This window comes from Cryptomeria japonica, chromosome 7, assembly GCF_030272615.1.
Source record: "Cryptomeria japonica chromosome 7, Sugi_1.0, whole genome shotgun sequence".
Classification (NCBI taxonomy): domain Eukaryota; kingdom Viridiplantae; phylum Streptophyta; class Pinopsida; order Cupressales; family Cupressaceae; genus Cryptomeria; species Cryptomeria japonica.
In genome coordinates this window covers 68,984,239-69,056,327 of record NC_081411.1, presented here as the reverse complement: position 1 = coordinate 69,056,327, position 72,089 = coordinate 68,984,239, and the positions used below count along the sequence as shown (strand labels likewise).

The 72,089-nt window shown below is 33.3% G+C and overlaps 2 protein-coding genes across 3 annotated transcripts; both read left to right on the top strand.

Annotated features, from left to right (window-relative positions):
- Nucleotides 1–27,161: 27,161 nt before the first annotated feature.
- On the top strand, nucleotides 27,162–30,039 carry LOC131064499 (short-chain dehydrogenase reductase 2a-like). 2 transcript variants are annotated; one of them, XM_059209445.1, is made up of 3 exons: nucleotides 27,162–27,284; nucleotides 27,539–28,344; nucleotides 29,155–30,039. In XM_059209445.1, exon 2 carries the CDS (start codon nucleotides 27,753–27,755, stop codon nucleotides 28,332–28,334), a length of 582 nt encoding a protein of 193 aa, XP_059065428.1. In that variant the 5' UTR covers nucleotides 27,162–27,284; nucleotides 27,539–27,752; the 3' UTR covers nucleotides 28,335–28,344; nucleotides 29,155–30,039. The 2 variants fall into 2 exon arrangements, with proteins under 2 accessions (XP_059065428.1, XP_059065427.1); XM_059209444.1 differs by lacking the exon at nucleotides 29,155–30,039 and having other exon boundaries at nucleotides 27,539–28,381.
- Nucleotides 30,040–40,066: 10,027 nt separating this feature from the next.
- LOC131064471 (short-chain dehydrogenase reductase 2a-like) lies at nucleotides 40,067–41,072 on the top strand. The gene is made up of 2 exons (XM_057998630.2): nucleotides 40,067–40,101; nucleotides 40,283–41,072. Exons 1-2 carry the CDS (start codon nucleotides 40,067–40,069, stop codon nucleotides 41,070–41,072), a joined length of 825 nt encoding a protein of 274 aa, XP_057854613.2.
- The last annotated feature ends 31,017 nt before the right edge of the window (nucleotides 41,073–72,089 follow it).

Sequence of the window (72,089 nt, the reverse complement as noted above, 5' to 3'; positions counted from 1 at the left end):
CAATCTCTTCCTCCGCGAAGTGATCATCTTTTCAAATCTTATCAAAAGTGGAAAACAGATATGATCCTATCTTTAAGTGAACCTAGAACACCCAAACTTGATATTCCTATTGTTCTTGAGAAGGAAGTTCTTCCTTTGAAAGATAAAACTAATGTCTTTCCTCAAGAAGATTCCCAACCCATCCCTATGGATGTGACTATGTCTATGCCTAATAAACCTTCTAAAAGTAGACCTATACCTCCTCATCATGATGGACTTGGTCTTCTTCCTAAACCAAAAATTCCTCCTTTATATGGAGCAGTTCCTCCTCCTTCCTTCTATAGAGAGAAGAGACCTTCCTCTTCTCCTATTATCCAGTCGAAGAGACCACAACCTAAACACCCAAGTGATAAGGATGAGAACATTCCTCCTCCTCAATCTTCTCCACTTCCTACTAAGACTAGACAAAATCGTTCTGCACGTGAACGCCGACGAAAGCGTCGTCTTAGAGCTCAAGCAGCTGCTTCTCAAACTTTACAATCTCCAAAAACACCTTCAACAAGCATTATTCCATTTTCTCCTCAGCCGGAAATTGAGCCAAAATCTCCTAAACATAAGATGTATGATGGTCTTGATCCTGTGCGAGTCAAAGATCCTATTTTTATAAATCTTGATGATGATATAGATGAAAATATTACTCCTCTTGCTTCTGATAGTGAATATGAACTTGTTGATATTGATAACCATTTATCTAAAGAATTTTCTAAAGCACTTATCCTAGCTCCTAGACAAGAACAACGTGGCTTGGAACATGAACATAGCCCTTGTTTGGATCTTGTGATAGCTCCATCTACTGTGTTGGATGTTCCTCCTCTAGCGTGTTCCCTGCCTTCCCAAAACATTGATCAGCAAGATCGGGGGGTAGATGACGTGCTAGACTAGTTTCATTAGCATAGAAGATTCTCTCCTCCTCTCTTTTGTTACTTCTTCTATGTGTTATTCTCATTCTTCCATTTGTTGTCCTTAGTGTTGTCTACTTGAGGACGATGCAAAGCATTGAGAACTCTTTTGGTCTCTCTCATGTTGACTCAAAAGACACATGTGTTCCCTTCTTCTAGGTGACCTTCCTTGATTGGGGAATGAAGAACAATTATGCATACATACATATGATATATACATGAATTATCATATAGCATACTGACCCCGAGGAAAGAGAAGTCACCTCATGCTTTGTGTTTTGTATCTATTATCCTTGGGTTTATCTCACACTTGGGGGCTAAATCTTTGTGATAACGTGCTCCTTTCCCTTCTCATTTCTTATGTGTATCACTACGTTAAAGAAATCACCCCCGTTGAGGCATGTGCGATCGCTTTAACGTAGGGGGGCATACACCCTGTCTATCTCTTCAAGATACTTGAAAATTTCTTGGCGAACTTAGCTTTGCCTTGAAAATTTTTGGTATTTTTCTTACATGACTCAATAGTGAGGGAACCTTACTACTGATAGTCATGGTTCTCCCTCATGATCTTCCCTTTTACTTTGTCAATTGAAGTTGTAAGATCCTTAGTCCACTGGGGGCTTGGTGTGTCTTGCCTCCTTGACGTGGTGAAAGTCTTTCAATGTTGTTTCCTTGTACTTTACCGAAAGTATGAGCGTACGCTTATACTCCCGCTAAAGTGGGGGCTAAATGTAGCGTCCTAAAATTGCAACATTTGCAATTTCGACTGCATTTGGGTCTTCACGATGGCAACGCAACACTGAACCTGAATGGAGACCCTGAAACTTGCTCACGACACCAAAAACTGCATTTTCTTGCACCCTGGCCTGATCCTCCTTTGCACCCTGCTGTCCCGGGAGGTGGGACCAAAGCACCCTTCGCCCTAGTCCCTGGCCCTATTTTGGGCCCGGTCTCCTATGGGACTCCGGGTCTTTTTGTTTGCAAATTGGAAAATTATCTTTCCTTGTCGGCCCAAGGTCAGAAAAATCAATCTATCAACCCTAATTGGCAAGTATATAAACTACATTTTCCTCTCCCATTTGGGTAGATGAAAAAAAGGACATATGTGTACAAGACGTGGAAACGATACTCAAGCATTCAAGTATTCCTTCAAGCAATTGATCATTCCAAGTCTCCATTCAAGGCTAAGTGTTGCATTCAAGACAAGGATTCAACCATTGAAGAGGAGATCACATACTACAACATACAACATACAACATACAACAACATCTATACCTTCGCACATAAGGATACAAACATCCTTACAACAAGGTATTAGTACTTGTTTTACATTACAAACATTTACATTTACAGCATTTCTCATTTCTTGGTTAATTCCAAAACTGGGGTTTGACCTAAGGGCAAACCCCTAATCCCTAACCCCCCAATCGTCTTCGCTTTTTTGCGTGTAGGTTGCAGGTACGCGGCTGAAATTGAAGATCTGGAATCCTTGTGCAGAGACGAACAGACCCCCCTTCGTTTTGCAGATTTTTCGGAGGACCGTGTGCACGTCGGGCGCCATCGTCCCGTCAACTTTTGCTCAAATTTGTAGGACAGCGCCGTATCGACATTTTACTACTAATTCTAGGTACACAGCTTCATCCTATATCCCTATCTTAGTTTATAAGCGAATCTTTCTCACTTTCTATGCATTCTTAGCTTAATCATTCTATCTACATTCTTTACAAAAGAGGGTAGCCTTGCTGTCTTAACCCTTGAAACTCATTTAGAATCCAATCTTGCATCGTGTGGGATTGGATCTTGTGGGTTTCAACCCCTCTTTTGAATGTAAAGTTTCCCCTAAGTGAAAACCGTCAACCCTAGCGACCTCCCTTCTCTCTCCTTGGAGTTGGAAGAGGGGAGAGCAACTAGGGTTCGATCATTTTCCGCTTTACAGGAGTGTGGGGTTTTTCTCCCAAAAAGGTTTTCCCCACATAAATCATTGTGTTATGATTTGAATGTTATTATATCTATTTCTATTTTTTGTAACAATTGTAAAGATCTGTAAAAGTTTTTGCATTACCCTCCTCTCAAGGTTAGTGTAGGAAGTTGTTCTGCTAATTAACTTCCTGAGAAGTGGTATCAGAGCTTGATCACCTTTGGTTTCAGTTGTGGGTTGTTGGATTTTTTGAACTAATCCAGTTTTGAGTAGGAATTTGTGCAAAATACACTTTTTGATCTTGTTGGAGAAATTTTCAAATGGCAAGTTCATTAAGGAATATAGAGTTGGAGAAATTTAATGGAACAAATTTTGAGATGTGGAAGCTAAAGATGCAAGATCTGCTAATACATCAACATATGTTGGATGTTGTTGATGCGAATGTCCAAAGGCACTCAGATCCTACTACGGTGGCTCAGTATGATGTTATGGACCAAAAATCCAAGGGTCTAATCAGACTATGCTTGGCAAACTCTATTCTGATCAATGTCCATGAAGAAAACACTACAACGAAACTATGGGATAAGCTTGGTGAAATGTATCAAGTGAAATCATTATTAAATCATATTTTCGTATAGGAAGAAATTGTATTCCTTGAAGATGGAAGAGGGTGGATGACTTGCAAACCACCTGAAAGCATTCAATATGTTGGTGGCTCAATTAGTATCTGTTGGTGTTAATATGAATGAAGAGGAGAAATGCCAGATCTTGCTTTGTTCTTTGCCTTATTCGTGGGATTATCTTATTATGGCTATCGGCAGTACTTTTGTTGGTTTGAAATCTGAAGATGTGGTCAGTGCCCTACTTTGTGAAGAGATGTGAAGGAAGGTATCCCATAGTTCGAAGGAATCCCTAACTATTTGTGGAAGACCTAAGGAGAAAGGCAAGAAGAATGAGAAGCGCAATAAGTCCAAATTGAAATGGAGATTGAAATCTCATAGAAAGTCCAAAGTTATTTGTTGGAATTGTAGTAAACCAAGTCATATTCATAAGGACTGTAAAGAAAAAAAGAATAAGAAAAAGAAGAAGATTGATTTTGATTCCGAGTCCGAGAACAAAGATGGTGATGCATTCATTGCAGCTTTGGCGACTCATGCAGGTAATGATGCTTGGTTAATTGACTTGGGTGCATCTTTTTATATGAATGCCAATAGAGATTGTTTTTCTAAATATGAACAATTTAATGAAGGTAAGGTGTACTTGGATGATGATTCACATTTAGACATCATTGGTCGAGGTAAATTTACAATCAGGTTTTCTGATGGTAGAATAAAAATGATTAATGGTTTCTTGCATATCCCTAGTTTAAAATGAAATCTGTTATCTATGAGAAAATTGATAGACGCGGGTCTGTAGGTAGTCTTTTCTGAAGCAGGATGTAAGAAAAATTAAGGGTGATATGTTAATTGTTAAAGGTGTCAGGTTCGACACTTTGTATAAGCTAGATGCATAAACTATTGATTGTAATAGCACTTTTGTAAAAAGTAAATCTATGGAAGATTTGAAGGTTTCACCTTCAGCAGATGGAAATGCCTTTTGGGTACCTAAGGGTGATCCTTTTTATGATGCAAATTTACATGCAAAGAAGACTATGTTATGGCACCAGAGGCTTGGCCACATTGGAGAAAAGGGTCTAAGGATCTTGAAAAATAAAAACCTTGTTGAAGGTTTGAATGATTGTAATCTTGACTTGATTTTTGAGAGCATTGAGTTTATGGAAAACAAAACCACGTTTAGTTTTACTCGAGTTCTCATAAAACTTGTGGTATTTTGGATCTTATTCATTCTGATGTGTTTGGTCCTGTAGGTATTCCTTCAATTGGAAAATCCACATTATGTTTCATTTATTGATGATTTTAGTAGAAGGATATGAGTGTATTTTCTAAAGAGTAAATCTCAAGTTTTCAGTCGATTTAAAGAGTTTAAAGCAATGGTTGAGTTGCAGACTAGAAAAAAAATTAAATGTTTGAGGACTAATAATGATGATGAATTTTTCTCTATGATTTTGATAGATTCTTTAAAGACTATGGCATTAACAGAAAGAAGACAACTCTGTATTCTCCATAGCAAAATGGAGTTGTAGAAAGAATGAATAATACATTGATGGAGAAGGCTACGATTATGCTAAGTGGTGTTGGTCTAGAACAAAGGTTTTGGGTTGAATTTGTTGCCACTACTTGCTACCTGATTAATAGGTCTCCTACATCATCTCTTGTTGATAAAACGCATATGGAAGCATGGTCAGGTCACAAGCCTTCATTGAGACATCTTAGATTTTTTGGTTGTGAGGCATATGCACATGTGCCAAAGGGGACGAAGATAAAGCTGGAGAACAAGGTAGTGAAATGTATCTTCATTAGGTACAATTATGGTGTGAAAGGATACAAGGTTTGGGACCTTTTTGCACAAAAGGTAATTCATAGTAGAAGTGTTATTTTTTAGAGAAATTAAGTCTCCTTCTATTATATTGTAGCTAGAATAGACTAAAATGGAATATGTGATTCAATTTTCTTCTACACCTAAAAGAGTTGAATCAAGACCCCTAGATAGGCAAGAAATTGAGGAGAGCTCATCTACCTATGAATCTTTAGAAGATGAGGAAGAACCTCCAACTCAGCTTGTTCGAAGGTCTACAAGACATAGACAACCACCTGAAAGGTATTCACCTAATGATTGGATATGTATTTCTTCATTGAATATTAATGTGGATGAATCTAAAATTTTAGAAGAGGCATTAGGTATGAATGATGCATAATCCTGGAAGATTGCTATGGAATAAGAAATGGTAGTTTTGAAAAAAAATGATACATGAGATCTTGTACCATTCCCTGAAGGACGGAAGCATGTTGGTTGCAAAAGGCTACTCTCAGGTTGAGGATGTTGATTATGGTGAGATATTCTCTCTTGTTTCCAAAATGACATCCATTAGATTTTTGCTTGCTATTACTGTTGTTTATGGTTTAGAAGTTGAGAAACTGGATGTGAAAACTGCTTTCCTTCATGGTTATTTAGGGGAGGATATTTATATGACACAACTGAAGCATTATATGGTGAAAGGTAAAAGTAATTTTGTCTGTAAATTAAAGAAATCCTTGTATGGCCTCAAACAGACTCTTAGGATGTGGTACCCAAAATTTGATACTTATGTGTTGAGTTTAGGATTTGAGCATTGTAAATTAGATCGCTATGTTTATTACAAAACTGATGGTGATCATTTCCTGTAAATTGTATTGTATGTTGATGATATGTTATTCATTGGTAATGGGAAAGGTAAGATTTAAGAACTAAAGTCTTAGCTCACTGCTAAATTTAAAATGAAAGATCTTGGTGCAGAAAAACACATTCTTGGGATGGAAATTAAAAGAGATAGAGTGAATAGAAAGCTATGGCTAGGCTAGAGTAAGTATGTGAATTCAGTGTTACAAAGGTTCAACATGCAATATTGTAGACCATTGCATGTTCCTTTTACAATTGGAATGAAATTACCTATTACAGATTGTCCTAGATCCCCATTGGAGATGGAAGACATGAGCAAAGTTCCTTACCAAAGTGCAGTTGGAAGTTGTATGTATGCTATGGTCTGTACTAGACTAGACATTTCCCAAGTAGTGGGAGTTCTATCAAGATATATGTCTAATCCTGGTAGAGTTGATTGGGATGCAGTCAAAAGAGTCTTCAGATATTTGAAGGGTACCTCAGAAAATTCTTTGTGTTATCGTGGTAATTCAGTTGGAGATGTGATTTCTCTTGATATTCATGGTTCTGTGGATTCAAACTAGGTAGTTGATATTGATAGCAGAAAATCCACCAGTGCTTATGTGTTTATATTATTTGGTGGTGCAATTAGTTGGATGAGTAACCAATAGGATGTGGTTTCTTTTTCTACTACTGAAGTGGAGTATATGACATCTACCCATGCTTGTAAAGAAGCCATTTGTCTTAAGATACTATGTTCAGACATTCGAATAAAACAAGGAGCCATGACGGTTTATTGTGACAATTAGAGTGCAATTTGCCTAGCTAAGAACCCGACATTTCATGCCCGGACCAAGCACATTGATGTTCAATATCATTTTGTTAGAGATATGGTTGAAGATGGTAGGGCGAAGCTAATTAAGGTAAAAAATTTGATGAATGTTCTAGATTCTTTAACTAAGGTTGTGAGCACAAAGAAGTTCAGATGGTGTTCGAAGTCTATGGGCCTCTTGGCCCATAGCAATTGATTTATCATGTTGACACTCCCTTTTCTCTTGCAGGGTGTTCGACAAGTGGGAGATTTGTTGGGAAAATGGTGTCTCAACCTTTCACTTGCATGAGGTTACTATTTATAGTAATTTTTCATTTAAGCATGAAATGGTGTGAAATTCTCCTCAAAGCTTCTGGTTGGCTAGATAAGCATTCTAGTAAAGTTATGTCACAAGATCACAGCTAGTTCCAAAGATATTAAATTTTTTTCATTTTCGAGGGGTCTGATGAAAGGTTTAAATTTGATTTTGAGGACTTTAGAGGCCCTGAAACATCCAAAAAATTGACATAAGTGATGTAGTGGCTTACGAGACAATAGAGTACTTCACGAGATTTTTGATGCTTCAAATGATTCATCAATTGGACACAGAGTTCACAAGTTACGGCCTCTAGAGGTTTGTACTCCTGAAATAGGAAATATAATTTTAATCAGACAAATAAATGAGCTATAAAAAGGGAGTGACATGTTATAGGGCATCTAGAAGGGAGATAAGGTCGGCTAGACCTTATTGGGTGGTTTTAGCCCATGGTTTTGTAATAACATTTGATGCTTTCTTGTATTGTATATCCTATACATGATGTGTGTGAGGTAGAGGTTGTGTGTAAGAGTCTTATGGCTATTGAGTTACCTCTAAATCTCTAATTAGTGATACTCATGAGAAGAGCTTTCTCTGCAAATATATTGTAATCTGTTTTGATTGCTGAATAATATTTTGGGCAGCTTTTGGAGTGTAGGGTTTTTCTCCAGAAAGGGTTTTCCCCATGTAAATCATTGTGTTATGGTTTGAATGTTATTATATCTATTTATATTTTTTTGTAACTATTGTAAAGATCTATAAAACTTTTTGCATTACCCTCCGCTGAAGGTTAGTGTAGGAAGTTGTTCCACTACTTAACTTCCTTACACTTATAAGTTTAGTTTGTGGGGGATTCATTTCTCTTTCTTTTTAGTGTAGGCATTGTGGGAGCTTATTGAAGGATATTTGAACTCACCACTAAGTTTAGAGCAGCTGAGACACTATTAATAACCTTTTATTTTATCCAAATTGAACACTGGAGGTGAAATTGATGATGACATAAAGAAGAGTTTTCAAGGCAAGATCTAGAGGGTTGTGAATAATTTGGGGCATTTTCAAGCCAAATGAACTACAATATTATGTTTAGAAGGATCAAAAACCATACAATTGGTTGTCAATTAATTGATTTTTAAGGTTTAAAAACCATAAAATCGACTATCAATTCCTGAATTTGAATCCTCAAAAACCATAAAATCAATTGTCAATTTATAAATTTTGGTAAAAGTCAAAATTAAGGTAAAAATATTTTAGCAAGCGAGCCATATAGCTCACCTACATAGCATATGATACGGATTTTAAAAAATAAAAAGTTTGCATTAAAAAATATATAAAAATGCTATTAAAAAATAGATTAAAAAAGAACATAGATTTTAAAGTTGAAAAAGTGTTTTTAAGTAAAGTTGGCACTTGAGTACTTATGTAGTGTATGTGCAAGTCTTGTACCATATTAAAGAATTTTTCAAAGGAGACTTTTTTCCAAAAAGCTACATGAGCTTATTCAAAGGGTCTTTACCTTTTTCATAGGGGTTCAACTCCTTTCTTTGAAGATTTAATAAATTTTAGAAAATAAAACTCAATATTAAAAAATTCTCTAACTTCACTCTCCTCTATATTTTCTATGTATTCACCTTATTTTGTGTTCCCATTCTATTGTGCACCCTCATCAACCTCAAGTTCCATGCATATTCTAGTATATTCTCAAAATTTAGCAATTCCATTAAAGTTTGTGAGATTTTTGGTGTTGTTTTTAATTGTGGTTGTAGTCTAAATTTAGTTAGTAGTTTTGAAATTTAGTGGAACTTCAAAATTGATTGGTAATTGCATCAATTTTACTATTGTTCCAAATTTAAAAACAACTTAGCCAAATTTAACGAAGATTATTTTTTGAAATTATTGACCCCTTAGGTTGGATTTTTCTCTTTGATACTCAAACTTTGAAGTGCAATAACTCAGCTATATAGAGGATTTTTTGAGTGATTTTTTTATATATATTTTGGGCAATATTTCACACTCCATGTAGTGATGTGATGGTATTTCCCTCAAGTGGTCCTATTTTTTTAGGAAATAATTTTTCTCATTAGATCTTAAGGATAATCCTCATTTTGTGAATTTTAAATGACTATAACTTTCACATACAACCTTCATTTAAGATGATTCTTTTTTTAGAACTATAAATTGGTCCTAGTTTTAAGTTTTCGTTTAGATATTTAATTATACTTTTAGTATTTGAGTCCATATTCGGATATTGCAAAAACCTTGAGAACTACTCTAACATTGTAAACGATGTACTAATTTATTAAGTGTTATAATCATTTTTTACTAAGGGTATTATTGAGTGAGTAAGAAAGGGGGATCTCTCTTGGTGTGTTTGTTTCTACTCTACTTCCTTGAGCTCTTCTTTCCCTACATACATGGATCATTCTAAGGTTCCATTTCTACACCATGTAACTATTCAACTTTCCATCAACATGCATGAAATTCCTTCCAAGTGTGACTCTGCTTTCCTTAATCCCCCTCATAATAAAATATGTCACTTCTTGTACATGTTTCTTAATTATCCCTCCATCAATCTTACCAATGTATTCCCTATATAGTTGAGCACTATTGTTTTCTTTTCATTGTCTACTAAAATATCCAATGGCTCCACTAAGCTTTGTATGCATGTTTCTAATTTTTACTACACAATAGTGTTAGTTAATTTTTCATGTACCTATTAGGAGAGAATTTTAACTCCTCTTCATTCACCTTAAAGACTACGTGTGTAATGACCTTCTTAAAATCCCAGTCTTCCATATGAGTCAATTATGAATTACTAAATCATTTTATTAATTTAACACATGAAAATAAAAATATATATATCAAATAGAGTAATAAATATATAAAGGATTAAAAATAGAGGGTCATCAAAATTTGTCGTGAAGTGCACTTGCTCCTTTCCTACTAGCAATATTTATTCCCTAATCCTTTCCTTCTATCTTCTTCTCCATCACTATTTTTTTTTGGTGGGGTAAACTCTCATTTTTCACTAAAAAATATGAGTTGTTGGACTATAAGGATGATTACAAATCTAGGGCCATATTATCTTCTATACTTGTTGATTCGCTATGTTCTTCTCTATAAAATATGGTTTGGATAATCTCCATTAGTCGCAAAAGGTTTGGAATACTTTCTATCCTACCAAGTCTAATTTATTTGTCAAAATAATGTGTTACATAGGACAACATTACAAGGTTAGGATTTCAAGGTCCGTGTAAGTGTGTTCTCTATGGATGCGATAGGGAAAATATTTATCACCTTTTTTTCTAGTGCCTCTTTTTTTGGGGGTCTTTGAAAATAGTGGTGACATTGTTGTTATCAATATTTTATTTGGGCTATCTCTTTATCATACTTTTGGGCCTGGCTGGGGCACATCCTCCTACTCCTTAATTTTCTTTTATTGTGGGCTGGTATATTAGCCCTATATTTCTCCTTTGGGAAATTTTGTTAGAGTAAAATCACTAGATTTTGTAGGGACATCAAAATCTCATTCAATGTAATTGGCAAAAAAATTTAGACTATGTTAAAGCGACAATAGTAACTATGTTTTCATTTGATCAAAAAAACATTCCTTTGATTATAATGAATTTAGATTTGGGAAATTTTAGTGATTTTTCTTCTCTTGGATCTCAAATCAAACCTTCTCATTAGGTTAATAGATTTGAAAAATTATCACCTACCTCCTAATCATGTGCTTAAAATCAACATTGATGGTTCTTTTAAAGGTAATCTAAGTGAAATTGGGATTGGTGGTCATGGACATGATGATAGTAGTTTAATTCACTTCTTGGCCTCTATTGCTAAAGGACTTGGTATTAATAATCAAAATGGAGAATATTGGCCTTCTTCTAGCATAGAGAAATCTTGTGAACTAGGTTGGAAAAAAATTATTTATGAAATGAATTCTATGATTATACTTTCTCTTTGGAACAAGAAGACTTCTAATGGTTCTTTTTGGAATTTGACATTTGTGTAATTAGATTCATTAATTTTCTTAAAACTTTGATTTCATCTCGTTTGTTTATATTGCTCGATAATGGAACATGGTTATTAATTCTAGAACTATATGGGCATTGTAGGATCCTCTCATATGCAACAGTTATGATTAAAGTTCATCACAAGGTTTATGGATATTTTAGGGTGGCAAAGTTGTGGATAGTCTCTTTGATTTTTTTATTTCTTACTGATGGTGTAAATTATGTCTCATAATTACACTTTACTTAAGTTAACTTAGGATAATGCATCTCATAGTAGTTTGGATATGATAAACTTAGGGAAGTGTGCACATAGGGATGATATATGGAGGAGAAATTCCACCATTTGTGGTCTTATCTTGTTTTTATATTCCACCTTCACTGGGCAATCCACCTCTTGTTGAATATTTCATTATCTCTTCTACCTAATCCTACCTAACCTTATCTACCCTCATTTCTCATTGAGCCACATGTCATTATTGTACACTCACATATCCAAACCTAACATCTGAGGCCAAATCTAGACCCATTTGAAGGTGGAGGGTGGTTACTTCTCTTGGAAGCAATCTGCAATTTTGGAGCATTTTTGACAAATTTCATCATTGCCATCACACTCCGAACACCCAAAAGCCCCAAGATTCTCTGTTCATATGCCCAAATCTAAGCAGTTGGCCTGCAAATATTTTATTCAAAATTTAAAAATAAAAACACATTTTTTTTCTTCTTTGTAATAAAGTTTTCTTTGTTAATATTCAAAAAAAAAAAAATCAAATTTTCACCCTTATTATTTCTTTATAGTGTTTTTTATGCGTTTTTAATTATTTTTTCTAATAAATGTTTTTAATGGTTTTTTAAAATCTTTTAGAAACAAAATTTTCATATAATAAGAATAAGTAGGAACACATTTGTTTTTGTTCACCTTCATACCTGTTTTGCAGCACTTCCAACTGCCAGTTAAGGGGGGGGATCAATTGCTCCTCTATATCTCTTGGTGACATTCCAATTGAGGGTGCATTTTATGCAGTATTCTACAGGGCATCTTTTTTGTGTTGTTATCTTCATGTTTCCATATTTGTAGTATATCATGTTGTATTCTCTTGCATGAGCAATGTTGTACTTGCACTATAATAAAGTGTGATTCCTCTTTGTACTTTATCATTGATGACATATTTGATGTAATCCTCTTGTACATGTAGATTAGGAATATTCAAGTGAGACATTTATTCTCTTGTTCAGAAAGTATTTGGATCAAATATATCTTCTATTGGTTCTCATCCTTCTATCTCCTTGTGAGACTTAGTGCATTGATCCCATTAAGACTTAGATTGTACACATGCATGGTTGTTGTGAGACTTTGATTGTACTAGTATTTCTTCCATTTGAGTATCCAAGTGATGCTTAAATCAGGTTGTCTCTGTGGCTGATATTTATTTTGTTAATGTGAGTGATTCATCGTCATCGACATTGGTACCTAGTTTTGTCACACTTTAACATTATTGGTGCAGCATTGGCTCTCTTTATTTCTAATGGGAAGGTATTTTGGTCAACATCTTAGACCATCTTTGTAGGAGATTGTACATTGAGGGAGGGTATTCATGGTCTCTCTTCTTCTCTTATGTTGGGGACTTTTTCCTCACATGAGATTTTTCTCTTCTCATGCATTAATGAGAGAATTGTGTGGTTTCATCTCTGTTTTGGGGAGCACTTTTATCGCACTGGGTTTTTTTCTCTTTCTCCATTTGTGATATATTTCATTGGTTTAATTGCATTTGCATTTGTGCATGGGTACCCAACGTGACCTAGTAGTCAAAACCCATCTTGCATTGTTATCTTGAGTCTACATTCTCCTAAGTTGTACTTAAGGGGAATATTGGTGTAAATTATGTCTCATAATTACACCTTTCTTAAGTTGACTTAGGATAATGCATCTCATAGTAGTTTGGATATGAGACACTTATGGAAGTGTGCACATAGGGATGATTTATAGAGGAGAAATTCCACCTTTTGTGGTCTTATCTTGTCATTGCATTCCACCTTTGATGGGGGATTCACCTCTTGTGGAAAAATTTATTATTTCTCATACCTACACCTACCTACCCTTACCTACCCTTGTTTCTCATTGAGGCACATGTCATGATTGTGTGCTCACATATCCAGATGGCCTTTTCTTTATAAGAATGCTCATCTACATTATATGTAACAACTTTTCATGATCGAGTTGATCAGTATTTTGCATCACTTATAGGAATACAGTTTATTCTTGTCATATTTTGTTATCTCTTATTTGTGTTATTGATTGGACTCAAGATCTTGGTAAATTCTCACACTTTCATTCTTTAAAAACTATTCCTCTATGAAAATATTTACGTAACCTTATTTTAATTATTAAATAATTATTTTTCTCTCTATTAAACATACAAACTAATATTTTTATTAGATTAAACTAGGATGGACCCAAGCCATTACATAACCATCAGATGGGTGCTTAAAGTGAGGATCTTAGAAGAAGTGAGACCACCAAGACCAACAACACCAAAAAATGATAGACCCTTTTTTGAAATGTGATTTTAACTAAAGAAACAAATTGATGAGAATGGAGTTCCTGACAAACTAAAATCACCTAATTAAAATAGAGGGGTTTATGAAAGAACCCCAAACCATCTTCCTAAGAAAACCCCTTGTGATAGGACTATAGTAGCCAAGGGAACAAATAACAACTAATGGATTTTGAAAGCCTTATTGCAACCTTTTATCTAAGGGATCTCAATGTTTCTCTAAAGAAAACCACAAAGAGAAACATGTGATAGGAGAATAACTTAGAAATTACAAGCACACAATAATTGATATAACCAAGAAATAAACTAGTACAAAACAACCTAGAGGGTTTGAAAGGCATCCCTAAACCTTTTTTCTGGTGGAAATTCCTACAAACAATACATTGTGTACCACCTGAATAGGCCTAACATAGTCTTTAGAGTAGCATACATAGTCTTGTGGGAGAGGACCTACATGCAAGGTCAAGAAGAAGCCATTGTTGTTTCCCCACACCTAAATAGGAAAGGCTAGAATAGAGAACTCAACGAAATATGAAGAGAAAACTAGAGACACAACATGCAAGAAGACCTAAATAAAAATTACCTCCATAGGGCCAAGAAGATCTCTATAAGTATCTCCACTCAAGAAAACACCCACACCCTCTACCACAACATATAAATATGGAATGCTCAACATAGACCTTGGGGAGGACAGAAAAAATGCGACTTGGAGTTTATGGACAACTCCATATCTTCTAGTAGACCAAGCAAAGAAGGATTGGTAGACATAAAATAAAATAGAGGCACCACACATCACCATCAACTAATGACTAGCATCAAGGACATCGAGGAAATCCAAGCATGCAAAAACACCCCAATAGGGGATCTGATATTCTAAACCCATGGTTGTAGTAGGTAGAGAACTCATAGAAAGGTCACAAGAAGAAGTAGTTGCAAGGCTAACAAAGAACTGACCCCAAACACTAGGAGAAGCATAGACATGAACAAGACTATAAATCTAAAAGGATAGGAAAAGGAACACACCTCTCCCCAAACATAGCCTTGAAACACACCTCATAACCCACAATACGATAGGCACAAAGTGTAAAAATAGAAAGGAACGCTAGGAAGCAACACAAACAAAAAGTTGTTAGCCTAAAACAACAATCTCAAACTCCCTAATACAAAGACCATATAAAGACCCTTGCAGAAGGGGAATCCCCACAACAAACCAAACCAAAAGAACTAGAAGCAACAAAATGTAAATAGGAGCCACCAAAATTAAATACTCTAGAAGTAGCCACCCCTAGCAAAACAAGAGAGAAAAAAGGCTTAAAAAACCCCTAACAGAAAAAGTAGGAGAACAAAAAAGGAAACCCTAAAATACCAGAGACCTAGAGAACGACTTCCCTCTCAACAAGAAAATCAAGATAAAAATGCTTAAACTTGTATATCAAGATAGGTTAAAAAGGTAGATAAGAAGAGGTGGTACATAGTTCAAAGAAGGTGAAAAAGAAAAAAAGAAACCAAAAAAGTAAAAGGCATCAAAAATATATATAAGAAGCATAAGTAAAATTAAATTATAAATTAACTACTAAATAATGAAACAAATAAATTTAAATAATGTAACAAAGGAAGGCAAAAAAAATATATAATAATGAAACTATAACTTTGTTTACCATATATTTATTTCAACTTTGTTTACTTGAGATGTTATTATAGTCTTGTCTTCTTGTTTGCAATACTATTGTAATGAGTTTTTTGTTTTTCCAGTTAACTAGTTATTAAAAAATTTAATATGAACCAATCACAAACAAGTTTTAACTTTTAATTTTTTCAATCTTTTTATTTACCAAAGCCTAGTTGTAAAATTTTTAACATTATAAATTACTAAAATTATTTTTCTGTACACTTATTGGCTAAATACAATTTAGCTGATTTTTAGGAAATCCAAAATAAATGGATTTAGTGGCAACTATAATTAAGTTTTAGTTTCATTTTAGTTTTTATATAATTTATCTTTTATAATGTTTTATAAAAACTTTAGTATTTTTGAAAAAAAATATCTTTATTTTTTTAATTTTCTTTATTTTTAGTTATTTACTCTTTTATTCATGTACTTCTATTTTTGTATTCTTTTAATTATATGATTGTTCCATTTTTAGACTTTCATTAATGAGTGTCTAATAAAACTTAATTATTTTTGTTTCTTTAATGTGTATCACTTTTTATTATCATATATATTTAAAAATTGATAAAAAAATATATGAATAATTATGAAGTATCATTTGTTTCTTATGATTCATATACATCATTGATAAAGTTTATATATAATTTTTGAAAACTTAAAAAAAAATTCCACATTATTTTAATCTCAAATTTACAAAAGAACAATTAATTAAAATTAATTAAATCCATTTAAGTTTTGAGCAAATTACATAAATCAAAGAGTGGAATTAAACATAAAAAACAGAGTAGAAAGTAGGCAAGATTATGTATAAATATTATGGTAAGGGCTGTTTTATTCACTTAAAATGAAAATAAATTTAGAAATTTAGTTTGGAGGAAAGTGAGTAGAGTTTTAAATGTTTGCTATGTTTGTCCTCAAGAAAACGTGTGACATCAATAAGGACCCGTGAGTTTTTGTTTTTTCTGCTACTAGTCTGGCAAACAGACCTGTGGGACTCTCTCTACTGCAGATGGGGATGCATGGGACATGGATGCTCCCCGCCATTTTGGTACTTTGGATACCCAGTGCCCTTTCAAAACTTCCCTGTACGAGCACCGTCAGATTTTTTCACTTGCTCCTTTCCTACCAGCAATATTTATTCCCTAATCCTTTCCATCTATCTTCTTCTCCATCACTGAGCACTATTTTTTTTTGGTGGGGCTAAACTCCCATTTTTCACTAAAAAATATGAGTTGCTGGACCATAAGGGATGATTCCAAATCTAGGGCCATCTTATCTTCTATACTTGTTGATTTGCTATGTTCTTCTCTATAAAATATGGTTTGGATAATCTCCGTTAGTGGTAAAAGGTTTGGAATACTTTCTATTGTGCCAAGTCTAATTTCTCTGTCAAAATAACGTGTTACATAGGACAACATTACAAGGTTAGGATTTCAAGGTCCATCTAAGTGTGTTCTCCATGGATGCGATAGGGAAAATATTTCTCACCTTTTTTGTTAATGCCTCTTTTTTGGGGGGGTCTTTGACAATAGTGGTGACATTGTTGTAATCAATATTATATTTGGGCCTAGTTGGGGCAGATCCTCCTACTCGTTAATATTATTTTATTGTGGGTTGGTGTATTAGCCTTATATTTCTCCTTTGGGACTTTTTGTTAGAGTAAAATCACTAGATTTTGTAGGGACCTCAAAATCTCATTCAGTATAATTGGCAAAAAGTTTTAAACTTAGTTAAAGTGACAATAGTATTATTTTTTCATTTGATCAAAAAAATTTCTATTGATCCTTTGATTATGATGAATTTAGATGTGGGCAATTTTATTGATTCTTCTTTTCTTGGATCTCAAACCAAACCTTCTCATTAGGTTAATAGATTTGAAAACTTATCACCTGCCTTCTAATCATCTGCTTAAAATGTTGAAAACTTATCCCCTGCCTTCTAATCATCTGCTTAAAATCAACATTGATGGTTCTTTTAAAGGTAATCTAAGTGAAATTGGGATTGGTGGTCATGGACATGATGATACTAGTTTAATTCACTTCTTGGCCTCTATTGCTAAAGGACTTGGTATTAATAATCAAAATGGAGAACATTGGCCTTCTTGTAGCATAGATAAATCTTGTGAACTAGGTTGGAAAAAAAATATTTATGAAATGGATTCTATGATTATACTTTCTCGTTTGAACAAGAAGACTTCTAATGATTCTTTTTGGAATTTGACATTTGTGTAATCAGATTCAATAATTTTCTCAAAACTTTGATTTTGTCTCGTTTGTTTATATTGCTCGATGATGGAACATGATTATTAATTCTAGAACTATATGGGCATTGCAGGATCCTCTCATATGCAATAGTTATGATTGGAATTATTTTTCCCCTAATAAGGCTAAGTGTATTCATCTTTTTTAAAATGATTAAAGTTCACCACAAGGTTTATGGATTTTTTATGGCGGTGAAGTTGTGGATAGTCTCATTGATATTTTTATTTCTTACTAATGGTGTAAATTATGTCTCATAATTACACCTTACTTAAGTTGACTTAGGATAATGCATCTCATAGTAGTTTGGATATGAGACACTTAGAGAAGTGTGCACATAGGGAGATATATGTAGGAGAAATTACACCTTTTCTGGTCTTATCTTGTTGTTATATTCCACCTTCAGCGGGTGATCCACCTCTTGTGGAATATTTAATTATTTATCCCACCTAATCCTAGCTACCCTTGTTTCTCATTGAGGCACATGTCCTGATCATATACTCACATATCCAAATCTGACATCTGAGGCCCAATCTAGAGTTCTTTGAAGATGGAGCGTGGTGACTTGTCTTGAAAGCAATCTACAATTTTGAAGCACTTTTTATAAATTTCATCATTGTCATCACACTCAAACACCCAAAAGCCTCAAGATTGTCTATTCATATGCCCAAATCTGAACAGTTGGCCCGCAAAAGAAAAAAATATCCCCCCTCTACTATACAAACATTTGCAGCAAGTATGATATTTTAAGAATAAAACATTAAAAAAATTATTTTTTATTTCAGCATTTGTAGTTTTATTGTTTTTAATTAAAAATCGTTAAAAAATCATTTTGTAAAGGGGAGGTGGGCATTATTAATTTTTTTTGTTTTTAAAATTGTTTGAGGGCTTTCTTATTGGCCTGTAGGTATCGCAGTGTACCTGCGACCTCGTAGGTGTACCTTCCGGTAACCACAAGGCTTGTGGCCCCGTAAGTGTGCCTGTGAGTAACTGCAAGACATGTGACCCCATAGGTGTATTTGCGAGTAACTACAGGGCCTGTGACCCCACAGGTGTACCTGCAAGGGGGCCACTAGACCACTGTGACTTGTAGGGACACCTGTGAGTACCGTAGCTGGCCCTTGCGCTGTTTTTCAAAAAATGTTTTTAAATAATTTTTTTATATTTAAAAAAAAAAATCATATGTTTTATTTTAAATAATGTTTTTTAAATTAAGTTCTTTAACAAATTTATAATATGTTTTTTAAATAATTTTTAATATTTTTATAATGTTAAAAAATCAAAATAATGTTTCCTTTATTATTATTTAATAAAAAAATTATTGAAAATTTCAAAATAAAAGCACATTTTTTTTCTTGTTTCTAATAAATTTTTCTTTGTAAATATTAAAAAAAAAAACCAAAAATTCTTTATTATTTCTTAATAACGTTTTTTATGGGTTTTTAATTATGTTTTTTAATAAAAAATTTTAATGGTTTTTTTCAAATCTTTTAAAAACAAAATTTTCATATAACAAGAATGATTGGGAACACATTTTTTTTTGTCCACCTTCATAGCTGTTTTGCAGCACTTCCAACCACTAGTTAAGGTGGGGGGGGGGTGAGTTGCTCCTTTATATCTCTTGGTAACATTCCAATCGAAGGCACATTTTCTGCAGTATTCTACAAGGCATCTTTTTGGTGGCATTATCTTCATGTTTCCATATTTTTAGTATATCATGTTGTATTCTCTTGCATGAGCAATGTTGCTCTTGCACTATAATAAAGTGCGATGGCTCTTTGTACTTTATCATTGATGACATATTTGATGTAATCCTCTTGTACTTGTAGATTAGGAATATTTAAGTGAGAACTTTGTTCTCTTGTTGAGAAAGCATTTGGATCAAATACATATTCCATAATTGGTGCTCATCCTTCTATCTCCTTGTGAGGCTTGGTGCATGGCCCCCATTAAGACTTAGCTTGTACACATGCATGGCTCTCGTGAGACTTTCATTGTACTAGTATTTCTGACTTTTGACTATCCAAGTGATGCTCAAAGTGGGTTGTCTCTATTAATAGATTTGAAAAATTATCACCTGCCTCCTAATTGTGTGCTTATAATCAACATTGATGGTTCTTTCAAAGGTAATCTAAGTGAATTAGGATTGGTGGTCATGGACATGATGATACTAGTTTAATTCACCTCTTCGTCTCTATTGCTAAAGGACTTGGTATTAATAATCAAAATGAATAATATAGGCCTTCTTCTAGCATAGAGAAATCTTGTGGAATAGGTTGGAAAAAAATTATTTATGAAATGAATTCTATGATTATACTTTCTCTTTGGAACAAGAAGACTTCTAATGGTTCTTTTTTTGGAATTTGACATTTGTGTAATTAGATTCATCAATTTTCTTAAAACTTTGATTTCATCTTGTTTGTTTATATTGCTCGATAATGGAACATGGTTATTGATTCTAGAACTATATGGGCATTGCATGATCCTCTCATATGCAATAGTTATGATTAGAATTTTTTATCCCCTAATAAGGCTACTTAGTTTATTCAACTTTTTTTAAATGCTTAAAGTTCATCACAAGGTTTATGGATTTTTTATGGTGGCGAAGTTGTGGATAGTCTCTTTGATTTTTTTCTTTCTTACTGATGGTGTAAATTATGTCTCACAATTACACTTTACTTAAGTTTACTTAGGATAATGCATCTCATAGTAGTTTGGATATGATAAACTTAGGGAAGTGTGCACATAGGGATGATATGTGTAGGAGAAAGTCCACCATTTGTGGTCTTATCTTGTTGTTATATTCCACCTTCACTGGGTGATCCACCTCTTCTTGAATATTTTATTATCTCTTCTACCTAATCCTACCGACCTTTACCTACCCTCATTTCTCATTGAGCCACATGTCATTATTGTACACTCACATATCCAAATCTGACGTACAAGGCCAAATCTAGACCCGTTTGAAGGTGGAGGGTGGTGACTTCTCTTGGAAGCAATCTGCAATTTTGGAGCATTTTTGACAAATTGTGTCATTGCCATCACACTCAGAACAGCCAAAAACCCCAAGATTGTCTTTTCATATGCCCAAATCTGAGCAGTTGGCCCGCAAATATTTTATTGAAAATTTAAAAATTAAAACACATTTTTTTTCTTCTTTGTAATAAATTTTTCTTTGTTAATATTCAAAAAAAATATATATATATATTTTCTTTATTATTTCTTAATAATGTTTTTTATGGGTTTTTAATTATGTTTTCTAATAAATGTTTTTAATGTTTTTATTTAATCTTTTATAAACAAAATTTTCATATAATAAGAATAACTGGGAACACATTTGTTTTTGTTCACCTTCATATCTGTTTTGCAGCGCTACCTACTGGCAATTAAGGGGGGGTCAATTTCTCCTTTATATCTCTTGGTGACATTCCAATTCAGGGTTTATTTTTCTGCAGTATTCTATAGGGCATCTTTTTGTGTCGTTATCTTCATGTTTCCATATTTGTAGTATATCACGTTGTATTCTCTTGCATGAGCAATGTTGTACTTCAACTATAATAAAGTGTGATGCCTCTTCATACTTTATCATTAATGAAATATTTGATGTAATCCTCTTGTACATGTAGATTAGGAATATTCAAGTGAGACCTTTATTCTCTTGTTCAGAAAGTACTTGGATCAAATATATCTTCTATTGGTGCTCATCCTTCTATCTCCTTGTGAGACTTAGTGCATGGATCTCATTAAGACTTAGATTGTACACATGCATGGTTGTTGTGAGACTTTGATTGCACCATTATTTCTATCATTTGAGTATCAAGGTGATTCTTAAAGCAGGTTGTCTCTATGGCTGATCTTTATTTTGTTAATGTGAGTGATCCATCGTCATCGACATTGGTACCTAGTTTTGTCACACTAAAACATTACTGGTGCAACATTGGCTTTGTTTATTTCTAATGGGAATGTATTTTTGTCAACATCTTAGACCATCTTTGCGGGAGATTCTACATTGAGGGAGGGGCTTCATGGTCTCTCTTCTTCTCTTATGGTGGGAACTTTTTCCTCACATGAGGTTTTTCTCTTCTCGTGCATTAATGAGATCATTGTGTGCTTTCATCTCTCTTTTGGGGTAGAGTTTTCTCGCATTTGGTTTTTCTCACTTTCTCCATTTGTGAGAGATTGCATTGGTTTGATTGCATTTGCATTTGTACATGGGTACGTAACATGACCTAGTAGTCAAGACCCATCTTGCATTGTTATCTTGAGTCTACATTCTGCTAAGTTGCACTTAAGGAGGTGTTGGTGTAAATTATGTCTCATAATTACACCTTACTTAAGTTGACTTAGGATAATGTATTTCATAGTAGTTTAGATATGAGACACTTAGGGAAGTGTGCAAATAGGGATGATTTATGTAGGATAATTTCAACCTTTTGAGGTCTTATCTTGTTGTTACATTCCACCTTCAGTGGGTGATCCACCCCTTGTGGAATAATTTATTATTTCTCCTACCTAGTCCTACCTACCCTTACCTACCCTTGTTTCTCATTGAGCCACATGTCATGATTGTGTGCTCACATATCCATATCACCTTTCATTTATAACAAAGCTCATCTACATTGTATGTAACAACTTTTCATGATCCAGTTGATTAGTATTTTGCATCATTGATAGGAATACAATTTAATCTTGTCATATTTTGTTATCTCTTATTTGCGCTATCAATTGGACTTAAGATCTCAACAAATTCTCACACTTTCATTTTTAAAAAGCTTTTTCTCTTTGAAAATATTTATGTAATCTTCTTTTAATTATTAAATAATTAGATTTCTCTCGCTATAAAACATACAAATTAATATTTTTATTAGATTAAACTAGGATAGACCCAATCCATCACATAATCGTCACATAGGTGCATAAAGAGAGGATCTCAGAAGAAGTGAGCCCACCAAGACCAACAACACCAAAAAATGATAGACCCTTTTTTGAAATGAGATTTTGACTAAAGCAACAAAATGGTGAGAATGGGGTTCCTAAAAAACTAAAATCACCTAATTAGAATAGAGGGGTTTATGAAAGAACCCCAAACCATCTTCCTAAGAAAACCCCTTCTCATAGGACCATAGTAGCCAAGGGAACAAATAACAACTAATGGATTTTAAAAGGCCTATTGCAACCTTTTATCTAAGGGATCTCCATGATTCTCTAATGAAAACAACAAAGAGAAACATGTGATAGGAGAATCACTTAGAAATTCCAAGCACACAATAAATAATATAACCAAGAAATGAACTAGTACAAAATAACCTAGAGGGTTTGAACATAGTCTTCAGAGTAGCACACATAGTTTTGTGGAAGAGGACCTACATGCAAGGTCAAGAAGAAGCCATTGTTGTTGCCCCACACCTCAATAGGAAAGGATATAATAGAGAACTCAATGAAATATGAAGAGAAAACTAGAGACACAACATGCCGAAAGACCTAAATAAAATTTACCTCTATAGGGCCAACAAGATCTCTATAAGTATCTCCACTCAAGAAAACACCCACACCCTCTACCACAACATATAAATCTAGAGTGTTCAACATAGACCTTGGGGAGGACAACAAAAATGCCACTTATAGGCTATGGACAACTCCATATCTTCTGGTACACCAAGCAAAGAAAGATTGGTAGACATAAAACAACATTGAGGCACCACACATCACCATTAACTAATGAATAGCATCAAGGACATCGAGGAAATCCAAGCATGCAAAAACACCCCAATAGGGGATATGATCTTCTAAACCCATGGTTGCAGTAGGTAGAGCACTCATAGAAAGGTCACAAGAAGAAGTATTTGCAATGCTAAAAAAGAACTGACCCCAAAAAGTAGGAGAAGCATAGACAAGAACAAGACTATAAATCTAAAAGGATAGGAAAAGGAACTCACCCCTCCCCAAACATAGCCTTGAAACACACCTCATAACCCACAATATGATAGGCACAAAGTGTAAAAATAGAAAGGAACCCTAGGAAGCAACAAGAACAAAAAACTGTTATCCTAAAACAACAATCTCAAACTCCTTGATACAAAGACCATATAAATACCCTTGCAAAAGGGGAATCCCCACAACAGACCAAACTAGAAGATCTATACGGAACAAAATTTAAATAGGAGCCACCAAAAGTAAATAGTCTAGAAGTAGCCACCCCTAGCAAAATAAGAGAGAAAAAAGTCTTTAAAAACCTTTCACGAAAAAAATAGGAGAACAAAAAAGAAAACCCTAAAATACTAGAGACCTAGAGAATGACATTCCTCTTAGCAGGAAAAGCATAGGATCTCTATCATCATCCGGATCCCCATCCTCTCTCGTGACATCACCATGAACAAATACACATTTTGAATGCTAACAAACATAAGTGAAATAATAAATTTAAATTATTTTTGTTAATTTTTTTTATTGGACTTTCAAAAGGCACTCATTATCTTGCCTAATTTTTACTCTATTTTATTCATTTGATCTTCACTCTTTAATATATATAATTTTCCCACTTAGATATTTTGGATCAATGTCAGATGAGAGAGTTAAAAGATAAAAATGGTTAAACTTGTAGATCAAGATAGGTTAAAAAGGTAGATAAGAAGAGGTGGTACATAGTTCAAAGAAGGTGAAAAAGGAAAAAAAGAAATCAAAAAAGTAAAAGGCATCAATAGCACATATCAGAAGCATAAGTAAAATTAAGCTATAAATTAACTACTAAATAATGAAACAAATAAATGTAAATAATGTAACAAAGGAAGGCAAAAAAATATATATAAAAATGAAACTATAACTTTGTTTACCAGATATATATTTTGACTTTGTTTACTTGAGTTGTTATTATAGTCTTATCTTCTTGTTTTCTTCTTAATAGTGAGTTAACTAGTTATTAAAAAAATTAATTTGAACCAATCACAAACAAATTTTAACTTTTCATTTTTTCAATCTTTTTATTTACCAAAGTCTAATTGTACAATTTTTAACATTATAAATTAGGAAAATTATTTTTCTATACACTTATTGGCTAAATACAATTTAGCTGGGATTTTTAGGAAATCCAAAATAATTAGTTTAAGTGGCAACTATATAGTTAGAAATATATATAAATTTAGGAAAAATTAAACTTTCTTTATTTTTGGTGCATTTTATATTGCTATATGTATTATAGATATTTTATAGAGGGAAATATATATAGAATTTTATAATGTTATATTATTTTAATAATATATTATTATAACATAAAGTTATGTTATAATAAAATAAATTGATTTGTTATTTTTAGTTACAGTTTTCTTTTTTGAATTAATATGTTTAAAACTAATTATACTTTTATACATAAATTTAATTATATTAAAATTACAATGAATTTAAAAAATTATTACTATTGTTAGTACTATTGTTAGTACTTATCGTTAGGCAATTGTTTTTCCAGCTAACTAGTTATTAAAAATGTTAATGTGAACCAATCACAAACAAGTTTTTATTTTTAAGAGAAAATTATGAAGAAAAAAAAACTTAAATATTTATATTTTCAGATTAATATAATAATACAAATTAAAATAACAATTTACTAACTATAATTTAATAATGATAAAATGATAATATACTAATAATATAAAATAGTATATTAATAACAATGCAATTTTAATTATTACAATAGAAAATTGTTTATTATATTATCTTTGGTGTTCCGAAGATTTAAAATGGGATTATAGGGTTAGGGTTTAAGTAGTATTAAGGTTATGGTTAATATTATGATTAGAATTAATGTGTTATGCACAAAATATAAAACAAAATAAATTAAATTAAACAATATATTAGCTACAATTAATAAATTACTATTTCAACTGGCCACTATGTGGTACTTGTTCAAGTTGTATTTGTCTCTTTCTCCCTTCTATTTTCTTTGGTCTTCTTTCCTTCTTTTTGATTTGGCTCTCTTTTTCTATTTCTATCTTTATACTTATATTTCTATATTATTTTTCCCACACACATGTAAACATATGTATACATACATGCATGCATGCATGCATGTATGTATGTGTATGTATGTAGACACACACACATTGTAAAATAAGAATACACAATTACTATAATGAAGTTTCATTTTCATTTTAGTTCTTATATAATTTGTCTTCCTTCTCTCTATAATTTTTTATAAAAACTTTTGTATTTTTGAAAAAAAATATCTTTATTTTTTTAATTTTCTTTATTTTTAGTTATTTATTCTTTTATTCATGTACTTATATTTTTGTAATCTTTTAATTATATTATTGTTCCCATTTTTATACTTTCATTAATGAGTGTCTAATAAAACTTAATTATTTTTGTTTATGTAATGTGTGTCACTTTTTATTATCATACATATTTAAAAATTGATAAAATTTATATGAATAATTATGAAGTATCATTTGTTTCTTATGATTCATATACAACATTGATAAAGTTTATATATAATTTTTGAAAACTTAAAAATTTTACATTATTTTAATCTCAAATTTACAAAAGAACAATTAATTAAAATTATTTAAATCCATATAAGTTTCATCTATTTAAGTGAGCAAATTACACAAATTAAAGAGTGGAATTAAACATAAAAAACAGAGTAGAAAGTATGCAAGATTATGTAAATATTATGGTAAGGGCTGTTTTATTCACTTAAAATGAAAATAAATTTAGAAATTTAGTTTGGAGGAAAGTGAGTGGAGTTTTAAATGTTTGATATGTTTGTACTCAAGAAAACGTGTGACATCAATAAGCACCCGTGAGTTTTTGTTTTTTCTGCTACTAGTCTGGCAAACAGACCTGTGGGACTCTCTCTACTGCAGATGGGGATGCATGGGACATGGATGCTCCCCGCCATTTTGGTACTTTGGATACCCAGTGCCCTTTCAAAACTTCCCTGTACGAGCACAGTCCGCTATTTTGGCTACTATTTTACGCACTTTCTGTGGTGTGAGGAAGTTTTCGCTGACAGCAATAACAGCTGTCAAAAACTTTAGGCAGAATAGAGTTTTGATGTGAAGACTGCTAATGACTCATATATTCCAATTCAGTGAAAAGACAGAACTTGTCGAGAGAAACGTGGAAGTGGCGTGTACCTTTAAACTCTTGTACCTCGAGAGAAACGTGGAAGTGGCGTGTACCTTTAATTTATCCGTGGATGTCTGAAAGTGGACAATTCAAGCCATCCCAATGCAAATCTTAAACAGTATGCAATGAATCTACCTAATAACAGTCGGAATGTAAAACGTGGAAATGAGAAAGCTTGAACACAAACGTAGGACATATCACACGAAAATAATTGATTGAAATTAAATAATTAAATTTTAATAAATCATGTGATAAATAAAGAGAGTAGTCGATTATTAAAAAACAAATTGAAAACAATCAATTAAATTTAAAGAAAAAAACCCAAATTCCAGAGAACTTCCCTATAAAGCCTATACTTGGGAAGATATTATTCAAGGGTATTTTCTAGCTCGAGAAATGTCTACGAGAGAGGTCACAGCTGCTCTCTGAAGAAGGTTTTACTTTCCTTAAACATTCCTCTCTCTTTTAATGTAATCTGATTTAGATTTGTTGTTTTCTGAAAGCTTTAATCTTTATTGTTTATTAAGCAAAATCTATGCTGATTTTACACTCTAAACAGCTCTTTCTGTCAGCGCATTCCATGTTTTCCTTGCATAAGCACATAAAACAGATACTGGGAACTCTCATGAGTTAATTTTTTTCAATGTCTATTTGCTTTAAAAAGTGTAATTATTCTGTGCAACTGTAGACTGCAAGGCAAGGTTGCAATAATCACAGGCGGGTCAAGAGGCATTGGAGAGGCTACCGCTCGGCTATTCACAAATCATGGAGCAAAAGTCATAATTGCAGACATTGCAGATGGTGCTGGTATAAAGTTGGCGGAATCCCTTTCTCCCTGGGCGACATATATCCACTGTGACGTAAGCAAGGAGCAAGATGTAAGCGCGACATTGGATTTGGCCATGCACAAGCACGGAAAACTGGATATAATGTTTAATAACGCGGGAGTTGTCGGCACGCAGAAAGGGAGCGTGGCAGAGATTGATATCCAGGATTTCGAGCAAGTGATGAATGTCAATGTAAAAGGAGTAATAAACGGTATTAAGCACGCAGCCCGCGTTATGATCCCCAACAGAAAGGGCAGCATTATATCTACAGCTAGTATTGCAGGAATAGCAGGAGGATTTACTCCTTATGCTTACACTGCTTCCAAGCATGCGGTTATTGGGCTGACAAAGAACGGTGCCGCAGAGTTGGGGAAATGTGGAATACGCGTGAATTGTATTTCTCCAGCAGCAATCCCCACAGATCTGGTATTGAATTATGTGGGAGTGAACCCTTCACCAGAGGCAAAGACCAAGCTGGAGACGGCGATTGAGGTTGTAGCCCCCTTAAGGGAAGCCAATCTTAGACCAGAGGATATTGCGGAGGCTGCTTTGTATCTGGCCAGTGAGGATTCCAAATATGTGAGCGGTCACAACATGGTGCTGGATGGGGGAAGATCAGTCGTATTAGAGGAAACTGCAGTGTTTGGAAAGTACTAAAGTACTAAAGGTAAAAATACTAAAGATGAAAAGGTCCCAGTTTGTCAGTTCATTGATTCATAATTTTAATGTTAATTTGTACTATTAAACTTTAAAAAAAAATCTAGATGCATTTGTATAATCTATATTTAATTAAATAATATATTATTCTTTAAATAAATAAATAATTTGAAAAAATAAGAAATGAAATTAAATATTTATATTATAACAATATTAAGTTAGGATAGTACAAATTATATGAAAGAAGTACAACCCATCTTAATAAATATTTATATAGACAAGCTCATTCTATTCTATGTACATCAAGGAGTTACATGCTATGACCCTTTAACTTAAATTTTAAAGTTTATATAATTCAACTAATTAATAAAGATGATTTTAATATTTTAATTTATTGATCTCCATATCCTGTGGTTTGCAATAAAATTTATTGAGTTATGGAATATTAAAGTTTGAAAATGATCAATTAAAGTTTGAAAATGATTTTTGATCAATATTAAAATATAAGCTTTACCAAGTTTTGGCTTTAGTAGAGGATTTGATTTTAAGTATAAAGGAAGATGTGTGTCTTATGTGAAATACAATTAACAAAATTAGAATATTAAATTTATTGAACGTTAATTAGAATATGAAGTGAAACACGATCTATTTAGAGCAGTATTTATTTTCTAATTAAATAGACAAAAATATGCAATATATGGTAAAATAAAATTATTAAAAATTAATTAAACCATAGACTATATATGTGGGCCAAGCCCACCTGAATTTAATTCTTCTCACTATTTTTTGGTTGGTTAATTTTTCGTCTCTACTTTTTCAGCGGCCCCACCATGCACAAGCATTTATTATCATTTCTTACGAACCTACAGGAGGTTTGCGCGTTGCCAATTTCAACAAATGGAGTACTTTGATCTCAGTGACAACCTCACATTCTCACCTCAATATCAAAAAAATTTGACAGCCAAAACCGTTACAGATTTTTTCTCCTCACAATTATCACCGTTACTCTGTTCCGCCTGGTACATAGAATATTCAACAACATCCTTGGCAGGGCCTACGCCTTGGCTGCTCTTTCCTTTCTTCGGCTTGGAAATCGCTGCTCTCTCAACAAGTGCCGGGTTCGAAGGAAGAGCCGGTAAATAACACCTCCCAAATTTGACCTCTGCTCAATTAGGTCAACACTCAAATGCATCTGCTACTACAGGGCAAGGGGACACTGCCAATCGCCCCTAAAATTCACATTCTCGTCCTTGCATGATAAAAAATCTCTGGATTTTTCGATTTTTCGAGGCAATTTCTCAAACAGCTCTAAGGCTTCCACATTTTGCATACATGTCAACCAGGGTAGTGGCGATGACATCATCTTACAAAATTCCTCTATCCGTTGTGCTTTAATGGATGTCTATACCCTATTCCAAAGCTCCCATTTCCACATAGGCAGGGAGGATGCTTCAACACTTTGCATACATCTACCAAGGCAGTTGCAACTACAACATCTAATAATCTTCCTCTATCCTTTATGCTTTGATGGATGTCCATACCCTATCTCAAAGCTGTCATTTTTACACAGGCAGGAAGGATGCTGACAAATGTTGTATAATATGACTTTACGCCTGCCAGTCACATTCGTTTGAAAGTTTATAAAGCCTTTTCAACACATCCATTCTGTGTATCCTACAATAATGCCATTCCATGAGATCACATTTTTATTAGGCATTATGTCAAACAATTCATATGCCTTTATGTATGCTTCCACATTTTGTAAGATATCTATAAAAGCATTCATAACTACAACATTAGATGAAAAATCACTTTTTAATATTCTTTGATGTATGTTCATTTCCCGTTTCAAAGCTCCCACATTGCCGCAAGCTAATATAATACTGGTAAAGTTTATGGAGACTAGTGTTACACTTGTGAATTGCATTTGCTTAAAACTTTCAAAGGCCTTTTCAACATACCCATTTTGACCATTCAGTGTAGATCCTGCCACCATTGTGGTCCATGAGACAACATTTTTTTGAGGTATTTTATTAAACAGTTCGGGCGCCTTGTATATCCTTCCACATTTTGCATACATATGTACCAGTACATTTGAAACTATATCGTCTAACAAAAATCTGCTCTCCATTATGTTAATTTCTATAACCCAACAACAAATTAATTGTTCAACAAATATCACAAAAAAGAAACAATCTAATTTGTAACAATTAATACATTGAGCTAATTAACAATAATGAATAGCGGAAGCAAATTCATACGAAACCAATCACACAAACACAGTTAACACCGATATACCCAGGAAACCTCAATATGGGGAAAAACCTGCATATGTTGAATCTTATATTTAGCTTCAAGAGCCAACTTTCCTTTCAAATACCATCCTAGTTGCTACAACAATTTTACATATATAACTTTCTTGATGAAAACATCAACTATGCAAGAGAATAGAAACTTTCATCACACAACACAACCTAAGAGAAACACTCCTTGCATGACGCAAACTGTAACTTTCCTTACATGAAGTGAGAGAAAAGAAACTCGCCTTACATAATTCAAACTATCCACACATAAAACCATTCTTAGAAATAACCTCACAACTCTAGGAAACATTCTATTTACAAAATAGAAAATATCCTCTTGCTGAACATACAACATGAGTTGCACTTAAGCAACTTCCATAAACACACCTTCCAAACAATAGAAAATCAACACTCCCTCTTAGAGAGGAAGGTGTTCTGCACAACACTCATCTTATCCTTCAAAAATACAAACTTACTCTTCATCAAATCCTTCATTCTGATATCTACTATTTGCCCATCCGTAAAAATATATTGTAACTTGACTGAAGGATCTTGCTCTTGATCAAAGAACCGAGATGGAAGTTTCTGAATCCATACATAATCACATGTAGCCATATTGGTTGCCATATTCTTGGCCTCTACAGAACTCAGTGTAGCTGACATCTGTTTCCTATTGTACCAAGAGACAACTCCTGATCCCAAACTGAAACAACGCCCTGAAGTGCTCTTCTTGTTAGTTGTACTGTCTGCCCAATTGGCATCGGTGAACCCCTCAAGCTTCACTCCATCCTACTAGATCAACTATGCCTCAGAGATACCTTGAAGGAATTGAAAACTGAATACTAAAGAAATCCGTGATACAAAAACTTGACTTCATATTCAGAGTTTACAGCTCTAATACCACGTTAATTTCTATAACCGAACAATAGATTAATTGTTCAACAAATATCACATAATTTTTTTTTTGATTTGTAACAATTAATACACTGAGTTAATTAAGAATACTAAATAGTGAAAGCAATTCACAAGAAACCAATCACACAAACACAGTTAACACCGATATACCAAGGAAACCCCAATATGGGAAAAAAACCTACAAATGTTGAGTCTTCTATTCAGCTTCAAGAGTAAAATTTCCTTTCAAATACCATCCTAGTTGCTATAGAAATTTTACATATATAGCCTTCTTGATGAAAACATCAACTATGCAAGAGAATAGAAACTTTCCTCACATGGCACAATCTAAGAAAAACATTCCTTACATGATGCAAACTGGAACTTTCCTTACATGAAGTGAGAGAAAAGAAACTCGCCTTACATAACTCAAATTATCCACACATCAAACTGTTCTTGGTAATAACCTCACAACTCTAGGAAACATTCTATTTACAAAATAGAAAATATCTTCTTGTTGAACATCCAACATGAGCTGCACTTAAGCAACTTCCACAAACACACCTTCAAAACTACAAAAAACTCAATACATTATGTGTTGATGGATGTCCAAACCCTATTATAAAGCTCTTAGTTTGACACAGGCTTGGAGTGCATTGAGAAAGGTGAAATTACAAGAGAGGACATCTCCCTCAGTCACTAGGTTAAACACATGGAATGCATCAACTAAACTTATGCACTTGTCAAACATGTGTATTAGTGTATTACATAAAATTTTGTTGGTGGTAAACTTATGTTTTGATGTGAGAATGAGTTTGCTTACCCTTTTCAAGGGCTTTCTTGGAAATATAGGTATGCAATAGTAGAAGAGTTTACTCAGTTGTTGTGTGTAATAAAATGGATGTGTAGCACGTCCTTTAGTCACCTTTCTCTACATAATGCTCTGAGATTGAGATTGAGATTGAGATTGAAATAAGCAGTCATCTTTCTCTACATAATGCTCTAAGATTGAGATTGATATTGAAATAAGCAGTGGATAGAAATAATATTGACATTGCATCATTATAATTGAAGTGTTAGAAATGTGTGTTTTTATTCAATTTAGATCTGACATAGTAGCAATATAACACTCCCGCTATGTTTGCACTCATAAATGGTTTTATGCCATTTACATATTTCTTTTTACCAAGGATCATGATGTTGATAAGAAACAAACACTATGGGAACGAGCAAGGTAAATTTTCTTTGGCATCTTAAATTTGGGTATTTGTTTTTTATTTTACCTATAGAGAAAAAAGGATTGGTGTTCTAGATCCATGCATGTGCTTTAAAAACAAACATCTGGACAACTTCAAATTTCTCTGCGTTTGGGAATTTTCAACCTATTAAAAAAATTGTTTCACCTGGAATTCCCAAAAAATTATGTAGCAAACCAATGCTAGAATACAAGATGTTGGAAACAGAAGTAGCAGAACTTTACCACAACAATTTTAATGTTCTGATCCCTCAAAATCCCTTTTCAAGTAATCAATGACATAACTCAAGATTTTGTATGAATTTTTCATTCCACATCTCTAATGATCAAGTTGGAAGGACAAGAAAATCATCCATGAAATTCACTAAAATGTGAGACTGGAAATGGTGTAGATCACTTATCTAGCTTAGCTTCTCTTCATTTCTTTAGATCTATTGCTTATGATAAAATTGGGTTTTTTGGGCATGAAAGAATCAAACATGTGTCAATGATAGTTTGGATCATTTACTTTTCTACAACTAAAACATTGCTTGCAAGTCCATTCCAAATGGTTCCTTTGGATAACTAGGTGGGAAAGGACCTTTCCTAATAGTCACCATGATAGGTGGGAATTATACTGAACATAATATTTTTAATTTAAAAAAATTGTATTATAAGATTAATATTAACATTATATTAATGTCATATGATTATTATTATTATAAATGTAAAAATAATTTTAATTATATAGTAATTTAATTATAATCTTAACTGAATTCTAACTATAATCTTAATCTCAACTCTAATACTAATTCTAATTGTTAATATAATCTTAATCTTAACTACAACATCATTTCTAATTCAACTTCATCGAATTGAAATGAATGAGTGATCTAAAACTCAATGAAATCCTATTTTCACATGATACAAATGTCAAAGATTGTCAATAATAATTCCAAAACCCCAAAAAAATTACAAACACTAACACAGAGGATGCTAGGGAAAAGACTCATTGTCATGTACTCCAAACGTGGGCAAAAAAGCTCTAAAAACACTCATGAAAAAATAAAGCATGATTTAGGCAAGTGGGCCAATCAAATTTATTTTAAAGGTTAAATAAATAAATAAAAGTAAAAAAACAACTCACTTTACAACTTTGTTGTAAAATTAATTTTTTTATGCTTAATGTATTACAGGCGAGTCTCCAAACAGATTTCATAGTTTCAAATTAATTTGCATTCTTAGATTTGCATATTTTAAAATCACTTCATTTACATTATAAATAATTTACACTAATAAATACAAGTTTTAAGCTTTGATTTTGTACCCTCCAACATTTTATTTAAAATATATTTAACTATTAATGTAACCATTGCACCTTCTTTTGATATAAATGCTAGTATATAAATAAATCGACCTGATGAAAAGCTTTGAACAAAGAAAAAGCCCTGACATTCATAGGCTTTCCCACATTTCGAATGTCTAGGGTTCAAAACCTCGGTGGATTACCAATTCGAATGAAGTTTTAAAAGTTGATCCATTCCCAGTTGGATATCAACCCTGCCTAAACTTGTGATGGCTAGTACTGCCTAAAGTTACGATGGAAGGAGAAAGTGAGAAAGTTAGAAAGATGCTAGGATGACCATTACTATTATGCGTCTTAGTGATGGTGTGACTGTTTGTATTGGCTGCACTGCCGCTATAAGAAAAGTTGTAACAAAGGGCAAATCGTCTTCAACGTCGTCATCATTAGGCTGTAAAGAAGCCATGATCACTTGACCAAGGTGCTGAGCGGTAGCTTCGAAAATTTTCTACAAACTTCTAGTATTCTTTTTCAACTTGAAAATTTCTAATGTCAGAAATACAGCATGAGACAACATTCGAGTGTGGTTCTCTCAATTAAATAGTTTATCGGCTAAACATCGAAGACTAGCTAAATTTTCAAAGAGGCAATAAGATCCAATTTATATGAAATCAAATTGGTCTACTATAAAACTTTATAAAGCCAAAAAAAATTAGGTGCTAGCTTCTAACGATTTTTCGTTTTAATGGAGTTTTTTTTTTTTTGTAGAGATAGAGGTAAAGAAATAATATGTCACCAATGATATAATTGTTGGCAGAGATTTGTTTATAAAATTTCTACGTACAATGATATGTAATATGTTGATTATCCTTAAGGTTATAGATAACAATGTCTCCTGTCTTGAAGGTAAAAATTTATATAAGAAATTATGGTTAACATTAAGTATATCTATTTAGTTATATAGGAATTTATTAATTCTATCATTTAGTAATTAATCATGATATTTCAAAGTTTTGAATCTATTTGAATAGTTAATTGATCGAATATATATTTTAAAATTTTAAAACATACACATAGAAATGTGAGCCAAAAGAAAATTAAAAGTTTTCATTATTTTCTTGAAATCATTCCTTTTATATGTATATAATGTTGTATAAAATGTACCAAATGTAATTTTTTTCAATTTTTTGTGAGAAACTAAAAAGTGTCAGCAAAAAAATTATAAATGAGTTTTCTTTTTTGAAAAATAAATATACTATAAAAATGTATTGAAGGACAACACCTTAATGTAGTTAAATTGTTTTTAAAAAGTACATGATTAGAAAGGTGACAAAATATTGATCTAGTCTTTACCCTTTTTCAAAAGTAATATCTAGAAATGTGATCTCTATTTCAGAACACACTTGACATTTACTTTTTTTCATGTTTTATGCAAAACACTTCTTTAGACACCTTACATATAGCTCTAAGTTCAATGTTAAGGGTGGTATTCCAATGTAACTTCAAATAAAACACATGTGCATTATAATGTGCACATATTGTAAATTATAAAAAATCCAACACACAATCATTTTTTCTTTTTTTTTCTTTCAAGATTCTTATAATATGAACATGCTATAACATACTCATATTATAATGCACTAGTATTATGGGTTAGAATTTTCAATCCATAATGTTAGTGCAATATATTATGTTGTATGACCTTGTGCACTTACCTATAAACCACAATGAAAGATTCAAACTATTATCAAGCTTAGAGTAGGAACTATTAACCACAATTATTCATGACAACGAAAAATAGGAATAAACATCATTGAGTCCCCTATACTCATTTTAATGTATGACTTGGCATTTTCAAATATTCAGTTTTAGCTAAATCTTTTAGAATTGTAGGAATCAATCTTGCAGCAAAATAATGTGCATGGGAAATGAATTTGAATTAAGCATGATTCTATCCCAGAGGCTAAACCAAAACAATAATTGTGTTAAAGACATGACAATGAATGAAACCCAAAATGATGAATAAATAAAACCTAAATTAAGCAAACGGAAATGTAATAAAAATCTAATATATAATGAAACAAAATCAAAACATACATAAAAGGTATGGAAAATATAAAAAATTGATAAAAAAGTGTTAGCCAATGAAAAATATTTATAATCTAATAGAAATCCAAAAAATACATGCTTAAAAATAAACGAGTTGAAGAAGAAAAGGAATTCCAAAATGTTAAAATATTAGAAATATATATATTTTATAAAAGTTATAAAATTTATTAAAATCCATTTTTTGAAGTTTCAAATCATTTGAAATACAATCAAAGCATTGTCTTCTACGATTTCAGATTCTTTTATGTTCAACAAAATTTCTCTATTGAATTCATTCATAATTATTTCACTAGCATACCAAAACTTTTTAACTCTTACCTTCTTAAAATCTTTAATTATTTTGAACACAAATACTTAGAATACATTGATATCACAATAAAATATAAGCCCTCCTCACATTCAATGCCGAATGGAGACGTCTTAGTTGATACGAAAGATAAAAGAAAACGCAGGAAACATACCAAATGAAAGTTAATATGTCCCATCTCTGTCAATCCACCATCGATTGTCGATGATATCTCTGTAGACTCCATATGCTATAAAATACTATAAATTTGCACAAATTTTAAAACCATTCAGGATGTCTATTTATACTGGAGTTATCATTCATTATAAATAAATACGATGAAGTGCAGCTTAACAAAACTACTAAATTATGGAGTAAGAAATGGACAGCTATTGTAAGTTGTGTCTCATTTTGAATCTTACATATCGAAAGAATTTGTAAAAATTCTAAAGCTATTCAGATGTCTATTTAGATTTGGAGTTATCATTAATTACAAATAGATACGATGAACTGCAGCTTCATAAAACTACAAAATTATGGAGTTAAGAAATGGACTCGGCTATTTTAACTTCTGTCTCATTTTGAGTTGAGCATATCCAAAACAATAAATAGATTTAACGTGAGCCTTTCAAACTTATATCCGCCGTCCCAACTTTTGTGTTTATATCAAGTTCCTGGTGCATCTCGTTTTCTCCACCACCCTTTGCGTCTGTCCTTTCTATCAACAAATGGCTGTAAAAGTCTTGTAGTTGAGATACGGCAGAATCTTCTATCTCCAGTTCGTCGAAGTGAATGTAGTTAAGTGCTACAGAATATAAATATCATCATACGTAGGCAAATTTGGCTCCATCGGCATGCTCAAGGCGATAAGCTTGTTGGTATGAATGAGGTTGTGGGTCAGAAGAGCTTTAATCAGAAGGACCTGTGCAATAAAAAGCGTTACCTAATCCCAAGTTCAAAAGGTTTCTTTATCCATTTTACAGTCTGGCAGATTTAATCCTGGGGAGAGATGTCTTGTGGCGCAGCTGCTAATCTGGTGAGAAGGTAGTTGCTTCATCCTTTACTTTTTCCTGATGATCCAGATCGTTAATCTTTTCATGCTTCATTGCCAGTCAATTTGGTTGTTCATAAGTTTTGATTATATTAGTAAAAGCTCAACAATTCTGAGTTATAGAATAATCCTGACCATTCACTTTAATTGTCATTCAATTTGCAAGTGACTAGGTACCCAGTTCAGAAATAAAGTTTTTCTTAACTAACAACTTTTTCACCTGTTAAAGTAACAATTTTCCCAACTTATAAATTATTTAAATGTTTAGGTTTCTAAGTATATAAGAGATAATGGATATATTGGTCAATTGCTTTACTTCAAACCAGCAGGTCACGGGCCTTAACATTAAATTTTACTGCCCAAGAAACTTAATGGGTATCTTTTAAGAATAGCTTCAAAAAGATAACACCACATATGTTTACTGAAAATGGGAATTGTTTAAGAAGAGCATCTGTTTATATGTAATACGTATACTTTTAACATAGTTTTTAATGTAAAAGTTACAGACAAAGTTATATTTTACTTGTAACAATTTAATAGTACTGTTTATGTTCAATAATGGATGGATTAGAGTGAATTAATTTCTTATGAAAAGTTTTATGTTTGTTTTACAATAATATATAATTATATAATTTTTGAATCAAATTCATTGATTCATATTTTATGAGTAGTATTTAGGTGAGACTTATGAATGTGAAGAATTGAATTTTCTTAAGAGGTTATTTTTCCTATTACTATTTGTAGTCACACAAATCTGTCCAGCTTAATTATATAAATATTCACTATTTATTTGATTAAAAATCCACTAGCCATCAGTTAATTAAATTAATATTTAATTAATTCATCTCCAAACATTCTTCTATTAATTAAATAAATTATTCAATTTATTTTAATTAATTCATTAAACCAAATCCACAATCAATTAAATAAATAGAATCTATTTATTTAATTAAAATCCCTTTTTTCCTCTTTTAAATAAATTAAATAAAACATTTATTTAAATCATTATCCCCCCACTTGCATTTTCCTACAAATGCAACTTGCACACATTTATTGAAATAAATGAATTTTTATTTTAATAAAATCCTATTTTCCCTCACCCACCAAATCCACTTGCAAAATCTAATCCCCTTCTAGATTCTTCTAACCCCTTCCTAATTAGCTTAATCCATCCCCTAATTATTGTCACATTCCTAAACAAAATGGAATCACTTTTCAAAGACTTCAAAAGTCTTTGAAAAGCATTTAATGCTTTGTGTGTTCAACAAATTAACCCCCAAAGTCTTCCAAGACCACTAATGGCTCTTACATGACCATTTATGACTCTTACATAACCATTTATGGGTATTTCAAACTTGTCTCCCCAAACATTTATTGTTTTGACCACATTTATCTGTTTCACATTTGCACAAGAGTTTATCCATTGGATAAAAGTTTTATTCTTTGAATAAAGAGTTTAATCATTCAACCAGCCTTGACTTTAACTCCCAAGGTCATATCAAGCATTCAATGCTTATTCCCTCTCCTCTCAACCTATCTCACATTGACACTTGTCATCCTAAGATTGGGTTGAAAGCCCTCGCATGGATTTGAAATCATTCAATCCTGACCCTTGCTGAGATTGCTCAATCTCAACCATCCATTGCTCCATTTTTCCTATAAATAGAGCCCATTTCTTCATAATCCAGATCCTAAAAACTTGTATGCATTTAACCTATAGGCATTTTAGAGAGCATTTAGCATAGCAAACTCATGTATTGTCATTTTGGTTAAAATAAATCAATTTTAGCATCAATAGCTTAATATTAGCTTTTCATTTTACATTTAGAGCAAAATACTACAATCTCAATCCTCCATAAGCATCCATAGTGCAAAAAGCTGCTGAGAGCTACACTGTTTTGGAACTTGGAGAGGAGAGGAACAAGGGAGAAAGAGCTAAGAGCATGCTAAGAGGCATTTGGAGATGCCTCATTATCTTTGTTTCATTTGTTAGACATATTAGCATGTTTTTAGTATCTCTCTTGATATGCCTGTTTAGATTAGTTTTTGATTGACTAACACTAACGATTTTCTTGTGTCTTGTGTGTTATTTATCATTGACTAACCTTGTCCATTTTGCAGCGCATCACTATTCATTATTTTTCTCAGCAACAAACTCACTTAGCTTGTTAATACATTTACAAAAGCTTCATCAAAAGTTTTGCTTTATTAATCATTCATTATAGAGTCCTTTTAGCTCATCCATTGATCAGTAGACCATTTTATCTTGTGAAAAATAGAGTTGTGCGAACTGTCATTCATAAAACATAAATTAATGAATTTGATAAAAATTAAGTTATTGTTTATTTATGTGAATATCATAATTTGACACACAACATAAAATATCTCCCATTTATCAATAAACAAACCAAAACAACTCTATAATGTTATGATTCATAACATAGAACATGGATGAAACTTTAACAATTAGAATAACAAAGTTATGTGAACATGATTTTCGTGAAAACTCAATTGCTAATTCCCTTCAACATAAAGTAGTTAAAAAAGAATAGATGACCTCCAAGAAGTCCCACTACATGAACACCATGTAAGCACTAAAGTATAACTCAATAAATTTGATATCATAATTAAACACACTGAAAAGTACTTTTACTATTAAGAATTTTAAGAATTATTGTTCAGTGCATAATCTCTGGTTTGAGAGTGTATTGTGTAGAGTGATTCAATCACCAAGACAATTAAGAGCTATGTATATATATATATTGCAGACTGGAAGACAAGATCGCAATAATCACAGGAGGAGCATCAGGTATCGGCGCAGCCAGTGCTCGCCTGTTTGCAAATCATGGAGCCAAAGTCATCATCGCTGACTTTGCAGACGAAAAAGGTCACAAACTTGCGGAATCCCTTTCGCCACATACGACCTTCATCCAATGTAATGTAAGCAATGAGCAAGACGTGAGCGCAGTAGTTGATTTGGCTATGGAAAAACACGGACGGCTCGACATTATGTTCAACAACGCAGGAGTCACTGACAGACAGACAGGTACCGTTGCAGATTACGGGATGGACCAATTTGACAAAGCCATGAATGTAAACGCAAGAGGTGCAATGCACGGCATTAAGCACGCAGCCCGCGTTATGATCCCAAACAGAAAAGGCAGCATTATTAATACATCGAGTGTTTCTGGTATGGTGGGAGGCATGGGGCCTTATGGATACACAGTTTCTAAGCATGCAATTATAGGTGTGACTAAGAACGGTGCAGCTGAGTTGGGGAAATATGGCATCAGAGTCAACTGTATTTCTCCTGCTGCGCTCGCCACTGAATTGGTAATGAATTATTTGGGAAAGGATTCTTCAGAAGAAGAAATTGCCAAAGTTGATGCTGTAGCTCACAGCATAGCCAACTTGAAGGGAACAGTTCTGAAAGCAGAGGATATTGCATATGCGGCATTGTATTTGGCCAGTGAGGAGTCTAAGTATGTAAGTGGTCATAATCTTGTTGTGGACGGGGGAATCGCAGTTGTAAACCACAATTGGGGACTATACAAGTGACCATGATGGTACACGCAGTTCTCTAACCTTCTCCATTGTTAGGAATAATTGCTTTTCAAATCATCCTCATCATCCACCTTCTGCTACTATTTTATATGATTTATGTTCATATTGCTTTAGATTCTAAGGTTGTAATTTTATATTCATTCAATTTTTATTTTTTTAAATATGTAATATTATAATATAAATGATAATATAATTATTTGTTTATAAAAACAGATATATTTGTATATTTTAATGATTGAGTATTGTTGAATTGTTAATATCATCAGTAGAATATTGTGAAAAATATTATATATGTTATATAGTGTGTATTTGTTGAATAGTCTTTTTATGATCATGTTGTAAGTTTAATTATGTGTTTAATTATCTTTTTTTAATTTTAAATATCTCTTTTAAGTTGACACAAATTTCTAAACATAAAAATCGCACAATTAATCTAAAGAGCTTGGGGTGCATTCCATTGAGCCTAAATTGTATGTACATCATTTCATACAATGAAATAGAAATTTACACAACTTCAGAATCTAGCATTGAAAAGAAAAGGAGTATAAATCTCATTGTTAATTTTCGTGGTGTATCATTCACATTGAGGGACTTGCCTTTATCGAAAGTGTATTGCATTGTACATCTCTTCTCAAGTCAATGATAATATTGCCATTGGCGTTATGGTTGACCCTACTAGCCGGGTTTATGTTATAACTGAGGAGATGCTCTTCATTAATGGTCTTCATAGGGAAAAATATGATGAGTCTAAGGCCACCATTCATATTCATGATGGCTATTTTTTATCTCCTCTTGGTTTGTTCTATTATCAATCTTTGTGGGACCTAAGGCAATGTCTACTGCATTTGTCATGATTCCAAAGTCCAATCTATTTAGAGTGAATTTAGGCATTCCTTGGTAAGTTTCCATGAATCTGATCACTTTGTATGTCCACAAATGTTTAAAGTTTCCTCATGAGGGCACCATGCATAATATTTGAGATACTGAATATTAACCACTAGTGCCTTATGGGATCTTTATACTTGAACATTTATGTGCTATTGCAGTATGGCTTATTCTACCCCATCATGACTTGTTATATAAAGTTTATTGTAGATACAAGACTAGGAGCCCATCACTTGATTGTATTCTTCCTACTGTTGTAATTCCTTCTTCTTAGTGTTCTCCTATTTCACAATTTGATTTGTCCTTTATGCCTTCTTAATTGAGGGTTGAGGATAAGCATGCTCCCTCAAGTAGACCTCCTCATTCTTCTAATACTTCACATCCTTCAATAATGTCTTATGTTCCTTTGACTATTGCTAACATAGAAAATTAAAAGGCACCCATGTTATCTAGTCTAAACTATATTTTTTCAACTTTTGATTTTTCAAACATCCCCTTGTCCAACTTTGTATGGTAAGGGAAAGTGTACTCCTAAGTTTTCTACTACCCATGTATCGCCTACATGTTGATCGCTAAAGCCACCTACGGTTGTGGCTAAGGTCCCTGCTATCATAGCACCTCCTACTCCATGCATGAAATCTCTTATTTCATAGGAAATGGCTATGAAGATGGCTTCACCCATGTATAGGATTATCTAGGGTTTTCTTGAGAATCTATTCCTAGTTTCCATCTTCAATGCAACCAACTTGTGCATCATCAATGTGTAATGGCCAGCAAACATGATTCCATGCAAAAGAAGGAGGACGAGTCTCATGCTTCAACTTCTAAGTTTATTACCATTCCTATTCTAGTTTCTACTTCTACGCCTACTTTTATTTTTGCTAGTTTGGTCCCACTTCTAGTTTGTTTGGTTGACTCAAATGTAGATCACCCAAAAATGCTGCTAGTCTTCATCACTCACTCTTTAGAACTACGTCTTGTCACTTCTTTCCTTTATATTCCTCCTTTTTTGCAACGAATAGACATGCTTTGCTTCATACAAAGGTTTTTGTTTCCCCCACCTCTCAAAAACCTCTTCATCTTAGCCTCCCTAGCATCCTTCAACCAACAATGGATGATGTGAAGGTTTTGCATTAACCACCTGAGCACAAGTTTGAGTAGGGCCCCGTTCCTAAGTTTTGGTGCAAAATTTTTCTCCACCTATTCCTCCATCTACTAGCTTATCTTCATTTGTTCTTGTTGTTGAGAAGGCTCCTCCTTCAAATTTTGTCACTACTCCTCTCCCAAAGGTTAGTATGGAGGCTCATGTTTTGTAACAACCTATAGATAAGTCACTAAACTCCTTTCCTAAGAAGCGTACATGTAACTCTCTTGAGGATATTTCATCATTATTGATTATCTTTATAATATTGTTGACACTAAAATTATAAGTTACTTAATGAAAATGTCGAGGCAACGTCATCCTTCACTCTTGTTGGAGGTGAGATTCCTAGCATTGCTTTAGTCATTGTCCCTCTACGACTCAACCTCCTTCCCCCTATGACTAGGATTGGGAGGAGAATGAGGATTCTTTGGAGGTGATTAATTAGATTGGCATTCTTCATGTCGCTAGATTAGAGTCTACATATTTGTTTGTGTTCCCCCATACTTTCTTATATGTGTTTGTGCTCTATCCTAGAGGATCCAAGATACCATTGTAGGTACTTGGATATAAGAGATAAAATTTGTTCTTAAGTATTCCTATATTTGTTTGGTCATTTTTTAATTTCTCATGCATTAATATATTTTTTTATATTCAAGGATGATGCAAAACATGGGGGGCATTTAGGCCTTCTTCCATGTTGACCCAAATTTTTATTTTGTCTTCGTGTGCTCTTTCTCCATGTTTTGATTTAATTGGTTATATGATGATGATTTGTATATAATCTATTCAAAAATAATATTGAGATGAATCCTATTAATCTTGAATGTTCTGATCCTCATGTCCTCTTCTACATGAATTTTTGTGTGTGTTGTGGGTTTTATGTGTTATGTTTTGCACGATAAGATTACATTATTACATCTTGATATATATTTTATAATGCAACATATCTTTTCCTTATAATGATTAGTTATACTCATTATTGAATAAATTAGTCTAATGGGGGCTATCATTATCATATTTTAATTTCAATCATTATTAAAATTTAGAAATATGTCTCAAAATTTATGTCTCATTACATATTTGTCATCTAGCATGGTGGCACCCTACTTGACTTTATCTTTATACGCATCTTATTTTTTTCTAAATGTCTTGTAATGTAGTTTACAAAAGTCATAGGTCAATTGGATTATCATATGGTTTCTAGCATAACAAGGTTTCTACCCATACTTATCAATATTTTTCTTATATCTAAGCAATTTTTAATGTCTATTTTTTTCTTTCTCACCTAGCATGTTTGTCTATAGCTAACTTGGTTATAGTGATCATAAAGCTTAACAATTTTATGCAAGATTGGTTCAAGTCTCTTTACTAGGGGTACTCCACATAGGTATAAGATTGTTCATGTCCGTTTCATCCTAGATAAAATAATATCAACACTTTCTCTCTCTACTTTATCTTGCATCTTTTCTAGAAGAACTATGCTCACTAAAGTGGGTGAGAAGTGTAATGTCACAAATTACATCCTATGCAATTTCACATGACATAGCCTTCCCTTTAGTTAAATTTAGAAAAACCATGCCCATTCACCTTATTCCCAATCTAAAAAATTCCTAGTTTACTAGATACACATAATTCCCCAACTATTTGGCCGATATTTGTTTGGAAAAATGTGCCAAACATTGCTGTCCAAAAAAAAAAATTAGTTGTATTATCTATTGCGATGTTACAATTTTTCTTTTTAAGCATTGTCATGCCTTTTCCAACCCACAACATCATCAAGAATCTGATGAGGAGGTAGAGTAGAAGTTGGTCTTCTTTTGATGTTGGTGGGCTTTTGTTCTCAATGTGCTTCCCAAATCAATCCCTAGGCACAAATGGGATTCTTCTAAACTTTTCTCCTATCTCCTCCTATCTATTCAACACTGCTTGCACCCTATTGTATTGTACATCACTCCTCCTTACCTTCCATGCTAAGGCATTCAAATCTGAAATGAGGTCCTCTTGGGTGTCACCAAAAATGAACAAGTTTGGTTGTCCAACTGGTTGAATCTCCTCTCTTCCAGGAATGGGCAACTATTGGAGAACCATGGTTTACCTAACCTTGTATGCACCTTTAAGGATTTCAATCATATTAATGTGTTCATTGAGCATCTGGACAGGTCCACAAAGTCTGATGATTGTCCCTCACCTTTCGAGAATGAAAATATCCAAATTGGATGCAAAGAATGTTGGTTTACTCAAGGCAACTTCTAGGTTCAAATGGTCATTTTGATCAAATGACTTAATTAAATTCTATGGAGCTTGTAGCAGGGTGTCTTAGGTCTTAACTGAACATTTTTGATGATTTGAAACATTCATTTACTTCTCCTTCCTTACCAATTTCATGAAATTGTCAAATTGACCCCAAAAAGGCTACTAGAATTAGCCCTAGTTTTTAGTGAAAATTGTTCACCCTGCTCAATCTGCTAAACTTCATGGAAAACCCTTGGAGATGTGGTCTATTGATGATGAAGACTCAAGGATTTTTGCTATGGAAAGTATTGTACAGACTGTTTGAGGACTGTCCCACAAAATAGGCACTTTTCAAGGGTTTTTGAAGGTTTTAGTGAGGGTTTGCAATTTAAAGACCTTCTCCATGATGCTAGATCCAATTTAAATGTTCAAATCTTGCTATGACATGTACCAAACAAGGATTCAAAATCCATCTTAGAATATTGTCATTATGTCAAACAAATGCCATACTGCTGCTCTTACACAGAATTAATAGTCTAGAGGACTGGGACAACAATGGTTTTAAGATTTTGCATACATTTTGAACATTGATAAACCAAATACAATGAAATTATATCAATTAGGGATGCAATAATGACTTGACATCAGTTGGAACAACCTGCAAAACAAATAGGAAAGGATTTTTATGACTGTTGTTCATACACCCGCCATCACTGCACTTTGACAGTCTTAAAACTGATTACAACATTCTTTCTTTGTTTTAATTTACTTCTTCACTCTGTCCCTAGCCTACAAAAAGGTGTTAATGGCAAGGTAACACAATGCATATAGCCTCTTCAAAAACCTTGTAAGTTTGAGCACTTAAAAGATGTCACAAAGCATGATAGCCATATAAGACTGTGATAGAGAATACATTTTTCTAGGATCCTTATTTAGGTCCTTTACAACCAACTTGTGCATCTTGTCTTCTTAGCATTAAAAAAAATTTTAAATACATTCCATAATGCATAAAGGAGGAATCAATCATTCCATACTATCCATTAAGGAGGTTGGCAATGAGGTTTTAATAATGAAACAGTGACACATTGTTTTACAGTCTGATTACACCTTTGCTTCTTGCATCCAACCAAGTCATGAGAGAGACAAGGATGGTAAAAGGCAATGACAACTCTTTCCAACTTAATTCTTCTTCAACATTTCAAAGTACAGTGCTATGAATAGCAAAGTACCATTCAAACAAATTTAAGAATACCCAAGCCAAGTTGCTCACTTCACATACTTGCCATGGGCTTACAAACACTTGTGCATTGCTGGAAAAGGAAAATAGATGTATGATACAGTATGTACAAAGGGTCCAACAAGTTTCCTCAAAGCCATGGATGAAGAGACTTTGAAGAAATTAGTTGGACCATGAATGACCTTCCATTGGAACCACAAAACAATGCCTTTCTCAAGAGCACTTCAAACAAAACCTGTTCCAAATCACTACTCAAACATCAAATGAGATAACACAAATTAAAACTAGGAGTAGTACGGACTCATGAAGCCATGGTACGGACTGTACTCTCAAAAGTGCAGGAAACTAGTTAAAACTCACAAAAACAAGAGCAAAACAAGTATTTCTTTTACTTTTCCAACATGAACCACACATACAATGATGGGAACATGGTTTTTATACATGTACCAACTTATTCAAGCCTTTGTATGAATAGGTACAGGCTGGAACTAACTGAAACCACCAAAAGTCACTCTTTTGCACTTTTTGACAACTTTTTTTGACAACTTTTGTTGCTCAAAAAGTTGCATTTTGACTCCCGGTGACTTGGCACTTAAACCAATGACTCAAAATCATTAGAAACACTAAATTAAAATTCTCCAATTCCTTTCAAGGCTTTACAACATCAAAAATTCAAAAATGCTCATTTGGATCCAAAATTGACAGTTTTTGGCCCACTGAGAAAAAAACAAAAATCTTGGAAACTCTTAAACACAAATGAGTTCCAAACCTTATTACACCACAAAAAAAACCTATTAAACCTACTAGAAGCATAAAATAAACACACATGCTTAATTTGTAACAAAATGCTATACCTGCTAGGATTTGAGCATTCAGGTGCTCAGGTGCTCCTGCACCATACTCCCCTAAGGACAAAGAAGTCATGTGACTCCTTTGGGCAGTAAAGGAAGAGGAATTCCATCTTTGAGGAAGTCACTTTCAGGTATCCATGTGGCTTCAGAAACTGGTTTGTCCTTCAACTTGATGAGATGCTCCATGTAGGTATGGTGTCTTGTCTTTTTTATGATTCTTGAATCTAGTACCTGTTGAGGAATGGGAGTAGAAGAAGAGGGGAGAGAAAGATCAGAAAGGGAATGAGAAAGATCTGAAACTCTTTGTGCGTCTGATGGTAGCTCCCCTTTGAATGGCACCAAATCTGCAATATTGAAAATAGGAGACATAGAAACTTCATTAGGCAAATCAACTTTGTAAGCATTATGGCCATATTTAGCCAAGATTTTGCATGTTCCTACTCTTCTCATTTGCAACTTAGTAGGCACTCCTTTCTGTAACCATGACTTGTTGAGATGGACCATCACATAATCACCCACTGAAAATTGAACATCTCTTTTTGAAGCAACAACTCTCTCCTTAACTTTTTGAGTAGTTTCCTGTAAAGACTTCTGTACTTGCTCATGAATTTATTTCATAGACTATGCCATATCTTCTATTGTACCACTCACTTGTTGCAAATTAGCTACATCATTTAACTCGAAAACACCTCTAGGATGCATTCCATAAACAATCTGAAATGGGCTCTTACCAGTGGATCTGTTTACACTGTCATTGTATGCAAACTCTGCCTGATGGATGAGTTGATCCCAACTTTGCCCATATTCTTTGGTAAGACATCTGAGTAGGTTACCCAATGTTCTATTCACCACTTCTATTTGGCCATCTGTCTGTGGATGGTAACCTGAGCCAAAAGACAAGTTAGTACCCAATTTCTTCCATAAAGTTTTCCAAAAATGACCCAAAAACTTAGCATCTCTATCAGATACAATATTGAATGGCAAACCATGAATTCTTACAACTTCCATGAAGAAAAGAAAAGCAATGTGACTAGCATCATTAGTAGTTTTGCAAGGTATGAAATGTGCCATTTTACTGAATTTGTCAACAACCACAAAAATACTATCACACCCTGCTTTAGTTCTAGGTAAACCTACCACAAAATCCATACTGATGCAATCCCAAGGCCTAGAAGGTATGGGAAGAGGCTGATACAAACCAGCATTCGTGCTAGTACCCTTGGCTTTCTAACATATCATGCATTTCTCAACATATTTCCTGACATCTGCCTGCATCTTAGGCCAAAAATAGTGCCTCTGAACCAATTCCAAAGTCTTATTAAGACCAAAGTGACCACTCAAGCAACCATTGTGCTTTTCTTGTATCATATTCTCTCTCATTGAACCTTTTGGCACACACAGTTGTCCACCCCTAAATAACAATCCATTCTGCAAAGTATAGTCAGCATATTCACTATGAAAAGTATTTTGAAAATCTTGACAAACCTTGTAAATATCAGCAAAATTAGAATCATGTGGATATAAATCCTTAAAACATTCTATACCAATACTTCTAATCTAAATTTCTTGAACAGTAAGTAACCTCCTACTCAATACATCAGCTACTTTATTGCACTGTCCTTTCTTATGCTTCAAAGTAAAGGTATATGCTTGCAAAGACTCTACCCATTTAACATGTCTATGACTAAGCTTATCCTGTGAATTGAGAAAACTAAGTGCCTGGTTGTCAGTGTAAACCACAAATTCTTTAGGAAGAAGATAATGCCTCCATTTCCTAAGTGCCTGAACCAAAGCATACATTTCAAGATCATATGAAGAATATTTCTTCTTAGCATCATTAAGCTTTTCACTGAAAAAGGCAACAGGTCTATTATCCTGACTCAAAATAGCACCAATAGCAATATTACTTGCATCACACTCTAAGGTAGACAGTTTGTCAGAACTAGGTAGAATCAACACTGGCTGAGTAGCAACTCTGACTTTTAGCAATTCAAATCCCTTGTTGGCTGCTTTTGTCCACTGAAATTTCACTTTCACACCACCCTTAATGGTTTCCAACATAGGTGCACATATTTCACTGAAACCTCTAATAAATTTCCTATAAAATTGAGCAAGTCCATGAAAACTCCTGACATCACTAGCATTTTTAGGGGTTGGCCAATTAACTATGGCTTCTACCTTACTTGGATCCATCTTCAAATCACCCCCTGAAACAACAAAACCCAAATAGACCAACTCTTGCTTAAGGAAATCACATTTCTCTAGATTGATAGTAAGTTGTTCATCATTCAATCTTTTTAAGACAATCTGCAAATGTTGGAGGTGTTCTTCCTTGGTTTTACTGAAAATTAAGATGTCATCAAGGTACACAACTACAAACTTGCCTATGAAGTCATGTAACACCTCATTCATTAATCTCATAAATGTACTGGGTGAATTTGTTAACCCAAATGGCATGACTAGCCATTCATACAACCCCTCATTTGTCTTAAAAGCTATTTTCCATTCATCCCCCTCTTTGATGCGGATTTGATGATAACCACTTTTTAGGTCTATCTTACTAAAATATTTTTCTCCCCCTAAAAAATCCATAAGATCTTCTATCCTAGGATGGGGAACCTATACCTGATTGTGATCCTGTTTATTGCTCTTGAATCTATACAAAGTCTCCAAGCCCCACCTTTCTTAGGTGCTAACACTATGGGTACTGCACATGGACTAATACTTTTTCTAATCAATCCTTGGTCTAAGAGCTCTTGGATTTGTCTTGCCACTTCCTGATTTTGTTCAGGTGTCATTTTGTAAGCAGCTTTGTTTGGTAAGGATGCACTTGGGATGAAGTCTATCTGGTGGCTAATGGCTCTCTGAGGAGGTAGAGAGGTTGGTTGACCATCATTAACAATTGACTTAAACAGATATAGAAGTTGTTGCACCTCATATGGGATTTCTACCTTCTTTTCTTTCTTTTCATCAACTGGTTTAGTTACCATTGCAAAACCTATGCCATCACCTTCTTTTAAGGTATGAATGAACTCCTTTTCACCAACTAACAAAGTTTTGGGAACTTGTGGTTTGCTGCCCTCACTTTCTTCATTAAGGGACTGAATTTTTTAGTTGATACCATTCTTGAAAAATGAGTACGAGTTCTTTTCACCATCATACTGTGCTTTCCTGTCAAATTGCCAAGGTCTTCCTAAAAGCGAATGACAAGCATCCATAGGTAGTATATCACACAAAATCTTAGCTTGGTACTCACCTATGTTAAACTCTACCCATGTTTGTTCACTCACCAATACATGCTGCCCTTTTTCCAACCATGTGACCTTGTAGGGCTCATTGTGCTGTATTCTAGGTAGATGAAGTTTTGTAGCAGCTTCTTCTAATATGATGTTATCAGTTGATCCTGAGTCAATGTTAACTTTGCACACCTTTCCTTGGATCTTACATTTGATCCTGAAAAGAGATTTTCTTTGAGACATATCTTTCTGGGATGGCTCTTTCATGAGGATCCTCCTGATCATGAGGTTTTCCCCTTCTTCTGATGGTAGACACCTTTGATTTGGTGTGGTTTCCTCTTGCACAAAATGGACTCTCTTATCACCTCCTTGAGATGAACTTGGCTTCTCTGGGCATAAATATGCTGGGTGGCCTAGTTTCTGATAGTTATAACATTTCATGGTGGAGAAGTATGAACCTCTTCCAGGTCCATTAGATCTACCCCTTCCTGGGTTGCCTGATCCCCTACCGCTATAGTTGGGTCTGCTCTGAGAATCCCCGCTTTGCTCAATAAGCTTAGACTCTCCCTGGGACCTATTATCTATGTTTCTTCCCCCAAAATTGCCTCTATGATAGCCTCTGTTTCCTCTACCTCTGCCTCTACTATTCTGTTCTTGTTTATTCTTGTTTCTCTCTTCTACCTTCAGTGCTAATTGAAAACACTTATGTAATGTGTTGGGACACCATAGGCTTAACTCTTCTTGAATATTCCATCTTAACCCATTGAGATACCTAGCTACTCTGACATTTTCATCTTCTTGTACCTTAGATCTAAGGCTTAGTTTTTGGAATTCTTCAGTGTAACTACTGACATCTAGGTCTTTCTATCTCAAGTTTTGTCTCTTCCTATGTAACTGGATTTCATAATCTTAAGGCATGTAGGTGTCTTTGATTTTAGTTACCATTGTCTTCCAAGTGGTTATGGGTTTCTTTCCCTCTTTCACCCTTTCCTCTTGGATGAACTTCCACCAAGTTAAGGCTGCACCTCTCATTCTGGATTTGGCTACCTTCACTTTCTGTGCTTCAGTGATTCCATCACATTCAAAGTGATTCTATAGACCCTCTATCCACTCCATTATTGCTTCTGGTTCCATCTGGCCATTGAAAAGGGACACTCCATCTAGGGCCTTTCCAGTCAAAGCTTTCAAAGCTTGTAAAAAGGTTTCTTGTTCTCTATCCAAGATTGGATCTAGTTCTGGGACTTCTTCCTCTAAGGTTTTCTTCTTATCTTCAACATTTTCTACTCTCTCACTGACTTCTTTGGTCTTGACTTCTACTTGGTTCAACTTTTTTTCAAGTTGTTGTAATCTTTCCCTAAGGAGTCTATTTTGTTCAACTTGATCCTCCATCCTCTTTGCTAACTCTGCATTGGTCACCATGTTGTTGATGTTGTCTCCCACTGACTCACTACCTGACATGTGCTCATCTCTCAACTTAAATCTGAATTGGCTCTGATACCACTATGATGAGGAGGTAGATTAGAAGTTGGTCTTTTTTTGATGTTGGTGGGCTTTTGTTCTCAATGTGCTTCCCAAATCAATCCCTAGGCACAAATGGGATTCTTCTAAACCTTTCTCCTATCTCCTCCTCTTTATTCAACACTGCTTGCACCCTATTGTATTGTACATCACTCCTCCTTACCTTCCATGCTAAGGCATTCAAATCTAAAATGAGGTCCTCTTGGGTGTCACCAAAAATGAACAAGTTTGGTTGTCCAACTGGCTGAATCTCCTCTCTTCCAGGAATGGGCAACTATTGGAGAACCATGGTTTACCTAACCTTGTTTGCACATTTAAGGATTTCAATCATATTAATGTGTTCATTGAGCATCTGGACAGGTCTGCAAAGTCTGATGATTGTCCCTCACCTTTCGAGAATGAAAATATCCAAATTGGATGCAAAGAATGTTGGTTTACTCAAGGCAACTTCTAGGTTCAAATGGTCATTTTGATCAAATGACTTAATGAAATTCTATGGAGCTTGCAGTAGGGTGTCTCAGGTCTTAACTGATCAGTTTGTATGATTTGAAACATTCATTTACTTCTCCTTCTTTACCGATTTCATTAAATTGTCAAATTGACCCCAAAAAGGCTACTAGAATTAGCCCTAGTTTTTAGTGAAAATTGTTCACCCTGCTCAATCTGCTAAACTTCATGGAAAACCCTTGGAGATGTGGTCTATTGATGATGAAGAATCAAGGATTTTTGCTATGGAAAGTACTGTACAGACTGTTTGAGGACTGTCCCACAAAATAGGCACTTTTCAAGGGTTTTTGAAGGTTTTAGTGAGGGTTTGCAATTTAAAGACCTTCTCCATGATGCTAGATCCAATTTAAATGTTCAAACCTTGCTATGACATGTACCAAACACTCCCAAGGATTCAAAATCCATCTTAGAATATTGCCATTATGTCAAACAAATGCCATACTGCTGCTCTTACACAGAATTAACAGTCTAGAGGACTGGGACAGCAATGGTTTTAAGATTTTGCATACATTTTGAACATTGATAAACCAAATACAATGAAATTCTGTCAATTAGGGATGCAATAATGACTTGACATCAGTTGGAACAACCTGCAAAACAAATAGGAAAGGATTTTTATGACTGTTGTTCATACACCCACCATCACTGCACTTTGACAGTCTTAAAACTGATTACAACGTTCTTTCTTTGTTTTAATTTACTTCTTCACTCTGTCCCTGGCCTACAAATAGGTGTTAATGGCAAGGTAACACAATGCATATAGCCTCTTCAAAAACCTTGTAAGTTTGAGCACTTAAAAGATGTCACAAAGCATGACAACCATATAAGACTGTGATAGAGAATACATTTTTCTAGGATCCTTATTTAGGTCCTTTAAAACCAACTTGTGCATCTTGTCTTCTTAGCATTAAAAACATTTGTAAATACATTCCCTGATTCATAAAGGAGGAATCCATCATTCCATACTGTCCATTAAGGAGGTTGGCAATGAGGTTTTAATAATGAAACAGTGACACACTGTTTTACAGTCTGATTTCACCTTTGCTTCTTGCATCCAACCAAGTCATGAGAGAGACAAGGATGGTAAAAGGCAATGACAACTCTTTCCAACTTAATTCTTCTTCAACATTTCAAAGTACAGTGCTATGAACAACAAAGTACCATTCAAACAAATTTAAGAATACCCAAGCCAAGTTGCTCACTTCACATACTTGCCATGGGCTTACAAACACTTGTGCATTTCTAGAAAAGGAAAATAGATGTATGATACAGTATGTACAAAGGGTCCAACAAGTTTCCTCAAAGCCATGGATGAAGACACTTTGAAGAAATTAGTTGGACCATGAATGACCTTCCATTGAAACCACAAAACAATGCCTTTCTCAAGAGAACTTCAAACAAAACCTGTTCCAAATCACTACTCAAACATCAAATGAGATCACACCAATTAAAACCAGGAGTAGTACAGACTCATGAAGCCATGGTACGGACTGTACTCTCAAAAGTGTAGGAAACTAGTTAAAACTCACAAAAACAAGAGCAAAACAAGTATTTCTTTTACTTTTCCAACATGAACCATACATACAATGATGGTAACATGGTTTTTATACATTTTCCAACTTATTGAAACCTTTGTATGGACAGGTACAAGCTGGAACTAACCAAAACCACCAAAAGTCACTTTTTTTGCACTTTTTGACAACTTTTGTTGCTCAAAAAGTTGCATTTTGACTCCCGGTGACTTGGCACTCAAACCAATGACTCAACATCATTAGAAACACTAAATAAACATGATCCAATGTCTTTCAAGGCTTTACAACATCAAAAATTCAAAAATGCTCATTTGGACCCAAAATTGACAGTTTTTGGCCCACTGAGAAAAAAACAAAAATCTTGGAAACTCTTAAACACAAATGAGTTCCAAACCTTATTACACCACAAAACAAACCTATTAAACCTACTAGAAGCATAAAATAAACACACATGCTTAATTTGCAACAAAATGCTATACCTGCTAGGATTTGAGCATTCAGGTGCTCAGGTGCTCCTGCACCAGAATCCTTTTGACCTTTCTATTTGGATTTTGAAATCCTAAAATTTTTCTTTGACATTCTGCATTGGAGCTAAGTGTTAACATTTGTGCATTCTCATACTCACAACATCATTTTCAACACCATACTCACTTAGTTCTCTGATCTACATACCATTTTCTTTGTCATTTCTTCATCCATTCTCTTACACAATGATATATTGGAGTTTCATTGTCAAAATAAAATGATTGTCAATATGAATTTAGGGACAATTGTTGCTTCCTTGTTGCATTTATAGTCTTCTTGGTTTCATTTACTTGAGGAGTGGCAATTTCTAAATTTTTATGAGCATATTGTGTATTTTTTATTAAATAGAATATTATACATTTTCTATTGCATGTCTATTATATATCTCTTTTGGATTTCAACACACTCCTTGAAATCACCATGATGGTTCTCTTCTTCCTCTAAACCGCTCCATTTTGTTGTTGAGTATAACATTTTTAAAAATTCTAGGTGCAATGATACTTGCAATAACTAACTAACTTATTAGAGATATATTCTCCCCCTCTATCTAACCTTCTGAACTTGATGAAATTTCCACTTTGTTTCTCATCCGAGGCCTTAAACAGATTAAACTTCTCAAAAGCTTCAGACTTATGATATAAAAACCAAACCCATAGCATATGGCTATATTCATCAGTGAAAGTCATATAACATTGACTCTTCCTAACATAAATGGTTTGCATAAGGTCATGCAAATTAGGGTGTACTAGATCCAATGACACTCTTACCCTTCTAGAATTACCCAATATAAAGGGTTTCCAATGTTTATTGCCTAAAATATAGGTTTTACATCTACTACTAGTCTCTTCAATGTTAGGAAAACCTATAACCATACTATTCTTAGTAAAAATAATCAAACCAACATTTTCAATGCTTTACATGTCAACGTTTAGAGGGATGTTGAGTGTTGAGTGATTGCTACTATATTACTATATATTTTTCATTCTTGGGAGGTGCGCCTATGGAATGTGATGAAAAATATGTTTGAATCCTTAACAAAAAAAGCTAGTTCTTTATCATTTGTACTACTACAAATATATTCTCACTCTCATTCTTCTCTAACATGATGCATGGACATTTTTCCATCATCACTTTGTGACCTGTTTGGATTAGTTGTCCAAAACTCAAGAGATTGTGCTTAATGCTAGGAAAAAAATAGCCATTTTTTATGTCATTGTGAACTTCCTTGGTGTGGATTATAACAAAACCTTTCTCCACAATTGCATCTAATCCACTATTCACTAGTTTTATCTTAGATTTGATACTTTTATCAATAAAAGAAAACATAATTTCATTACTACTTATGTGGTTGCTACCACTGGCTAAATACAAAACTTCAATATTTCCTTACTCACCAATATTGCACATGATGAAAACCTTTGCCTAATGTCCTTTAGATAGCTTTTCATCATCCACATTTTCACTTTATTTTGACTAATCAAGCTATGTTTTCTAGGACTCACTACAATAGTGACCAGATTTTTGGCAATTATAACATTCTAAATTGCTCTTACAATACCTTTAAATTGAGATACTATCATTCTTCTTGGCTCTAGAGGAGAACTAAGAGCTTCTCGCTCCCTCTTGGCTATGAGTTCGTCCAAAGCTATTTATTGTAAAACTTCCTCATCTAGAATTTCTTCTTCCTATACCTCTCAGGGTTCATTTATAGTTACTTCCACTTCTCTCTCATCCTCTTGCATTAACCTAATATTTAACATATTTCTCATGGGAACAATGTTAAGACTAATCTAGGCTTGCTCATGGGTTTGAAAGGAACCCATCAACTCATCCATCATAAATGTTGAGAGGTACTTTTAGTCCATAATCTAAATCACTATTTCATCAAGCATATAAAATGGATCCACTATCTTTCATTTAGAGATTATCAAAATCACTTTGAATCATCTAGAGCTTCACTAGACTAACTTTATTGATCCACATTTGAATAATTTACCAAGATTCCTTTGCATAGTTAGCTGTAATTATTCTCAGAAAAATGGCATCTACCAAGCCTCCCTCTATCACACTCAATGTATTAGAATATTTTCTTATTTTCTCATTTAGTTGGGTTTTTCGGTTGTTTGTGAGGGTTGGATAATGTTCTAGGCTAGTCAAGTCCATGGAACCATTGACAACTAGATTCTTGAAACCATAATGGCCTTCATTTTTTGCCAAGATGTCATAGTTCTATCCATTAAATGATGGTGGTTGCTACCAACTCTTACTATCTTATACAACCATGTCTCCAACTGAATGGAACTTCAAGGCCTACAAAATAAATGCTCAACTCACTAAATACTTAGGTCTTTCTAGCTGTGATACCACTTCTTGAAATGTAACACTTAATAAGATATAGAGTGCACAAATTTGATACCAAATATGATGGACTATAATCATAAACACCCAAACAACAACAACACAAAGAGCTACTGCTATGCTTTCCAATCAACTAGCAAAAAAGAAAAAAGAAAATCCGAGTAGAAGATAGCTAGAAATAAGTAATATTCTTCCTATATAATCACAAAATGACATTTACAAACATTTTCATACCCATATTATAAAAGGATTACAAATAAATTGTCTACAACAATTTGGAGCTGCTACTAATCATAACTTTTGAAATTATCTAGAACTGCTATGAACTTGCTATCCTACTACACATTTGGAGCCTACCTATTATTGAATTTCTCTCTTCTATTCTCTACTACTGTTGCAAAGTCCTCTACTCCATATTAATGTTGACAAAACGTTATTCTGAATTGTTTATGGTAACAACTTTCCATCTATTTATCTTTTTTTTGTATTCTAGCAAAAAATCCCCCCTTACATTCAAAATTTAAAATCACCAACCAACGTTTACTTCACTCTCTGAACAATAACAATTTCTATTGCTCTTTAGGGGGAAAGAGGGATCAAGTTCCCAATGGAATCTCCAATGGGTGAAATCTGACATGTAGGTGGCTGCAATTAGAGCTTAGTAGTAGATTACAACACAAAGAACAAGATGTAGATAAGGCATTATAACATTATAATAAGGCCCTCATTATTGATCTTGTGGCACATTAGGAATTGCCAGTATAGTATTTTAGTAACTAATAGTTGATATCTAGCCTAGCCCAGGCTACCCTAGTTGGCACATTACTGATTGTCGCATTAGTGATTGTCACTATAGTATTTTAGCAACTAATAGTTGATATCTAGCCTAGGCTACCCTGATTGGAACAAGTTTTTAATGTTTCTAGGTGTTATAGTTGTAGCGAATGTAAGTGTATGTACTTATACTTTTTCAAAGTATACTCAAGATCATTTATTACATGAAATAATATATTAAAAGAGTACATTGATGAAACTTCGGCAAGAAATAAATATATAATAGACTAATGACATAAGTTCATCCTCATTCAAATGATATATGCTAGTTTATCCAAATCCATTACATATATTAGAAAGGTCCATGTTTCATGGTAATCATCAAATGTTCCTTCCATTCCATTAGCAAATTGATAGATATAAAAATTAGGTTTAAGTTTGAGTTATTAGAATATTATAATCTAATAATTATATCATATCTATAGAAAAATAATATATAAAATACAACTTATTATAAAATAATCCACAGTTAATTTAAACTTATTACACACTATTCGCCCCAATACAGAAGTATTCTGGATACCTAGGGCAGCTGTATTCAGAAGCCCCATTCTTAATAAGGATATTAAAATATAGTGATGTGTATTTTATATAGTTATTACAAAACCATCCCTCAATATTTCTAGTTTCATCTGAATCTTTGGAAATGGATACAGTGAAAAAATATCAGGAATCATATAACTGCCCAATAATTCTTTTCAATATACACAGGGCATTCCCTTCCTCACTATTTTTCACCACTATTATACACCCCTTCTTTATTTCAGCTCCTAATGACACACTCCGAATCCAATCCAACTTTGCAGTAACTACGAATGTAACTATCCATTCTCCTCCTGCCATGTAACTTTCAATTGAATCAGACCCACCAAGAGGAATGTGTGTAATTTCCCCATAATTTATCTGAACCACAGTACATAGAATGATTGTACTCAAGTGTTCAACTGTTTCCAGTGGTACTTCAGGCATGGCATCTTCTGCGATATGAATTTGACCAAGGTCACTAATCAGGTCAGAAAACAAATTTGCAGTTAAAGTTAATGAGGCTTCCTTTGCTGCTCTACCAATTACAGTCGTAAGTTCTGATGGCAGTCTCTGAATTCACAAAAAACAGATGCAACTCAGTCCTTTGACAGAAGTTCGTAGCAGAACGAAAGCGAAAAAAAGGAAGAGATGATACGCTTTAAAATATCCTGTAGAGTCAATTTTGGAGAGGAAATCAATTAAACTCAAGGTGAGTAATGTATGCACCAACACTTCAGTCAAAATGACAAATATAACTGTCTCTGAATAGATGAGTATTTCTTACCTGCAAGTTACAAATGCAATTGGATATACCTCCATTACCTAGTGCTGATAGGTGTAGATATTTCAGTTCTTTCAGCTCTTCAATACCAGTTATACACTGTAGCTTCTCACATCCATCAACGATAACCCTCTGTACGAAACTAAGACGTGCAAGACTTGGCAACTGGACTACCCTAGGACATTTATGAATTCTCATTCTAAACAAGAATTCAACTCAAGAGAATTCTGTGTTCTTAGCATTGATAAATCAACTAGGAATAAATTTTGCATAGATTGAATATGAAGGGATTCAAGGCTCGGACAATGATCTCCACTAATTGAAACCTTCCATATATCCCTTTCATCTCTAATTTCAATGTTCTCTAGGTTGCTCATGGAAGACTTTACAGTTGAAGCACCACAATTGTTCAAGGCCACATCCCCTGATATTGGCAAATGTGTTAAAACCAAACTTCTAAGATGTCTGAGTTTTCTAAGAGAATTTAACAAAGACCTCGCTTGTATTACATCATCACCAGGTCTTCCTCTTATGGCTAGTTTTTCCAAATTAATTAAGAGTTTTAATGAGTTTGCATATTCAACCAATGATGTTTTATAAAGCAACAACTCCTTCAACTGGTAGAGCACCTGAAACTTGCAACCAATACATATCAAATGGTTATTTTTCAATCATGAAAAATTGTGACAAAAATTTCTCCAAAATACACAATGTACTATATATGAAGATCCGATTTCCATAAAGAACAACATTTACCTCTCTGTCGTTTAGCCACAAGCTTCTGAGATGCCTATCAACAATTATCAAACCCTGCAAATTCTGGAAAGGTATCCATGAAGGAATGCTTGTGTGTACACTCCAAGTAAGGTCAAGATGAAGCCATAGCAAAGAAACTGATTCCTCGGCACAATCATCCAACTTCCCCAAAAAGCATGTAATTTGGGCACCAAAGGACCAGTCAAAAATTGAGAGAAGACATCTGCCATTGACTTCAGTGAGGATTCTTTTAAACTGCATCAATTCCTGTATTCAGAGATGAAGGTTAAAACATTTTGCAGCTACAAAAAATAGATCAAATAAGAGAAAAGAACTGAGAAACATTTTAGCTTATTGATGCCACAGATCGCGACGAAGAAACACACCAAACGTTTAAAATGTTTGGGGTGCCACAGGCGAAGAGGACCCAATTCATCTGCCAATTCTCTCCCCAAATCACGAAGATGGTCATGCATTCTGAAACAAAGCTTGTTATCATCAAATTCCTTCGAATAACACCAGACAATTTCAATGAGACATTTATCCTTTAGGGTTTGAATTGCAAACTCAGCACTCCATCCAGATCCTTCCCATATTCTTCTGGCCATACATAATGGTTTACCAATGAAGAAACAAGCAATATCCTTAAAGATTTGCTTTTGTTCACTGTTCAATGAATCAAAACTTATTTTCACCCTCCGCTTGATGTCCTCGGGCAATGTTTTAAGAACTTCTTTCAAAACTGATCGCCAATAATGGCGGTCGGTCCTACCATAAACATGAGCGCCTATGACTTGCAGAGATAGAGGTAAACCTCCACATACTTTTACAAACTTTTCAACCAGATCCTTGTAAGCAGCCAAGAAAATAAGAAGAGTACCATATTTGAATGTGTTCTTTTTATCTTGCTTTATTTTCTTCAAATTACTTATCGGTTCATTTAAAAGGATTGTGCATAGGTCATACCTTTTATTTTCTTTTAACATCTGATATGCTAAGTAAATGGCCATACCAGAAATAGAGTTGTGCCTACTAGATTGGTAAACCTGTTAACCAACCACCATAGATACAAAATTCACATCATGCTCAAGAATGTTGTTGATGGTCATTGCCTTGCTATTAAATTTGGAACCTCACTGATTTCATTGAGGCATGCTATAGCTACAATTGCATGTTTGGTTATCTTATGCGGCCTATCAAGCCATACGAACTTATCATGAATCCAACTAAGAATATATCGGATCCATTCAGCTTCATCAAATGACAAAAATTGGATGAACTAAGAAAATATTAAATGCACATTGTATAGTTCTATCATATCTACATTTCAAAGCTCCTCGAGATCATAGTGAATGTATGCTCTTATATCCTCATTATGCAAGACGTCATAGGCACCAATGAAAATGCACCTATCGGTTCATCCTCGACAGACTTGAAAGGATGTTTCATAAACATAGATCTGGCCCTATCCTTAATCTCCACAACTAATGGGGTAGAAACACCAAAAACTAAAGCTAAATTGAATTTAGGCTTTTATGAGAACAAAAATTTTGAATAGATAAATACCTTGATTTGTAATTAGGCAAAGAAATTTGATTTGAAGTCAATGAGATCGCTTCCAAAACCACCAAAATACTATATATCGCTACTCTTCTCTTTTCTCTTAATCCCATTGTACAGAATGAAGTGTTCAAATGCGCTTTTATCCTTCAAAAACCTAATTTTTCATTGTCATAAATGGTGGAACTGGTTACTTGATTTTCATAGAGTTTCTTACCAGAGCATCAAATCTTTGCCATATCTTCCAAATTTCATCTGTATAAGCATTCTAACCCTTCTGCTATCTTCCAGAAATGATTGCAGGTCATCGAAGAGGGGTTTTTTTAGATTTGCATGAAAATTTCCGCCTAAGGCAAAAATCCCTAGTTACCAGATGAGAGTTCTACACTGGATTTAGGTACAGATCCACCAAATTCATATTTCTTTACCCACATATTCTGATGCTGATCTCTGATCTCTTCAACCTTTTCTTTTCCTTTTTCATTTGATTTGTTCTTGTATACCAGAGCACTGTTCTTACTTCTATAGTACTTTGTAATGTGACTAGTTTTATTACATGCTCTGCAAACAACATTCCTCTACATAGGTCTGGAGTTCATGTTGTTTGGTCTCATCTTGTATTGATTAGAAACATGTCCAAACATTCCAATAGAATCTCTTGTTTTTAAGGTTATTCATTACTGCTCTGCACATATCTGACTTATGATCAAAATTGTTGCATATGACTGACTGGTAATGGTGGGACCATTATTGATGTTGTTCATCATGTGGTTTTTGTTCATCTTTCCATTATTCATCTTACTTCTACACTGACTTGTCATATGACCAAATTTATTGCAAGTAAAGAATCTACCATTAAATTCATGAGCATTAGGTCATCTTACCGGAGAATTCTTACTCTTTGGATGATTAGGCTTTGCATTGCTTTGACCAGATTTGAAGGATTCTCCCTTCTCATATCCAAGACCTCTAGAGTGTCCTTTCCATGTCTCTAACTTTCCAGCATCTCATCAAGCGTTGTTGAACTAGCATTGAATTTGTCTTTCTACTCATTTGCAATAGCAAGCTCATCTCTCAAGGAAATGATTTTTCTTTCAAGCTCTTATCTATCATTCCTTAACTAAGTCAATTTTAGCTTCAACTAATCATTCTCATAGGTCAATCTGTAGTATTCATCTGATCTTTCCTTCAAGGATTGAGTCAGGCTTTCTTCATTCTTCTTCTACTCTTCAATCTCTTTAGTCAGCTTCGTTACCATAGATTGCATGTCATTCTTCAGTACAACATTCTCTCTAGCAAGCTTTTCATATTCCTTAGATTTATTTTGATCTTCAACACTCTACTCTTACTTCTCCTTCAACTTGTTCATCAATTCTATCCTCTTTTCTCTTCAAGTATTAATTTTACCTTTCTCATCTTTAATGAAATCTTCAGCTGCACTCAGGCTTCTTCTTAAGGAACTTACTTCTATCTTTTCTTGTTCAAGATCTTCAAGTGCTACACAAAGTTGTCTCTACAAACCAGAGTCCAGTGATTCAATCTCCCAGACCTTCCTCAAGAAATTAATCTTTCTCAAAGGAATTAGGCTCTGATACCAATTTTTAGAATCAAGGATCACTAAGAGGGGGGGGGGGTGAATCAGTGATTTATTGATAAACAAATTTCCTATCTTAATCTTTAACCACCAGTAATATAAACATAAAGTTGAAATGCAAAAAAACAATGAAAAAAACCACAAAAGAGTAACACCAATATTTTTACGTGGAAACACAAATGGGAAAAACAACAGTGGGACTTGAACCCATAATATTATTCTACTATGGTTAGTAGAAAAACAATATTATAATTTGGGGAATATACTTGCATTCAATCTCATTTCCTAGAGCTCCCTACTCAATTACAATGACTTGGAAGGCTACAACCCTAAGGGAAGTCTCACTGACTAATAATTTAATTACCATAATGAATTCTAGTAAAATGAGCTCTGAAATAACATCTAAAATACTTGGATGAGTTTTGGTTGAGTACAAAATACACTAACTATATCACCTTCTCTGTTCTACCCTAATTACTATCTCAGTTAGTTACCAGTTCAAAATTGCGCACGTAAAACTGCACTACAAAGGATTCTCGATCACCAGTCATGTGCATATAATCATATCATACATCAAAAATATTATTTACACCAAACTTATATATCGACATTCATAAAATAGATCTTTTACGATGTTGGCGTGCTAGAGTAATGTGTAGTCACATGTCGTCTTCAATCTTTGTCAAAACATAGCACCAAACCAAATTAATATAATCACACGCATCCTAAAGATCTTCCATTCACCTAGATCACAAAATCAATCACCAAAATCATCAAAAAGATTCCGAACCAAAACTCCACTGAAATAACATTGAATTATTGATTAACTAGCTACTGGTTAACATTTTCTTCCAGATAAAAAGAATTATGACCACCAGATCAAATTTTCATGAAGAGTTGCCATCATGAAAACCCTAAACCAACAATCAAGCACAGGAAATCTTGGATGTGCATCAATCGCTAACATAAAGAATTTAGGAAATAAATTGTTGAACCACTAATGATCATGTGTATGTTGGTCTAGTGGGTTAGCCAAAAAAGTTAAGCAAATAAAATTAAAGTGGGGGATGATCAAGGTAGATTTATGAAGTAATAGTTTGGTTTGAAGCTTGGTGTAGTTCAAATGAATGAACTAATACTATGTGTATATCTACTATTTGAATCTCTTTTGATTTTCTTAAATGTGATGGTTTATGCTCAACTTAGATTCCTATTGATTATACATGAACATCTTATTATGTTCATTTAATTTTTTACTCTTATGGTTTCAAGTGTAAGTTTTGATCTATATGTATAACCACAATGTAGTTTCCCCTTCTAATTATTTCCAATGAGAGGCAATATTAGCCCATTTCTTATTTGTGGTAGGATAAGTATGAAAAATAGAAAATAATTGTTTTCATATTTAACTATTAAACTCATTTCTATAATTTGTCTTTCAATATAATATTTTAATGAAGGATACAAATTTAAGTGTTTTGTTAATGCAAAAAGCGTCTTTCCAAAATTCTTTCTCTTAAGTAATAAAAAAGGAGTAAGGAGGCAATCTTTGAATGCTCAAAATCCTAATTTTGCATGCATTTATTGTGATTGTTTTGGTCATAATGCTTCAAATAATTCTTTAAGAAATGAGGAATTTATGGATCTAGAATGTGAACAAATAGTACCAAATAAACTTATTAGTAACATGGTAGACTCTGCTCTTTCTTCTACTATTATACCCACCATGCCAAAAGACCTAGAAGAAAAAAATATCATAGGGTCTTAGTATCCTAAAAGGATACCTTTTTTAGCAATGAAAAATCTCTAGAAGGTATCATAGAGAAGGATTTAATCCTTCAATACCAACAAGCCATCTTTTAAGGCTATCAACAATTATAGTTTCATTCAACCTTATTTCTAGATTTAGAAGCAAAAAGAAAGGGATTGTAATTAACTTCTCCAAATTTCTATAGGAAATACCACTACACTCCAGTATTGTGAATTAGGTTCAAAATGGAGAGTTAGATGAAAATTTAGTGACCTATCAAACAAGATTATATGAACTCATATTGTGTAAGATTTAGAAGATCTTCTCAATTCTTATCTACCAAAATTAAGTCTTGTGTCTAAGACAAATAAATCCCAAGGCCCAATACACCATATTAACTTTTCTGGTTAAACCCAAATATTTTATCTACAACAACTAGACAAAATGGGTATTTGAAGATGCAACAAGCTTCAAAATGGGGTTTTGGAAGGCTTGAGCTTCAAAATAATATTTTGAAGCTTGCTCTTCCAAAGCCTAATTTTTGGAGCTTCAAAATTGGAGACTCAACAAGCTTGAAAATGGGGATTTGGAGATGCAACAAGCTTCAAAATAGTATTTTGGAAGTCATGAGCTTCAAAACAAGATTTTGAAGCTTGTTATGCTCCCAAAACCTCATTTTGAAATGTGTTCTTCCAAACCCATTTTTTGGAACTTCAAAATGGGGGTTTGGAGATGCAACCAACTTCAAAATGGGAGTTTGGAAGCCATGATACCTTTGTATACCCCAACACAAAATAAGATCATCTACATGATATACATAAATTATATTTTGAAGAGCAATTAAAGGGCTTGGTAGATTATATTTATATTCATGGAGAAAACATAATCTATGAAATAGTAAAGGTAAATAGCTTGCAAGACCTAGAGTATGATTTTAGTCAAACTCACTACATTTGACAAACTAGGAGAGAAGAAAGAAGGTTTCTACTTTGTCAATATTTGGTGGAAATATTAAGAGAAATTAAAAAAAAAGAACCGAATCAAAGAATGAAAGAAAAGCACCAATCCACACCTATTGAATCCAACACATCTATAACCACTTTTAGAGAGTGTGGTAATTGATGCAAATGAAAACATTTCAACAAATTGAGAAGATAAAGAGGGTGTATTGTTCATAGAAGAAGATAGGATTGAAAGAATTACTAATGGACACAAGAAGACAAGTGCTATAGTGAAGGATGAGAAGGTCAATATTGCAGTCAATGGTGACAGAAAAAAATTCAGCAGCAAAATAAGTGGTAATGTTTATTATATTTTTAATGAAATTTTGTTTTCTTCATTTGAAATATTGAGGGTTGAAGAGTGAAATAAGTGGTAATATTTATTATATTTGTAATGAGATTTATTTTTCTTCATTTGAAATATTGAGGGTTGAAGAGTGAAGAAGAGCGGATGGAAATTTTCAATCCCCATTGAGTTGTAGGTGCAGATTTGTATGAAAAATGTTGCAGATTATGATGTGGATAATGTGAGATTTTGGTAGAGGGGACCAAATAATTCTAGGTTAGAAGGAGAAAGTCTTTGGAGGAGGATGACAATTCACAAAAGGAAAGAATTAGAATGTGCACACTTGATGGAGGATGACCAGTGTGACAGAAAGATGTTGGAAGATGCGAAAGAAAGAGACAAATTATGATACCTATTCCCAACTTAAGAGAATGCTGCAAGTTGTTTAGAACATGAAAGTGTAATATTGTTACTTAACTTTATATGTGATATACCTTCACAAATATTCTTACCTAACATGTATGATGTAGGAACATCTAGTCCCCAAGTGATCAACATCCCCCCAAAAAATATCCAACTTTGAGTTTTTTTGTTTTAAGATTGGTTTCATTACCAGTGCTTGGTTTGACGTAATTTGTGATTGGTTTAGGAAAATTTGACATACTTTGTTGTCATGTCCATTGTTAAATGCTACGCATAATTTAGAGTTATACATAGTGAATAATGAGATGGTTGCCAGTATCTGTATCCTCCTGGACGTACCATAGAAGCCATTTTGGAGTCTCGAAGAAGGCAATGGAAGTAATTTTAAAAAATTATTAAATAAATACTAGATTGGCACCTGATTGGAGATCACAGCTGCGAGGGAATGTGAAACGTTTAGCTAACACAAAGAAGGAAATGTGAAAAGTTAGGGACAACACGTTAGCAGAGGGAAACAGGGAGCTACGTGGGAATCTGAGCTACCATTTTGATTTTAATACAAACACAAACACGCATAAAGGTTAGCGTGTGGCGCAAACATAAAGAAAGTGAGAGGTTAAGGATCCTCGCGAAGTGTGAATAGACAATCAGAACACATATTTTTGTAGATTTAAAATTGCTAAAGAAAAGTACACTAGGAAAGATGAAAAGGCCACATTGGGTTGTGTAGAGAAAAGTTTAACAAAACAGACAACTGCTGCGTGGGAGATGAAGAAATATTTGTAGCAGAATACAGAGAATAGGGAGCATAGCGAATAACTATTGTGGTGCTAACTTACAATTAGAAGAGAAAACTGAAGTGGCAGGCAAAGAGATATTTGCAGATTTAATTTTGATAAGTATACTTTAGGAAGTACGTGGGAATATAAATAAAGTGTATTTTTGCTGAATAAATATTGTACAATCATAATAACGCATAGTTTGATGGGAGGGAGGATAGTACATATGGAACAAAAAACCAAATAGACGGCAACAAAAAAACCAAAATAGAGGGGAATGTTTTGCATAAGGAAGATACACTAGTGGAAAAAAGAAGAGACCATAACGCTAAAGTGATAAATTGTTCCTGCACTAGTAATCAGAGGAGCTTGAGATAGTGAGGGGGGCTTGGAATGCAAAATATTGTATGCTTTAGTTTTGCCCTGCTGAAGAATAGAGGTTTGGTAGGATTCGTAGAGCTTGGCATATAATAAAGAGTGGAATTTAAGGGTTTTGATACAATGTAGATAAGAACAAAAGCAATTGAATTCGATGGCAATATTGTAATGATCCTCTCGAAAGCTTAGTAAAATTTCCAAATTTTATGTCAGTTAATTTGTGCTTGGGAATTTGAAGGAAGTTGAATTGCCGATGCTTCAATATACTGCAGTCTAGAAAGAGACAAGTATATTGATCTGCATTGGATATATAGAGATGTATATTATTAATGAGGGAGTTGTATCTAATAGTGTTACCAGTCTAAGACAATTCTTGATGCATTCTTTTTGAGATAACTAAAAATTTATAAAGATGCATAAAATCATATTTAACCTTACTTTAAAGATTTTATGTCAATAAATTATTTTAATTCTTTAGTTCAATTAAGTCATTTATTATTTAAACTAATATTTGTTAATAAGTTTTGCTCAAAATTTACACATTGGTATCTATGTTATTGGATAGTTGTCTTTTTTCTCATAATGACATGTATAGTCAAATATTGTAATTTTCTATAATAAAATCAAGATTTCACATAATTAACTTTAAAAAATGAAATTAATAATGATATAAAATTAAGAAAACTAATCTTATTTAATCTTAACATTTATATAGTTATGAACAAACTAGTATACCTTGCAATAATGTAATTACTTATTATAATTCCTTTTAACAAAATAAGTCATAGATATCAAAATTTATAAATTTTTATTTTAATTTATTGCATATTAATAATTTCATCAACATATCTCATAAAACTCACCAATCAATTTACTTTTATAATAAAAAAATTAACATAATAATTAATTTTAATAAATTATATTTATCCATTATTGACAGTATGATACAGCCTACACCCATTAAATTGACCAAGACCAAATGAGCATATATCAAATATATAACAAATACAAAAAGTAAACTAACAATTAGAAAACAAAACTTAAAAAATTTGAAAGTTCTGAAATGAAGATGAAAAAATTATAACTCTTGCAGTCTTCATGGAGATTCTATGCCAAAACACTACTTACGCATCATTTTCCAAAACCTCCTTTCTCCGAACACTATAAATTCCTTGTGTTTGGTCATCATTACTAAACACTCTGAGGAAATTATATTTTAATGTTCACTTATATAATTGTTGTCGAAATCATACCAACAGAAAAGTAATTTCATTCATAATTTAATATAATCAAATTTATGTGATTATTTAATAAAGTAAACCTTCAATTAGTTTTAGGTTCATATGAAAATCGGAGGATGGAATGAGGAAAGGAGGAAACATGAAATCAACTTCACTGTGCAGCCAAAGGACGGAAAGAGTTTGAAACTTGATAAAGTTTTTGTAGTGTTCTTTAAAAATGTTGTTCTTCATTTCCGTCTTATTGGCTTCTAGACGATGTCTGTTCACATATCACTAATATTTCAGGACATCATATATGCAATTTCAAGTAGGGTTTCTTCATTAGAAGTTCCACAATCTAGCTAGTATAAATTATTATGAGAACCATTAATTCTAATATGTATATAACAAATTTCATCTAATAAATATATAAATTGAATAATTCAAAGAAGATAATTTAAAAAGTACTAAAAAATATTTAATGTTATCCATATCATTGTAAGCCTAACCAGAGGCATCTGTAGAACCATATCAAGATTATACATTCCAAACTCAAATACTCAAATACTAATGCTACACATTAACAATCGAGCAGCAAATGAAAATATTTTATGTTACCCATACCATTGTAAGCATTAAAGAAATAAGCCTGTGTAGAAGCATATCAGGATTACACTCCAAACTCAAATACAAACACTACAAATATAGTGGTCTACTGAATCTGCATACTTTTCCTAGCCAAATCACTGCTTATGTCATCTTTTTCGAGCACTTCCTATACCAATATTTCTTAACATTGTAAATTCGCTATGCTCGATCATTATGAAACACACTCAGCAAATTATTCATGAATGTTCAATTATATACTAGACGTCGAAATCATATCCGCAAAAAAGTAATGATGGAATATTTGGTAGGAGCCAACTCACGTTTTTTACTTGTGTCCTTATTCGAGAGATTCCTCATACAGTCCGTTCCACTAATAATTTAATATTATCAAACTTATGTGGTGTTAAGATGCATTGAATTTTATTGCTAGCGCAATTTCTGTTTACGGATAGTGCTGGCTTTGCCTGTATACCGCTAACATGCCTGGGCGTGAATATGTCATGTTGAAGTTTATGTGCTTGGCTTGTACACAAATGTCATATCATAATGGTCATGTGGAATGATGATGGTTTAAAATGCCTTCTGTCTAGAGGCAATTTTGATGAAGAGTATTTAAGGTGTAAGAGTAATATTTTTTCAAATTTTTTTTATATTATTTTTCAAGTTCTTAATATTAGAAATAGTTTAGTTATTTTATAATAAAAGATTTTGGTATGATACATTTAAAGGAAAATGGTGAACAAATAAATACTTTGTAAGTGTGAATTTTAGTTAATGGTGTGTAATTTTGGGAGCGTGTGAAGAAATAAAGGACTTGTTTTGGTTTTATAAGGAAATGATATGTTACTAAAATAGAATAAGAAGATGGAATATTTCATCTTGAAATTTCTAAATTACATACAAAATATAATAATATTATCTTAAATAATTTTCAGGAGGATTATCACTAGTAAAAATTAAAAATCATTAAATGAATTTGACTCTATGAAACATTTCAATATAGTCAATAAGAAAATAGGTTAGTATGAGCTAAAAGTGAAGAATTAAATTAATAGATTACAAAATAAATAAAGAAATGGTTGATAAGGAAAAGTTTGAGCTCATGTGCATATCAATAACTTTATAATCAAATAAAGAAGAATAGAGAATGTGTATAGATTATAGTGCAATAAAAAAACTTGATATTAAGTATAGATTTAATTTTCCAATGTTTATATAGATGATTAGTTATGCAATTTGAATTGAAAAATGAACCTCTTATTTTTATGAGGTTGATAAATGAAATATTGAAACCATATTTTAATAATTTTTTCTACATGTTTAGGGTTTTAGTAATAGTAAAAATAAAGGCCTAGAGCATATAAAATTAGTTTATAAAGATCGAGAGAAGTATTATTGATGATTTCTTTTTTTAGGAAATTATTTTGTTACCTATATTTTTATTTTACTAATAAAATGAAGATGGATTATGAGAAGGTGAAAGTTTTCCTTGAATGATCAATGATAATAAGAATTTTTGAAGTTAAATTTCTTCATGGGCTAGCTAGAATAAGTTAATGGGATATGTCCATCCATTATTAATACCATGAAGAAAGTGAAAAAAGGATCAACTGTTTGAATTATTTGAAATAAAGAGTAATGGAATAATTAATGTTAGATTTAAGATATTTGATAAATAAAATATTTTATTTTCATGTTTTTGAATTATTTAGAATTTGAAAATAGAAGAGGATTCATCAACATTCATGGAGGAGTCAAGCTAAATTGGCATATCTGAAAGGAGTGAAAGAGTTAATAAACAAATTCAAATCTCTTATGGACAACCACGTGTAAAGCGAAGAAAATGAAGATGATGAAGATCAACTCGAGAATAGAGAAAATATTATTTGAGTAACAATGCCACCATGGCAGCGATTATGATTTTGCGGACACTCCTTTCTGCCTCAATAAGGAGTGAAGAGCAAGGTGGTATTATGGTATTGTTTATGGCTGGAGATGATAGAAGACTATCTTATGTAAATTGCAAAATATTAACACATATATGTGTGAATTTTAGTACATTGATGGATGCATGAGTTCATTGATATTTTCCATGGCAATAAAATAGTTGGATGGTGATAGGTGAAGGATTTGGTTATTCTATTAAAAAGTAAAATAATAAAAATTATCTATCTTAATAGAGGATTTCTGTTTTAGAATCTAATAGATGATATTGGTATGTAGTATAGGGTTCTGGGTTGGATAATTTCAGTTCCAAAATAGTCTAAATTTTGTAGTGAAGAACATTCAAGATGTAAGTTTGAATTCAGTAAAACAAATGACAAAACTGATAGTAGTCAAATTTCTAAAATAATTTAAGTTATAAAATACTATAAAAATCACATCGATTTTTCTAAAAGTATGAAGATCATTTAAGTTTCCAACAGAAGAATATACAACTAGATGGTTAGACTTTGTGATTTGATAAAATATATTATTCAATGGTAATTA

Bases quoted from the DNA above. Each gene is read 5' to 3' on its own strand.
- LOC131064499 (XM_059209445.1), top strand. From the start codon at position 27,753: ATGCACAAGCACGGAAAACTGGATATAATGTTTAATAACGCGGGAGTT.
- LOC131064471 (XM_057998630.2), top strand. From the start codon at position 40,067: ATGACCTCCAAGAAGTCCCACTACATGAACACCAT. The intron at 40,102-40,282 runs GTAAGCACTAAA...TATATATTGCAG, and splicing joins TCCCACTACATGAACACCAT to ACTGGAAGACAAGATCGCAA.